Here is a 60,808-nt window from a genome sequence, read left to right as displayed (position 1 = left end):
AAAACCTAACAACTACAAAAGTGAGATACTGGGAATTATGAAGCAGCATGCACTATCTTTTTCGTCTGTCTTGGTGTTTTTATTTTTAGTCTTGGGATTTAACATTACAGCTTTGATCATCTTATGCACGAGGATGAAGAAGTGGGTCTAGTCCATATCATTATTTATATAAAGCGTAAACGTAAATTTTATACGCTTATATATTAACTTATTCATGTTTATAATTTAACTGTTCAAAAATTTGGATTTTTTGTTTGTTTGTTTGTTTATAAGAACAGACTTAGAATAGATTTTATTAGTGATTATCTCTTACAGTAATTTACCAAATAAAAAAAGAAATCTGATTGGGTGGTTATAATAGGGAAAATAACGTTATTTTTAAAAATAAAATATATGGGCCTTTAAGGTCCTAAATAAGATTCCAAACTAATAGATCCTATTTGTTACATTGAATCAGATTTCATATATATATATATATATATATATGTGTGGTACAGATAAGAATTTCATGAACTTAGCCATTATGGTTCTTTTTTTTTTTTTAATAATTTAAAATAAAAGCTGAATAAATGTGTCATGGATATCACACACTGTCTTAAGTCTCGTGCTTTTGGCATGCTAATTACATAATTGAATGGACCTATCATGTGTTTGTCATTATTGTTGGCTGTCACAGGGTGTGTTTTATTTCTAATTAATTTCTCAGTACCTTTTCCAAAGAAAACGAAAAGAAAAATAAATAAATAAAAATAAGGTGATAAGAACTCTTACGAGCCAGGAATCCCATTTCCACTGGGCCAAAAGCTGCCTTATGAACTGGACCATGTTTGCACTGCCACAGACCCTTGCCTACGTAAATCTCCAAAAAGGGCTTTTATGCTTAGCCCAAAGCTTGATTTTTTCATTTTTTTTTTTAATAATTTCACTCACCGAACAATTATGTATAAAAAAATAAAGAATAAAAAAACAAAAGTTGTGAGATTCAATAGTTTTAGGAAATCCAAGAATAAATTTCATTGATGAATATATGTACAACATATGCTAGGTACAGTATATCAATGAGATTTAGATAACTAAACTAAACCTAGTTACAAAGGAAAATGTTACACAGAATCAATTTAGAGATGCAACATATATTCCTAAGACCCTTTTAAATTAAAAACCAATCACGCTATTAAAAGATATCTATCATATATATATATATATATATATAATTTTTTTTTTTTTACTAGGATTGACATTATTTTTAAATGATAATTAGTAATGAAGCATTCTCATGTAGTTACAAGCTTACCAAGAAAAAAAAAATTAAAAAGTACAAGATCCAAAAACCAATTTTAATATGTTTTCAGTGTACAACGAGAGTACAAGCCTTGAAAGAAAAAAGAAAAAGAAAATTTAAAAAAAAAAAAAAAGTTACTAAATCAGTATCAAAAACAATCTAGCCAAAAGACAAAAAATAGGTAACTAGTTTATACAAGAATAAGATGCAGTTCCTAGTTTATAATAGATCCAAAATGATACTGGACTAAATCCTATCCCTATCACAAGCCAAGTTATTGGTAGCCATCATTTACCTAATTGATAAATGTATGCTGCGAGCTTTTTCAGGAAAATTTATCAACAAAGTCAGTATTTCTTTATACAATAATTTTGAATTTCAATATCCATATTTACAGTGATAAAATATAACCCATTTTATGAAATGCTTCAACTAGTGCAATTATATACTAAACAGACAAAGATGACAATTATTTATAAATTTGTAGAAGTTCACTAATTGAGTATCACATTCACATCTATATGACAAAGATTGTTTAAGCCGCCACAACTCAAACGACAGTTGCCAAACATTCATAGTCCTCAAATGGAGAACAAATACGTTTTGACAAGTATGGACATATAAACCTCACACCCTAAAACAGACCCATCCCACTAATATAAAATGTCAAAAAGTTCTTTAGACAAAATGTTACTATCTCAATTATTTTTATAGATATTTATTATCTAATTATATATTATTTTTTTGACTTATTTAGAGCATCTTCAAAAAACTTTTTAAAATAAAAAAGTATATTCTTTATACAAATAGTATTTTTTGAGATAACTAGTAAAATTTAAAAATACTTTCCAACAAAATTTTCTATTTATAGTTTTTATTTTTATTTTTTCTATAAACATTTATTGTTTTACTTGTAACCTCTCGTTTTTTATATAACTTACCCATATCTTAAATATTATAATAGTGGTATAGGAACATACGCTACATTTAATTAAATTTATATAATATTGAAATAAATAGTATTTTTGACTCTCTCATATGGAGAGCCAAACTAACTTTTTATATCAAAAAGTCAAAATAAAAAATCCACTAAAACTTTTTTTTAAATGTTATTTCTTTAAAATAAAGAGTATGATATATTTAAAGAATCTCCTAGAGATATTTTTAGTAGAAGTTAGTTTTAATTTTTCTAGTTATTAGCCATTATGTAGTTTTGGACGTGTTTGAACATGCTTTTAAAGCTTCAATAAATGCTTTTAAAAGTACTAAAAAAAAAAAAGACTTATGAAATGTTTATCAAAAAACTAAAGAGTGTTTTTTGGACAAAAAATAAGTATTAAAGGTGTTTCTTACTGGTGCTTTTCTATCTAAATACTTCGTAATTTATAAAAATAGGTATTAAATGCAATAGTTAAAATATAAAATAACAACTATAAATTCAAAATTGTTTTGCATTTTGTATAGTCAAACACTTTATCACTTATTATATAAAATACTTACTAATAAAAGTGCTACGAAAAATAAATACTTTTAAAAATAAGTATTTATTAAAAACAATTTCTAAACCTGTCCAGACACTATTTTATTAATTTGTAGGAATAATTTGTAATTAGTACTTAAATAGACTGTTTTCCATTTAAGGGAGAATCATTATTTTGATCTTGGGATTCCTTGGAAAAACCTATTTCAAGATTGGATTCCTTCAAAGAATCTATGCTATCTTCTATCTTCTTTTTGTTTCTATGTTTTTTTTAAAAAAAGTTAAAATTTATAAGTATATGAGTTTGTAACACATAAGGCATAGAATTGAAATTAATTTTATTTTTATTTTTCATTTTTATTTCATTTTACTATGCACCAATTCTATCATGGAGCCTTTATACATTCATAATCATTCTAAAATGCGCTTTAACAACAATTTAAAAAAAAAATGTTTCATTTATACTATATAAGTGATCTAAAAGTGATATAAAAAGATAAATAAAATTATTAGAATTAACACAAATACATAACATCAAATTCGAACAACATAAAATAGAGAAGACTATTGAAGAAGAAAAAGACTAACTACAATAAATAATGTTGTTGTAACTTGAAAGTTGAATAATACTATTTTTCAATAGGACAAACATTCCTCCAATATCAAAAAACTGAGATTTGAGAATCAAACTTCAAAATTCAAGTAAACATTGATTGCCCAAATTAAAGAGTGCATGTGGGATGTGACCATGGATGGATGCCCTCTTTCTTTTTCACAACAATATAGGCAAAAGGTCTTGTTTGTGGCACCCCAAATTTAACTGCCCTTACTTTTTGTTCCCTTCTTTCTGTTGCTTCCTCTTGTCTATGTTATCAATAAAAATAAAAATAAAAATAAATATAAATAATATTGATTTCCAACTCATCTATTGGTACTTTCCTCACCAAAACAAGAATGTTACAAACACCAAGTTGTTTAACACTAGTACTTACCAACTAATATAATAAATAATATGTCATTGTTTCATTACCTTGAATTGAACTTCATTTATTTATTTATTTATTTTAACACTACTCTTACTAATTAACGTGACCAATTTCAGTGGTTGGAAAATAAATAACACATGTTTTAGGAAATTGACATCTAATATGATATTTAAACTTTTATAAATTAAACCATAAAATAATTTTTATTTCTACTTCTTGAAGTTTTAATTTTTCTAAAAAAGTTTAATAACAACTTATTCTTTACTATTTTTTATTATAAAGCTTTTATAAAAGCCAAAAACTTTTCTATAGAACTGTACAAATATTTTTAAATTTTAAAAATAAAAAACAACCATTTTAGAAATCATATTAAATAAAGTTTAAAAATTTAAAATTTAAAATTTAAATTGAAACATTTAATTTTATTATTTTTATTTTAAAAATAACTATTTAATATTAGCCAGATGTATGAATTTTATTAATATCATTTACAATAATATTTTTGTTAACCTCGTATTAGCAAATTTCGCCAACTTGAACTTCCCAATCTATATTATTAATCATCCATGGCGTTGAATAAGAGAACCCAATTTTTTTTATCAAAAAATAATAATGATAAAAAATCCAGATCTGAGGAGGAGGATCATACCTCTCATATATTCTTCCCAACCTGTCAAACAATCCATGATTGATGATTGATCCCACTGGACCCAACTTAACACGGATGACCGCATCCCAGCACGTGGTCGGTGACTTGCTCGCCACATTGGCAGATATTTATTGGATGAAACGTACGGCACAGAATGTGTTCAAGGGATCTACTGTGGGATCCACTAAGGGGGATGGTGGGGTCCGTATCACCGCCCCAACTGAAAGTCTCTGAAGGCTTTTTGAAGAACTTTTTGGGTTTTGTTTGGCAGTTAGCCCCAATGAATGAGTTGGAGGGTTTGAATGAAACGGCACGTAGGGGGAGGTATGACTACAATCATGCTCCTTCACTCTCGCATCTCGAGGTTCCATCACCTGCCTGCTAGCGTACGGAGTTTTTCAGTTCAATGTATATATATATATATATATATATAAGTATTTGTTGGGATCTACAATATTAATCTTTACTGCTTTGTTGGGGTAAATTTTTTTTTTTTCTTATTTTTAGCATTTTGGATTTGGAATCAAAATACCAACAATCATCATCTTGTTTTTGCCCCTTTTTTTTAAATGAAATTATTTTTTGGATAATTATGATATTATATTATATACATTATCGAATTTATCAATTTATATAGTACATGTATTATTTAGTTTATCATTTTATATATAAAAAATATATTTATTATTATTTAATTAATTAACCTATTAATATAATTTAAAAATAAATAAATAAAATTTTTAAAATATAAATATTATTAATTATAATCCAATCAAATATATATACATAGGCATTTCTAATATTACTGGACTATATAATACCTATATTATTATTCAATTGAAAATAATTTATGCATAAAACAATTAACTCTTTTTAGTCATGATAAAAATAGCTAATGCATAAAACAATTAACTCTATTTAGTCATCTTTGTTTTGCTGGGTTCCTAGATTTGAAAATCAGGTGGCTTATTTTTTGGCTTCGTGGGCAAGAAAATCTTGTTATTTTGGGGAGATTTCAAATGTCTTGTTTCCTCGTCTCTTTTGGAATATTATGAGGGAGGATGAAGCTAAACGTTGATTTTCTTGTTGTATTTTTTAGTGTGCATGGTTACGTATGAATATTTTAGCAAAAGAAAAAAAAAACAATTAACAATTATTTTCTTATTTACCAATCTTTTAAAAAAAGTGCATGAAATTTTTCATATTCATATTAAATTTATCATTTTTATTCTCAAAAAAATGTCTTTAATTACCATATACTATATTGATAAAATTATCATTCGTTAGATCATTAACAATTAATCAAGGACTTGAATGAATTATTATTTTTTATATCCTGGAGATTTAAAATACGAACTGAGTTTTTCTACCTGAACACAATGGGCAGGATGAGGATGAGAAGTGACCAAATTTGTCTTTCTTGCACTATTTGTACCTTAGACTCGAATTTCACTTATTCTTTGAGGTGAGATAAGATGAGAAATCATAATAATGGAATGGCTTGTCCTCATCCGGCTACTCCTATCAATTAAACTTTGAATTTTTTTTTATAGAATAGCCCATTTACAAACTGCCAATATTTTTTGCTTTAAATTTTTTTACCTTTTATGAGTTTCATTTTTTTATTACACCAACCCTCATTATAGGTATATATGATATTGTGGAATATTGCATGTGAGTAAACGACCTCATTGTAGGTATATATGACATTGTGAAATACTGCATGTGAGTAAACGAAAAAAAAAAAAAAAAAAAAAATTAGTGGTGTCGTTTGGTAGTATGCTTAACTTTTAATTTTCATTGTAGTTTTTTTCTATTTAATTGTCTATAATTTACTTATATTAAGTATTAGTTAATGATAATTATAGTTTATTTTAAATATCTTAAACAATTATAAACTTGAATAAAAGGGAAAAAAATAAAAATTTAAAATCAAAACAATTTGAGGTTGTGTTTAATTTGGTATTTGTGTTTTTCTTTTTCTTTCTTAAGTTTATAGTTAATTTGGATGTCTCTAACTAACAGAACATAAAAAAATTATACACAATTAAATAGAAAAAAAGTAAAAAACAAAAAAAAATAAAAATCACATTATCAATTGGTATTTAATTTTTGTTTAATAAAAATAGAAAATAAAATTTTTTTTTTAATTAATTAACTAGGGAGGGAGGATTTGATTACCAGGTTTTGAATAAAGGTTCTGAATATTATCACCAGTGGTCAATTGATAACTAAGTTGTTTCAAAGAGATAACATGAAAAATAAGTGATATGACACTAGGCTTGTGAATTGTCCTCCTCCTCTAAGAGGTTGAGTTGAAGATCGACGGCCATAATATGTTCTAGTGATGGATACGGTTTGGTTGGTTCGGTTTCTGGTAACAAAATCAAACCGAACTAAAATTCTAACGTCAACCCAATCCAAAACATTCGATGAGAAAAAAAGCAAGCTACATAGGTTAGATGTTGGCATATTATTGTATTTTATAAAAATAAAAAATTGAGTTTAAATGTTAAATTATAATTAGCATGGGCTTTTAAAATAATTTTAGGCTTAAATATTTAAAACATTTTTAAACTTAAGCTTTCTATTGATTTTTAAACTTTTATACTACATCTCAAAATTGAATAATTAAACATGAAGCATAAATTGTAACTATATATATATATATTAATATTTAAGCCATTATAAATATATATAATAACAAGAAGATGTAATAAATAAACATCATAGATAAATGTTCTATTATTAAAAATAAAATATAAATATTATAAAATGTCAATATAAAAAATAAACAAATAATATATAATTCATTGTTTGAAAATATTAATTAGTAGTTGGGCTTGGTTTAGTTGAACTGGATGAAAAACTCTTGAATCCAAGCCGAACTATTTGGCTTTTTAAAATTTTAAACCAAACCAAATTGATTAATGCCAAACAACAACCTAAATTAAACTAATTGGTTCAATTCCGATGATTTAAACAGTCTGATTAAAAAGCTGGAAGTGAATTGTTGAGCTCGTGTAATTGAAAACCAACCAAACTAAAGAGAGGCCGGACTTAAGGGATATTTGTAATTTTCAAAAGGGTAATACTATTACTACAAAAAATTTTTTACCAAAAAATTAGTAATTAATTATATAATAGGTTTTTAATAATGGTTAAATTGATACTGTTTTATATTTATGAATAATAAAACTATTAAAAATATATCAATTCAACGTACATTAAAATTTTAAAAATTTTTTTGATCATTTTAAATTAAAACTCTCTAGTTCAAAAATAAAATTAAAAAAAAAAAGAAAAAAGAAAAAGAAAGAAGAAAATATTTAGATGCTGGCGATAGTTAGATGCACGATGATTGCATACCCGAGAGTGGATGGAAAGCAGCCATATGAGTTAAAACAAAAGTGGGTCCGGGAGTCATGAGGGGTCAAACTCCGTCGTCTAACTGGATATTGGGACCCACTAATTTTGGATTGGATCTGGAAAGAAAGATGGTTTTCCTAGAGTGGGCACAAGGTCATAGGCGATAGGATGTGCCACGTCAGTATTTTAATCGTTTCTCATAAGTAAATTATACTTATTGGTAGCCTGGGAGCCACCCTAAACACCGCCCTTTCCTTTTTGCCTATCTCTTGATGACTTAGCTGATGTTGAAGTCCTAATTTTTTTTTTTCTAATTTCTTCAATTATCTTGATTTTTTAACCTCCATTTTTTCAAGCACACCTTTGTTATTTTCATTACCAAAAACCAAATTAAAAATTTTAAAATATAAACACTATTATTTTTTCTTCTTATATATATATATATATGTATACACACATTTGAAGAATGCAAGGGGAAGGAAACGTGTTTAAGAAGAAGAAGAAGAAGAAAATTGAATAAATGGCTAAAAAACACAACTATATATATGTATATATTTGGCATAAAAGTGTGTAAACATATATAGCTTACAAATGGGTCTATATGCTTATAAAAAATAGGACCTACAACTAATTATTCCATTTATTACAAAGGAGAAAGAAGAAACTCAAATCCAAATGAAATTTTGTTTACATTTTACAAAGTAATTATTAATTATTACATACAACTTGGGTTAGAAAGTGAAAGAAAAAAGTTGTAAGAGGAGGTAATCCCACAAGGTCGACTGCACAAAGCACAAAACCACAAGAAGAAGTGGATGATCATGATGGGTTATAAGGAAAAGAAAACAATTGAGTTCCATTATTTTGACAATTTATTCTTTTATTTATTTATTTTTTTTAAAACTTTTTTTTCTACACCCAATATTCCAAACATTAGAAACAAAAATCCTTACAAATAAAGTTAAAACTATAGAGTAAAATCTATCACATTTGTTTAACATTATTACCAAACATGCTCTCGACTAGTGATTCAGTGAATATCAAGGTGTCAAATCCCAAGATTCCTCTTTCTCATATCCGTTCCCACCCACCACCTCTAGCACCCTATTTATTTATTTTATTTTTTCCTCTTATTAAAATAAATGCTAATACCTTAGTTTAACCTCTCTTTCTATATAAACCATTCTCATTCACTCACTCTTCCATCCCCACCACTACTCTCTCCGCTTTCAAGACTCCCTTCATTTGCTTAGTCTCTCTCTCACCCTCAATACTTTTACGTCTCTCTAGCTACTTCATTTCCATGGCCACTGCAGAGGTATATATATTTTACATATAGTTTCATATGTACATATAATAATATTTATACCAAAGTATTGATAATTTTTTTTTTTTTTTGAATCAAGCTGATCATGCAGCAAAAAGTATTCACTTGAATAAGTATGTACACGCATAACGATACTAATCTTTGTGAAACTCAATTTGATCAATATGGTTGAATTGATTTGTATTCTTTCTTTTATTTTTATTATTTTATTATTTTTTGTGTTTTTCATTTGGTGATTTTGTTTTATTTTGATTTTGAATCATATATATATATATATGGTTGGAAATTAATTAAGATGTTAATGGTTACTTATTAATGAATGATGCACAGGTTGTAACAGCAACAACAGCCCTCCAAGAGGAGAAAGTTGAGGAGGTTAAGACTGAAGAGACTACTAAAACTGCTCCTCCTCCTCCTCCAGCTACTGCTGCTGTAGAAGAAGAGGTTGTCTCTACTCCAGCAGAGCCTGCAGCTGTTGCACAGGAACCAAAAGACACAGAAACTACAACTGTAAGCGAGGAGGAGAAGCCAAAGGATACCGAAAGCGTCGAACAGACACCACCACCACCACCACCACCAGCTACAGAGGAAAAGAAGGAAGAGACTACTAAGGAAGAACCAGCTGAAACTGATCAACCTGCAGTTGAAGCAGTTGAGAAGGAAGAGGTCAAGGCTGTGACTGAGCCAGCAGAGCCTACAGTTGTGAAGGAGGAGACCAAAGAGAAGGAGGAAGAGTCTCCGGCACCGGAAACCGAAGCGGAAGCTCCGAAAGAAGAGGAGAAGGAGGAGGTTAAGGAAGAAGAGAAAGCAGTTGTGGAGTCTGCTACTGCAGAGGAGAAAGTTAGCACTGAAGCTCCAGCAGTTGAGAAAGCCGAGTAAAAAACCAAGCTTTTTGTTATGAGAGAGAGTGTGGTTTTTTCTAAGTTGGGATCCTTTGTTTGTATTAAGTGAGTCGGGGTGGGGGTATTTTCGGGTTTGCATTAATTTAGTGGGGGTCTAATTCTAATAATGAGGGATATCTAGGTATAAAAATCGGGTTTGTGGTTATGGAATCAAAAAGGGTAGGAAATTTACCTCACTTGGGGTTTCTCTCACTCAGTACCAGCTTCCCACATGGCAAAATACATTGGTTCTTTGGAGGATATATATATATATATATATATGTTCATATAACATATATATCATATATGTGTTGCTGTTGTGCCATTTGGGAGTTGGTCCAATTTGGTTCCTAAGTAGGGTTTAATGAATTCTATCAGGGTTAATACATATATATGTATGTGTTTGATAGAAAATGGGTCGGTTTGATGTTATTTGTTGAATAATAAAAAGTACAGTACTACTTTTTGTTTGTTTTATAATTGTCTCAAATGCATTTTGTTTTCAACTTAATTTCTTGTATATAATATATAAGGGCAGAATACGTTACCAAATAAAATATATTGACAACAGTATATATGTCTTTCAATTGGATTATGCAGAGTAAATAAAGATTAAAATTTTAGATAGTGTGTTTGCGCTGTCAAATTCTGAACAAAAATCTTGAATTAAGTATGGGTTTCACATGGAATATATCCAAGTGAACCATGTGGTAGCACATGATGTTATTAGACATACAGCTTTTTGTGGTTATACAAGCTAACTAATAAGTATGGGAAACATTTAGACATGCACGGTTCATCATCCTTTGACAACTAATTTCAATGATAGAAGTCACTTTTAATGCCACAAAATTTTCAACCTTTACAAAATAACTAATTATTATTTTCATATTAGATAATGGTTGTGTGCATAAACATACAACACATATGATATATTTTCTTTTCTTTTGGTTAATTAGTGAGCTTGTTTTTGCGCCAGAGCTGCCTTGAATCATCACTAGCTTTTCATACATTTATTAATTTATAAATTACTTTTCTCATATATATATATATATATATGTATATATATATATATATATTTTTAACATACCATTATACTTTCAATAAAAGAAATCAATGTATTGTAAAACCAAAATATATAACACAGCAAAACTTAAACCATGTATCCTTTTGATCATTTTCCCCTCTTCAAATCTAAGCCTTTTTTTATTATTATCAAAAAAGCCTTTCTTTTTATTTTATTTTATTTTTATATAATCAATATATAATTGATATGGTATCACAAACCATTTATAATCCAACATTTAAAGCATTTTTTGAGATTTACATACTTTTTTTTTTTTTTTTTGTTTAATTGTATAAGTTGCTCGGTTTACTTACATATATGATAATTGGAAATAAATGTGGAGGGCATGACCAATCAGCTATTACGTGTAATCCCTTATCCTCCCATAGCACACAAAATACCAAGCGTTTAGGCCTTTTATGAAGTCTTTTGAAGTGCCACATTCTACGTTGATATATTGCTTTTGACCACGTCGTCAATGGCAACGTTAGCAGCCTTGTATGCCAATGGACCCCACTTTGGTTTACCCTTTACGTTTTCAAAAAGTAAACATGGATTAATTATTACAGGAAAGTGCCTTAAAGTTAAGTTTTCCATATCTTGTATAATATTAAGCTATAATAAATATTAAGGATATTAACACAAATATATCCTAAATTATATATATATTTTGGTATTTTATATTTTAATTTTTTTTTAACATTTTGCATTTTAAACTTCATTTTTTTATTCTTCTTTTTTTTTTTCCTGTTAATTTTTTTTTTTTTTTTACAGATTTGTTTCATGGTTGATATATGGGACAAATATATCCTAAATTATATATATATTTTGGTATTTTATATTTTATTTTTTTTAACATTTTGCATTTTAAATTTCATTTTTTTTATCTTTCATTTTTTTTTCTGTTAATTTTTTTACAAATTTGTTTCATGGTTGATATATGGGACAAAAAATAAAAATGCAAAGTGTGATTTTATATAATTTAGAATGCAACATACAAATTATTTAAATAAAAAAATTAATTAAAATACAAAAAAAAACTATCAAATAATACTATTGTATTTATAAGAAGCTTGTAAAAAAATTAAAAAAATAAAAATGTAATTTTTCAAAAATAAAAATAAAAATCTTAACATAAGTATATATCCTAAAAAGATAAATAAATAAAGACCAATAAAAAAAATTGAACATGCATTAAAATAATAAAGTAATTTGGTGAAAGAATACACATTAGAAAATTTTATAATTATCTTTTTTTTTCTAAATAATAAATATAAATATAAAAAATACATTTAATAAATAAAAATAATATATTTTATAATAAATAATTTTCCAATTGTTTAAGATTTTATAAATGGCTTATACTTTGGTTATGGGTCATTAATTTTTATTTATTTATTTAGAATCTTTATAATATGTACAAATTATTTTTTGAATTTTATAAAAATAAAATAGATATTATTTAAAATTTTTGCTCCATATGCATTTTGTACCCTAAATTATATAAAATTGTATTTTACATTTTCATTATTTATCTCATTTATTAGCCATATAACATTTGTTAAAAAGTTAATAGAAAAAGAGAAGAAGATGCAACAGTGCAAACAAAAATAAAATTTAAAATATTAAAAAAAAATTAAAACGTAAAATATTGAAATTTATATAGTTTAATGTATATTGATGCTAATATGAAATATCGTTATATACTAATTAGCTAAGGATTATTGAATTTGTGGCGAGCTTTGCCTTTTCCTCCATAAAAATTCAAAAGCAAACATAGGGCTAATAACATTGGATGGCCATTGGTTTCCTACCATCGACGTAGACACTTAATTTATTTTTATTTTTTTATTATTTATTTTTCTGACTCATATTTAATTCTTTCTAACTGGAACTTAAAAAACTTGCTCCAATGGCTCCAATTTTTTTCCACCGTTGAAAATGGCCAAACCACTCACAACCCCAACAGCACCAACAATAGTAGGTGGAAGAGGCAGAGATGAAGTGTACGTAGCAGCGGTGCCTCTGAGGGCCACCAAAGGCCCTGCTCAGCTGCTTAGGTCTGCTGCTTACTCTCTCAATCTCTGGGATTTCCAGCATTTCATGGTCATCATTAAACCCCAAATACCACCATCTCCGTCTCAGGTTCCCTCTTCTTCAACCTCCCATTCCCCACATGGGAATTTTTTTTTTTTTTTTTTTTGGGTTGTTTTCTAGTATTTCTTCATAATTTTTTTTTCCCGGTTCTCTTGGGATAATCCTTAACATGGGTCTTTGAATTATGAATATTTATCCTATAGTAATATATTGAAATGGGTATGCCTTTGGATTTCCACCTATTTCTTTTAGATGTTCGTCTCAGTACATGTCTTTCAGCTGTCACTGTGTGCTATCTAAAAAATTACCGACTTTCTAGCTCACAGAATTGCTTGAATCTTTGTGTTTGTGATGTAAATTAGAAGCAGACCCAGAAACTGTATGGAAAATATGTGTACCTGGGCTTTGTTTATTGCAAAAGTTGAAGCTCCACTTCCACTTATAATCTCTTATATGCAGGCTCTGGTTTATGATTTTCAACCTAAAGATCCTGAAAACTTATATGCAGCACTTGCAGTAATATCTAATAAAGCAATACCAGGTGATCTTACTCCGTTCTGTCTTTCTCTTTTTAAAGTTTGCTCAATCTCCAAATAAAGAAATAGAATGGTTTATATGTGAGTTCTATGTTGTTTTAAAGTTCATAGTACCAAATGGTGGAAAATTTAGAATTTATCAGATTTAAATATTTTGCACAATGTGTTCTGCAAACATCAATAACCAAAGTCAAAAAAGTATAGAAATTGGTGTAGCTGGAACCATGGTTTAGTTCCGGACATGTCCTATTTTCTGCAGTAGTTGGTTATTCAAACTCCTTTTAGATAAAACTGTATTAAAAGTTGTTTAGTTTCTTTTTCTTAAATACCGTATGGAATTCTTTATTAAAAGGTTGTTTAGTTTCTTTTTCTTAATATACCGTATAGAATTCTATGTGTCAGCTTGAGAACATTCTAGGCTTATCTAAATTAACAAATGCCTACAAGAACATGAATACCAATTTGACTGTTTGAACTTGATTCCTTGCTGAGAGATTGATTATCAGTGCGATCTTTTGCGATGTTTGGTTTATAAGTGTACCTTTGTAATGTCTAAGCATGGAATTTAGCATATAGCCCCTTGATGGTAGAGAATTAATCACAGCTTCACTAAGAATTATCTGTGGTAAAACTATAACTGAAGATCTGGAGGAGAGAATATTTAGATTGTGCTTGTTGTAATTATTTTTACAAATTTTGCAAAGAATGTTTGCTTAGATCCAAATGTTGAAGAATTACTTTTTGTTAATTGGTACTTTAATGGTGTCTTTTCTCTCTGTTAGGAGCTGTTCTGAGTAGGAAGTTATCTAAATTGCCAAGATCCAAATGCTGGTTTGTTGGGTCTTCCAAAGGGAATGCTGTAGATATGGCATGTGAATTCAACAAAAATTGGGAAAGTAATTTGTGGGTTGGCCATCATGACTGTCGGGACTATACAAATGGTAATAACTATCTCTGTTTCTCTGCCTCTCTGCCTCTCTGCCTCTCTGTGTATAGCTTTCAGTACGTATATTATGCATAAAGATTAATAGCAAATGCAGTAAATGTTTGGGGAACACCAAGTATCTGCCATTCATATTTACCAAAAAAGAATTAAAAAAAAAAAGTATCTGCCATTCATTTTCATGTAACAGAATGTGATTCAACCTAGTAGCCTGAGCCTTAATCGTTTTCTGTAATTTTGAAGGTTTGGTTGAGTCGTTAACTGGAGAAAAATATGTGTTGGAGCGCTTGAGGACAAGCATGGGTAGTCTGAGGTAACGCATCAGCTTAGTCTTCTAGCTAGCTGACAGCTAAATGCTATCGGGTCTCTTGTTTCCTCAATCGTTTAGGCATTTGCATATAATTTTGTTTTAAATTAGTCCTTGGATTTATGAACTTTTAGCAGAAAAGTTAATTGTTTCACATGGTGATGCAAATGTTTGTTACACTATTATCCACTTAAACTGTAGATATATCATGTCTTTTTCCTCATTCTGTTCCTAAATCTTGGATTAAATGAGAAGAGAGAACAAAATTATACAATAATTATGTTGCTAGTGATCAATTTAAGGCCCTTTGATAGTAAATATTTATCACCATGTGTTTTCAAACTTTTATATAGAAGAAGCTAAAACATGGTGTATAGCAATTTCTGTAAATAGATGGAGTAATTAGTTGTACACATTGGCTCTAGACAATACAGAAAAATAGAATTTAGAAGAAGTTTGATCCACAAATATCCCAATTTCTTCACCGACCTTGAGCCTCCTCCTAACAACAAAATGAGTTACCCAACCACGTTTAAACCCAAAGACTTGGCCATTCCTGACCTTCCTGAATGATAGCTCAAACTCAGTCAACTCTGTGTCTAAATCCACCATCTTTACCCTCACATCTTCTCCTTGCTTTGCTTTTTCAACTTTATCACTGGTCATGTTGCCAAATATATGTTCCGTTTCTGTTTTTGTGAACTTGAACATTCGGTCTAGTGCGATGTCTGGTTCAATGAGGATCTTCTTGATCTTCCATGGGTTCTGATACATTTGATGTACAACCATTGCCTCACTTTCTTTCCCAATTTCTGAAGCCATTTCTCAAACTTTTTTTCTCTTGCTAGTCTGCAATTTTGCATATTAGGAAACGACTATTTATTGCTGTTGCATTTGAAATGGTAGGCACAGGAGTGGATTTTGCTTTAAATCCTTCAAAGAAACCGCATGCGCAATGACTTTTTTTTTTTTTTTTTGGTTTCCCCTCCTATTTAGAAAACTCCATTTTTCTTTTTTTCTTTGTTTTTTAGTGTCTTTTCATGGTCTCTTTCTTCCATTAACTTAATTGTTTGTTCCTCTAATCTTTTTTTTTTTTTTTTTTTTTTTTTAAAAGAAGAAGATATTATAGCTATTTTTCAAAATTTTATAACAAACATGCTTTCAAATTTTTAAAGTCAGTATTTTAATAAAATCTAGTGAGAGATTTATTGGTTTCAATACTATAAGCTTAAATCGTCTATCGTGATCTTCTAAGAAATTTTAGATATTTTTATAGACATCATGTTATTTATTAATTTGTCAATAAGAAAGCATGCTGGAAAACAATTATTCGTCAATATGATCTGCAAAGAAAATCATCAAGCCTTTTTGTATTTATTGCAAAATCATAACAGAGAGATTGCAAGATTGCCTACTAAAATCTGTTAAAGAAAATGATGTGGTAATCGAATCTACAGGGCATTTAATGGAAGATTATTTAATTATATTCTGCAAATGCACCTTCTGCATTAGATTATCCTCAAATTTATAAGCAAATTTCTATCCCACCAAGCACCCAAAAACCTACTGCCATTCTTCAAGAAGATCAGTACTACTACTAGGCTGTTTAGGTTATAAATGAAGGGTTATAAATGAAGGATAATGATAACTTTTCTTGCCTACTTATGAGTAGAATTGGGCAATATTTTGTTTTAAGCTATGTTTGGAACTAGGGAAACTTGAGGGGGAAAAAATATTGGAACGAAAATATAAGGGAGAAAAAGTAACCCTTTGTTAGGCTATGGATTTGCTTTTTCTTTTTTACTTCCTTTTATATTTATGGGAAAAGGAAAATCTTCACTGAGATAAGCAAATGTAGCATATATGATTTCCAAAGCATAAGTAAAGTAACCACTTTAATAGATCTGGGGTAATTTAACCAAAATTATAATTATTCAGCTTTGAAATGATAAAACTCCATATAAAAATGGATGAATCAGTAATCAAAATGGATAAGAGCAACAAAAAATTAGACTGTAAATGTAATCTATGAAACCACTTTGGAAATGTTTTAAATTCCCATTTCTACTTTTAATTCATTGATTATACAAGTTCATAGTTACACAACCCAAGACAGAAAGCAGTGATGCATAACCAATGGAAAAGACAATGCAAGAATTACAAGGAAAAAAAAAAAAAAAAAAAAAACTTACCGTGAAAGAAGCAAAATACAGATAGAGTTGACAAAGTTTTTACAGTTTACAAACCAATGATGCTGTCGATCCGATTAAGGTTGCCTACATGAACATTACTCTGAAACCATTTAGGCAAACCCTGAAACATAAGCTCCTTAAACTTTCCGCTCTCTGGATCATAAACAACAAGAATTCTGCTTTTGTACTCCAACAAAATCTCATCATTTCTCAAGAGGCATAAAACACGAAATTTTCCATTTCCTGCAAGGTTAGAAATCCTGAATGATTGGTTCACTTCTAGTTTTGGTGGTTTAGGAATTTGGCTTGGCATGCTGAATTCCTTAACCCATGATTCTTTCACACCATATTCCTTCATGATCCATATCTCCAATTTCCCATGACTGCAAAAGAAAACAGCAGCCAAACAACCTCTCAGAACAACCAGATGATAATAAGACCTCTTCAAACCATCATCACCCGGTTTTTGGACCTCCCTGAATTGCTCATCGGCAAGGTCGAAGGAGACAAGACCACGGCCTCGGCGGTACCTTCGAGGCAAAGTAAGCCAATGAAGTCTTCCATTAACTAACACCTGCTCAGGACACTGAGCAAGGTAGTGATAAACTTTTCCCAAACTTCTCCATTTTGGGCTTCCCAAAGTGAATGTCTGAACATCTGATGGTGGAACTGTGTATCTATGGCGAATGGGTTGGCTCCTGTTTCCTTTCCTGTAGTAGATGATCTTCACAACCTTGTATTCCTTGGTTTCTGGGTGGAAACCAAATCCATATACCACCTCTTGATTTGGGTACTGAATAGATTTAGGCAGTTCTATGTAATCCCTTAGGAAGGGATTGTATACATAGAGAGAATTGTTGAACAAGAAATCAGATAAGCATAGCATACCATTGCATGAGCCTACCATGACAAAATCAGGCATTGAAGAACAGAATGGTATGTGGATCCTTTTCACTACTGTGACTTTATCGTTGCTGCTGTGATATTCAGAAGGGAAATCCACGAAGTAGAGATAGTTTTTGATTGGATAGTCACAGTGAAAGATGAGGCATAGATTGTTGTTGTTGTTGTCTGCTGCTTTGTGTGAGTTTTGCAGGTCAAGAAGGTTAGGATGTCGTGCCAACTTGCGCCAAGCTTTGCATACATAATTGAATTGCACCTGAGATGAAAAGGGAAGCCTTGAAAGTATGTCCAGGATAATTTCATGAGGTAGGCTTTCCATTAATCCATGATCATCTTCTTCTTCTTGCTTGTTCCTCCTTTTGCGCTGTGTTTCACAGTCTGACTTCATGGCTAAGAAGGGAGGAGGTTTAGATGTGTGAAGAAGGTAAAGTTAAAAAAAAAGGATTTGATAAGAATATGGAGGCTAACATCTTAAAGGCGACGGAAACTGCAAGGAAATAGTGTTGGATGGGGTCCATTAATGACTTAAATACATAATACTGCCAATAAAAAAAAAAAGTTTGTTCCTTTCGGTTAGTGTTACCTCGAAAACGACACCGTTGAGATGAGCATTAACATTTAATAGCCACATGATTGTGTTTATATTTGTCAATGGTTTGAAGGCCCACAACAAGAAAAGTCTCTGTTCAGTTTTTTTTTTTTTTTTTTTTTTTTTGGGGGTTAAATATTGAAAAATCAGTATTTTATTTACGTCTTATGTATTTGTAAAGACCTATGCAGTTTCTATATCCATGTTGGCTTTTAAAATCACAAACCAATAGTGTTTTATCTTCTTCACAAAATATATATATATATATATATATATTTATTTGTTTTACTTGCTTTTGTATTTACGGTGTGGCTTGGTGGGGTCAGGGAATATGCTCTGAGGTAAGCAACGTGCATCATTACTTCCAAAATATGTAACCCCTGATCAGATTTGTGGATGCATACCAAAAGTATGTGATGCAGCTTCAACTGATAAACACTTAGAAAGATGAAATATTTCACAAAGTATTAGTAAGAACCAACGCGATCTTAGAAAATTGGAAAACAGGGAAACATTCTGATAAGAATTTAACAATTCTCGTTTGTAGTTTGAAGCTGACCAGTAGTGATAATGGGGAGTTCACTATTACATGTACCTTAAAATTAAGAGAGACCAATACATAAACCAGTGAAAAATACATAGTTTATTCCAGTGAGAAAACTTAAAACAGTTACACTACCAACAAGGGTATTGATTTGACTGTGGGAAGTTACACTACCAACAAGGGTACTGATTTGACTGAGGCTTCCCACATGAACAGGGTATAGATTTGACTGAGGCTTCCACATGAACAGTAGTCCTAAACCATTTAGGCAAGCCCTGAAACACAAGTTCCTTAAAAGTTTCCAGGCTTTGGATCATAAACAACAAGCAAACTACATCTCTACTCCAACAAAACCTCACTGTTCTTCAGGAGGCATAAAACACGAAATCCGTCACCATCAATGTTCGACATCTTCAAGAATATTTTACTTTTAGCTTTGGTTCCTTAGGCATTTGGTTTGGTATGCCGAATTCCTTTACCCATGACTCCTCCACATCATATTCCTACATTACCCATATCTCCAATTTCCCATTTCTACAATGGAAAACTGTAGCCAGACAACCTCTCAGCACTACCAGATGATAATAGGTCTTCCTCAAGCCCTCATCATCTGTTTTTTGGACCAACCCTCTGAATTTCTCATCTGATCAAAAGAGATAATAACCGGAGTATAACTTGGACACCAAGTAAGCCAATGGAATCTTCCATTAACCGAGACCTGTTCCGGCCATTGGCAAAAGAAGTCATATGGGTCCTTCACACTCGTCCTTGGTGAGCTTCCCAGAGTGAATATCTGAAAATCTGTTCGCCGAACAGATGCTATATAATCATTGGGGGGAACACCACCATGGTAGTCTTTCCAATAGTAGTTGATCTTCACAACCTTGTATTCCTTGGTTTCTAAGCGAAAACGGACTCCAACTATCGCCTTTTCTTGCTTCTTGTGCTGGATAAACTTAGGAAGTTCCCTTTAATCGTTTGTCAAAGGATTGTATATGCAGAGGGAATCATTTTGCAATGAATCAGATAAGCATGGCAAACTATTGCTTGAGCCTACCACTTCAAATTCAGGCATTGAAGCACAGAATGGTGTTTGGATTTTCTTCACTGTCTCTTTTTCTGCTGCTGTTATTATAATGAGATTGGAAATCTAAAAAGTAGAGCTGGTTTCTGATGGGATAATTAGAGTGAAAGATGAGGCATGAATCGATAATGTTGTTGCGTGCTGTATGGTAGTTTCGTAAATCAACGAGGTTAGGATCTTGTGCTAGCATGCTCCAAGCACTGCATACATGCTTGGATTGCAGTAGAGATGAAATAATTATGTCAAGTTTGATTCTCAAGGCAGAATTTCCATTAATCCATTTGCTCTTCCTGCTTCATCTTCATCATCTTCTTCTTCTTGCTTATTGTTCTTGCTTCTTCTTCTTTTACCCTGTGTTTCACGTCTGAGTAGTTCATGGTTTTCTAATAAGGAAGACGGGCAGGTTGTTGTAATATAGACTCTGATGTTTGGTAACCATATAGCTATAGTTAAACTAAATAATTTTTAGTTTCTGTAGCTACAAGCTGCCTCATTTATCTTTCCCCAAAATATATATATATATATATATATATATAGAAAATATTAAATCGCACATCTGATAAAAACAAATACTTTTATTTCATTTTCTATCTTTCTTTTCAAATATATAATACATTCTAGTTGTTTATTTAAAGAAAATAAAATTAAAATCTAAATTCAAATTCCATATCAAACAAATTTTCAAATTTAAAAGGTCATTATGTTAAAATCTTTTTTTTTTAAACTTAATTGCATTTTCATCATGACCCCAAAGACCAGCCTTATTAGAAACCAGCATGAAGTTAGCTTACTGGAAAACAGGGTAAATTTATTTATTTATTTTTCACATTTCTGGTTTGAACTTGGTGAGAATCCTTGAAGATGAGCAATTCAAGTGATCTAGAGCAATACAAAACCCATGGATGCAATTCTTACAAGTTTGTTTCAATGTGAAAACTTAGTTGGGAAAGAAAGTTCATAATTTTTTGAAGTCACATGCTCTAATAAAAAGTACCAAATGTAATTGAAGTTTCCCATATGAACAGCAGTCTGAAGCCCCTTAGGCATCCCCTCAAACACAACAACATTCTTAAACTTCCCACCCTTTAGATCATAAACAATAATACATAAGTAGCCTACTTCTATGCTCACACAAAAGATCTCACTGGCCTGAAACAACAAAAATATATTTCTTTAATTACCGGCAAGATTTGAAATCTTGAAGGGAAGGGTTTGCTTCTAGTTCTGGTGCTCTTAGGCATTTGGACTAGTATGTTGAATTCCATAATATCATATTCATTCATGATCTATATCTCCAATGTCCCACTACTGCGTTAAAAAAAACTGTAGTGAATAGATTTAGGCAATTCTATTGTAATTCCTTGTGAAGGGATTTGTATATTCAATAAACAGAATGTTATACGAGGAATCAGATAAGCATAGAAAAACCATTTCATGTGCCTAACAGGTCATTTTCAGGCATTGAAGCACACTCAATGGTGTTTGGATTCTTTTCGCTGTCAATATTATTGACTTTGTTGACGTTAAATTAATTAGGCAAGAGATGGGAGCTTCAAGGAAATTTATTGCTTTGGATAATCCATCAACTATTGCATGCTTTAGGCACTCAATTTTTACAGTGGTAAAAACTTTTTGCAACAATCCCCACCGTTTAATTTAGGATCAATTGTTGTTGTTGTTGTTGTTGTTGTTATTGTTGTTGTCTTTTCTCTTTTTTTTTTTTTTTTGTCTTTCTCTTGTTTGTTTAAAAAAACAAAGAAAAAAAAATTAAAGTCAATTTTCAAATTCTTCACCAAAACCAAAATTCTCAAAGTTTAAAATTCATAATATTATCTTGTTTTTGTGCATCTCATTTTAATGGTATTTATTTGCTCAGAGATTTATTAGTTCATTAGTACTTATCTTTCTTCAGCATTTTGACATTTCAAAGAAGGCTAGAACATAGAATGGAGCAATAATAGAGCTCCCAAAATAATAATAATAATAATAATAGTTAAAACTTTTGTAAATGGAATAGAGCTCTGATGCATCTAAAATGTATTTGGTGCATATCAATATCAATATGATCAATATCAACTACAAGAACAGGACATAGAATTTGACAAGTTTTTTTGTTTTCTTTTTCTAGTTGACCAGCTGTTGTATTTATGGTGCCGTTAGTTGGAACAGGGAATATACATTGAGATAAGTGAAGTACAAATGATTTTCAAAAAAATGCACAAAAAATTTATGATGGAACATAATTCTTATTACATGATCTGCAAGATTGAAAAAATCATTGGGCTTTTAGATTTTTGTTTTTATTTCTTCAATCAAACAAAACCATGAATTTAATTAATAATTTAAACTACAAATGATATAATTTTAATCCGTCCATAATGCAAAAACATTGCAAGATTGCCTCCTAAAATGAAAATTCTCAGATAAGCAGAGAAAAACCAGCATGAAGTTCAGCTTACTCCAAAATTTTATAACACACACAGCAACTACATAAAACATTAGAAAGAGAAATGCAAATTCCTACTAATTTCAATAGGAAAAGTTACATGGGAAAGAAGTTGCATATTATTTATTTATTTATTTTTTTTGAAGTTACATACTAATAAAAAGTACCAATGGCATTGAAATTGCCAACATGAACAGCAATCTGAAACCACTTAGGCATACCTTCAAACACAACATTCCTGAACTTCTCACTATCTGGATTATAAGCAATAAGGACCCTGCTCTTGTACTCCAACAAGATCTCACTCTTATTCAACATGCACAAAACTCGAAAACAACTTTTTTTACCGGCAAGTTTCGAAATCTTGAAGCAAGGATTCACTTCCAATTCTGGTTCCTGAAGCATTTGGATTGGTATGTTGAATTCCATGACCCATGATTCTTTCACATCATATTCCTTCATGACCCATATCTCCAATGTTCGATTGCTGCATTGAAAAACTGCAGCTAGACAACCTCTAAGCACCATTAGATGAGAACAAGACCTCTTCAACACATCATCCTCTTCATCATCCTCATCATCATCATGATCAGGTTTTGGTACCACTCTGAATTGCTCATCTGCAAGGTCCAAGGAGATAATAGCACAATCTAACAAGTTCCTTTGAACCTTAGTCAACCAATGAAGTCTTCCATTAACTAAGACCGGCTCTGGCCACTGAACAAGGTGGTGGTGTACTTTTCCCAAACTTCTCCAATTTGAGTCTCCCAATGTGAAAATCTGAACATCTGATGGTGGAACGGTATATCTATGGTGATCATGTTGGCCTCTATTTACTTTCCTGCAGTAGATGATTTTCACAACCTTGTATTCCCTGATTTCTGAATGACAACCAAATCCATATACCACGTCTTGATTTGGGTAATGAACAGTTTTAGGCAATTCTATGCAATCCCTCTTGAAAGGGTTGTATATATAAACAGAATTGCTATATAAAGAATCAGATAAGCACAGAAAACCATTGCAAGAACCTACCAAGTCGTATTCAGGCATTGAATCAGAGAATGGTGTTCTGATTCTTTTCACTGTCTGTTTGTAGTCGCTGCTGCTGTTGTGTTCAGATGGGAAATCCAAGAAATAGAGATGGTTTCTGATTGGAAAGTCACAGTGAAAGATGAGGCACATATTATTGTTGCTTTGTGATGCTATGTGTGAGTTCCACAAATCATGAAGAAGGTTTGGATCTTGTGCTAACATACTCCAAGCTCTGCAAGTGTACTTGAACTGCACCAGAGATGAGATCGGAAGCCTTGAAAGTACATTGACAATGATTTCTGGAGGAAGAGTTTGAAATGTTTTAGTTGATTCTATTTCATCATCTTGTTCTTCTTTGTTGTTTTTTTTGTTTCTTTTTGCTTCACAATGAGGGTTCATGATTTTCCAAGAAAGAAAAAGATAAAAAAAGTTTAGAAGAAAGAGAAGGAATAAAGGGAGAGAGACCAATATAAGGAAGAACAGAAAAAGTTACACGAAAGATAAGGAATAAAGGGAGAGAGATCAATATTTACAACTGTAGGCTTTAGGTGTAGACACCCGGTTTTACATTAAATAGGCAAGAGATGGAACCTTCAAGGAAATAGCATAGCTAGTAAAAAAAAAAAAAAAAAAAAAAAAATGATTAACAGCTATGATGTGTTAAAGAGTGTTAGGATAGGAAACAGAATAAACCCTTCATATATTTTTGTGTGAACTACTAAGTAATTTCCTTTCAAATATGAAGAATTTTTGTGAACCATCAAGTACATGAACAGTAAACATTGACCTGTTTTTTTTTTATTTATCGCTCTGAGATAAGCCAGAAGTGCAAAATGATTGCCAAAATGCAACTAAAATATGTAAGCGCCAACAAAGTTCGTTGCAAGCAAATCGCGAGGCAAATTCATAAGTGAGTTCGAGTCTTTTTCATAACATCAAATTTCAACATAATTTCTCTTAGTTTTTATGATTGAGCTTTCTTCTTCTCCATCATAAAAAAAAAAGGAGAAACTTATGGGATATTCATGCCCCTTATTCTCATATGGAGTTTGAACTCATCAGCGACAATTGGGGAGAGACAGATTAATATAAATAAACCTTGGAAATGCATGCAAATTAAGAATTACTAGGCTTATTTCCATGAGAAAATTAGTGCCTAACTTGGTAAATGGTAAAGCTATTTAGTATCTAATTTCTTTGGGAATGTGCTGATTTTTTTATGTTTGCATAAGGTGTAAAAATGTGAATCCAAAAAAAATTGTTTTCATATTAAAAGTGTGGTTTTAAAAAACATTAAGACTGTAATTTTAAACTCTTTTTAAAAATGAAAATCTACACTTATTTTAATTTAATTACTTATAAATTTTAAAATTTCCTATCATTTATTAAACATACTAAAAAAAAAAAAAACTCAAAAAACTAATTTCTAGAATTTAATCTTTCTGAAAATCAGTTTCTTCCAAATTTTAACGCTGTCCAAACAAGGCTTCAAGGAATACTCTTGACTGTTTTTGTGAAGTATTGTATAAGCCCAATTCAGGGAATAGTCATGAGACAGAGTCCAGAGTTTCGTAAGGAAACCCCGCACCTCCAAAACAAAAAAGAAGAAGGAGGCATAGAAGCAGGCTGGTCCACAGTCAAGCCCAACTATATTGGGCCCTATACAAGTTATAAATTACATCAAATTCTTAGACTCTATATTCTCAGATAAATATATTTAATTTTTTTTTTTTTTGGAATAATTCAGCTAATTTACAAATAAGAGCACAAATAAATACAATCCGGTTCCTTTTGTTTGTTTGTTTTTTTTTTTTTTTTCTTAAGTACTGCATTTCACACTATCCAAATTGCAACTTATAAAGCATTGTTATATAAGATTACTAAAATAATCTTACTCTTTAAATTATTTATTATATTTTTCCACAAGAATTTCATATTTTCCCAAATAAGTAGGCAGTAGCCAAACTTCCACCATGCAGCATCCTGTTGCGGCCAGAAGATGTCCGGCTTATTTTGCAGGGTTAATGGCAAACAACAATGTTTTCTGAAATATCTCTTCGCATATATAAACCAAAAAAAACCAACCAAAATAGGCCAAGAGGAAGATCCAAAAATCTCAATACATCAAAAACTCAAATCCTCTAATTTCCTCTACATATTTGCAGTAAACAATTGTTATAGCTTCTTTCATTTTCATTAAAAAAAAAAAAAAAACGAATAATAATAATAAAAAAACTATGGCCTGATGATAAGAACCAAGTGATTATTGGGAAGAAGCAAAGCAATTTTCCCACTTTTTTCAACCAACCCTTGCAGCAAGCCACCGGAGCTCGTAAAGAAATGGTGCTGCAATTCCTTTCTGTCAATGTTCCTCTACCACAAGTGGTGGCTGATGAGTGAGTGATGAAGGGTGGGAACTACCAAGATAACAAGCCTTGGGAAAAAGAATTATAAAACGAAATAGATGAGAAAAATAATAATAATAATAACAGTTAAAGGGGCTTTTAGTAATTTTATATAAAAAATGAACTGTGTTAGGGTGGGTCGAGGTCGGATTGCCATTCCGCGCACTTACTCTCATATGCTTCATAAATTTATTATTATTATTATTTTTTTCAATAAGCAACGGAGAAGCGGGCGGCGTGAGAATTTTCCATTATCCCATTATACAAAAAAGAAAAATAAAAGATAAAAATAAAAACTAATAAAGATAATTTATAAAAAAATAAATAACATATAAATATAAAATTCATTTTATTAATAATATATATATATATATATAGAAAGCCTTATAAAAATATATATATATATATATTGAGAGAGAATTTTTACTATATAAATCGTTCGCATGCGGATCATATTCAAAACGGATATTTTTTTTAAAAAATATCAATTTTGTGTGCATTCATAAGATTAATATTTTTTTTTAAAAAATATTAATTTTAAATGTGATCCACATACAGATAGTTTTTACCATAGAATTAATCTATATGTATATATACAACAAACATAATCTTTGTTTGTCTCTGTTTTAGCCCCATCCGTATATGAAATTATGCTTCATTTTCATTCCGATTCTATGTTAAATTGAGGATTTTTCATTCTCTTAGGGATGAATCCTGTAGAGATGAGGGACAAATTCCGTTTGGTTGGATCAGGGCTTCTTATTGCTATTAACTCCCAACCATTTTTTTAAAATTTTTTGCCAAAAAAAAAAGTTATTACTTTTTTATTCAATGAATCTGACATGGTATCTTCCCCGAAATACATGCTAAATTCCAAAAAAGAAAAAAAAATACACCCACATATTAATTCCAACCAAAAATTTTCCATTTAAAACTATGCGCTTTGATTGAGACCTGTTTGGCGCGTCTCACCCAACAATACTCAAAAACTTTTTTCCTGAAAAAAAAAAAAAAAAACTTGAAAAGACAGAACTATCCATTTCCATCAAAGTCAGAAAGTTGTGTGGGTCCACCCAATAATCTTACCCGTATATCTAAAATCTGATTGATGCCTAATTTGTAATCAGATGTAATGCCTATAAAAATTGTACACGTATTTGACTTGAAATTAGGACCAACGTTTGACTTTGACCTAAGACCAAATTCCAATAACCCACCAAAACAAATTTTTTCAATTCCAAATGCGTTTTCTTTCTTTATTGATTTATTAAATTAGAGATGGACATAATAATCATGTGGTTTGGTGGTGCACTTATGATTTCTAGTGTCTTCCCACAACATAAACACCATATAAATATATGTATGTATATATATATATATATATATAAATGTATACGTGCATGATCCAAGATAATATAGACAAATGAGAATATATATTACTTTTTTCAAAATATATGGGGACCCAAAAGTCATTTCCCTTTGTGTTATTTCTCGATTTATGTATTCTTTTTGTAGGTAAATTAAATAGATTCTTCAATGAAAACATTCATGGTTTGCAAGCTAGATTCATGAACTTTCCCAGTTGGTCATCATGATCATCACTATGTGTTTTTTCTTTTTCTTTTTTTTGTTTGTCAACCCGAATTAATAATATGGTATTAATGACGATAATACGGATGACGATACCTAACCTCATCATGATATATGACAGTGTTTTTTTTATTACTGTTGTAATAAACCAAAAAATAATATTAAGCAAGCATTAGGTAAACATATCTATCTCTCTAGGAACATTTTAGTGACAAAATTATTTTATTTTTTCAAACAATGATCATAGAGGTTTGTATCAAAATTGGTATGACCAATCATCATTGGCTATTCATCTTTGTGGATAAATAACCCCATTGTGTATCTTGAAAGAAAAGAAGATTAAGATGTGAAACGGTTTTTTGTTGGACTCTCTATAATAAGTCTTATTAATTAATTTAATTTAATTAACTTAGGCTTGTAATTACCTGGCCAAGGGCTTTAATTTTATGGGTGTAATTGTGGATTTCAATCTCCATGCCCCAATATGTATATATTAATAACAATAAATGCATATTTTCTAGGTATATATCCCCACTTAAGTTGACATATAATTACATCCAAAGTTGAAAACACCCTTAAAAGAGAGTTAAGTGGAGTGATGGTCATTGTGCCAAGGGTCTCTATCAAACCAAATTACAATAAAAGATTTTGATGCTTCCACACAGTCCGAAAAGCAATGACACAAAAATAGTAGACACATTGAACCAAACCCATGCATATATTTAATGTTATTTGATCAAAAAAATATAATTATATATGTGGTATCATATATATAGTTATGTTTTTGAATTTTTTCAGTTATCAAACGGTTGGAATTCTCTGATCATAAACAATGATTGGTTAATCTGATTTGATACAATCTGAGACTGTCCTTTTTGTCTCAAGCTTCATACATACATATGAATATATATGGGTCCCTATAACCTTTGTAATAAAATTGAACTGTAAAGGTATCTTAAAAATTCTCCTCTGTATATGCTAAATGTAGTGATTCTGATATAAACCCAAAAACCATAATATATATATATATATATATATTTATATATAAAGGGGCTCTAAGTTGTATAATTAGATAGCTTTAATTTGTCGGCATGTTGGCCTTTTGTATACCCCACACAAATAAAAAAATAAATTATATATATACATATATATATTTAAAAAAAAGGTTATAATAACTTATGTGAAGGTCCATAAAAGGCGGCCCATAAAACCTTGGTGATAAACACAAGCACTATCAACTCCACCACTACCAAAATACCATTATATCGATCAGGTTCACAAAACCCAAATAGAAAAAAAAACCAAAAAAAAAAAAATTGGTTTCTTATATTTTTGATACCCTTTTCCTGATCTTAACCCAAAATCCAATTTCGCTTGCGGGATTTCAAAGGCAAGGAAGGAAAGATGATGGGTCGGGTTCTGGGAAGTCTTAGACAAAACTTTCAGAACATAGGGAAGAGTCCAAGAGTTGCAGATGAGAGCATGTATGGTGGTGTTGGTGGTGGTGGTGGGGGCAATATTGAAATAATGGAAAGAAGAAGAAGTGGGTGGAAAGGGTTTTTGATTGTATACAGTGTTGTTAGAGCTCCATTTTCTCTCTTCTCTTGCTTTTCTCATCCACATGTTAATGGTGCTGACGGGGTTTGGGCCTCCGGCGAGTTTGCGCAGATATCGGAGATGAATCATCTCATGGTCAGCGATAGTATGCGCTATGCTATCTTAATGTAAAGTAAAAATTAATGTAAGTATAAAAATTTTCTCTTCTTTTTTTTTTTTTTTTTTTAGGTGAAAGATATGAAGGAAAAAAAAAAAAAAAAAAAAAAGAAGAAAAAAGAAGAAAGAAAGAGGGATTTTGATCATGTTTTGAAAGCTTGCATGGATATGTTTTAAGATGGTGTTCTACATATATATCCACCATCGTATATGTGGAAGTGCTCTTTTTTTTTTCCAGTATTAATTTTGTCCCAGACGTATATATATGTATGATGCCAATGGACTTGAATATCCATATATATATGAATGGAGCTTTTTGTTTTGAGTATTGCTTTAAGTTCTTCTCTCTCTCTCTCTCTCTCTCTTTATATATATATATATATATAGAATATATATATTGCTTTAAGTTCTTCTCTCTGTCTCTCTGTCTCTCTCTATATGTGTGTATATATATATATATATATATAATATGGGTGTATGTGTGTGTAATTGTTTTTGTTCCAATATTTCAAAGACATAGAGTTGAGAAAAATGTTAATGTTCAGGGCAAATTGTTTAATTTGTGAGGGTATATATACATATGTAGGCATAGTGGTGCTAATAAAAGTAATTGGAATAAGACATAATGATAGTGAGTTTGTACTTCCTGTGTTTCTTCGAATATCAAGTTTGCTAGCTTATGAGTAAGGGGAAGAATATGGTAGAGATTATTATTATTTGAGTTAACAAATAATAATTTCAAATTAATAGGGAATAAGGTTAGGATTAGGATCAAATTATCCATGCTCTATAACCAAATAAAAAATAAAGAGCTTAATATGGTGAATTTTAGAGTCAAAAACTTAAATTGCAACATTCTCACATTAAAAAGTACTTAAATGCACTTAACCCATTTTTTTTATATATTATATATATAGATATGTAATTATTTATTTTATGTCATATATATATATATACGTAATTTGTTCTTTATGTTTATCTTAAGAATCATGTGAAAAAGTATTCTTTACCTATCTGCCTTAATTAAACATATCTTCAAAAAATACCCTTAAAATACTAAAGAGAAAATCCCATCCAATTAATTTAATCATACAATAGCAATAAATGACCTTTTTTTTCCCCCCTGAATATTTGTGTTGACCACTTTCAGAGTATTCAGCATATTTATTTGAACTGAACAATTGTTTGCGGACAAACTATAAAGGAAATTTTGGTTATATTAATTAATATATACATTTGGCATATTTTATAAGCAGTACTGGGTATTCCGTTTAGTGATTTAGACATTCAGATGCAGTACTACCAGTAGTATATATTATATAGTATACAAATTATAAAAATTGACATATTAATGAGGCATTCAATTAATCGTACCTAGTCCTCTTTCTCTCCTAAATAAATATTGTAGGCCACTAAATCAACCATACCTTTTAAACAGTAATCCTATATATACAACTGGCACTGCAAAAGTAATGATGCTTATAGCCTAGCTTACATTGCTATACTCCAAGATATGGGAATATATTCCACAGTTTTTTTTTTTTATTTTTTTTATTTTTTATTTTTATTATATCTACAATACCCTACTTACCCATCATTCATAACCCACCACATCATCAATTTTCTTGATGATTCTGCCATACATATCCATGAATCACCCATAAATATATATAAATACGCATCCCATTAAAATATCCAAATTAAAATCTTCAGACTTTAATGAACTTTTTTGTACCATGACCATATTGTATAATACATATAGGGGAAGGTACCATGTACTTTTGGATGTAGCTATTCAAAGTTTAAAATGATATTGTGAAGACCTTCCTCAAATGTTTATTTTGTTTTGAGCCTAAAAAGAATGTTTTATTTTTTTTATTTTTTTATTTTATTTTAAATATGGAACCAATCCTATATGTATAAATGTCCAACAAAATTTTTATCCGCTCGATCTGATATAATATTATACTAAAATTTATAGTCATAACCATTGAATTTAGGACTTGATATATTTTCTCAAGAAATTATTATCAAGATGACACAATAAAAGACTAATTATATATATCCAATTTTTGACTAATTATATATATATATAGTATATACATACTTGAATTGGTTATGTTCATTTATTTAAAAAAAACGAATAATTGATGTTCATCATGGAAACTTCATTTTGGTTTGAGGATTCATGAAGAATTTGTTTTAAATATTATATATATGTATATATAAATATTTAAATTGTTGGAAACATAATTTCTACTTTATATGGACAAATACTTAAAAGTTATCATTTACATAATTAAAACTTTAGCATTAAAATATTAATTAAAACAACACTTTTAATATTTAACATATAATTAATACGTTCATATTTTATATTGGAAGTATCAATCTTACATGAAAATCATGAGTAAAATACTTTAATTATTAAAAAGTAACAGCAATCCAATATTTTATTTTTTGGTAAAAACAGCAATCCAATATTGAAAATTAGATGTGGATGAGGTTTCATTTAAATAATGTGGATGAAGTTTTTCTTTTTCTTTTCATTTTGTTTTTTGGTAAATAAATTAATGTGGAAGAAGTTTGTGAAATGTGAAAAGAGAAGTAATCATGTGGGTTTGGTTATTGTCCATGATAAGTGGGAAACAAAGGGATAGAGTCAACTGCTTCAACCTTACAATTTGATGGGAGTCTGTCTTAATGGGAACTAATGTGCACTAATGCTGGTGACTGCCACCCGTACAATTTAGTAGGCAACTTTGATCGCGTATGATTCATAATTTTCTTTCTTTCTTTCTTTTTTTTAATTATTGTTATTATTATTTTTTTTTTTGCAATTATTTTGGAAAAACCCTATAGTCTTTTGAATATTTGAGTGAAGAAGACCCAGTACTTTTTTTTGAAATTACAAGAAGACCCAGTACTTAGCATGTTACAAAGTGCGTAATGTACAAAAATGTATATGCAACAACTTTTTTATGAGGTAAATACGACAATATGGTAGTAAGGCTTTCATTTATTAATATTGGATTTGCTTAGGCATGTTTAAGATGTGCTGTACCTATTTTTAAAACTAAAGTTAAAGAATTGATTTCATAAGTTTCTGGTATGGATTATTAGCACAATGAATTTCTGAGCTATATTCACATTTGCATTTTGATTTTTGAACATCTTTTTTTTCTTTGGTCGTAAATTTTAATATTTATTACACTTTGATCCTTAAAACTATTTTATAATCTATTATTTAGTAATGTTGAGGTATACAATGCACATGATACAACAAATAGGGGTTATTTTGTAATTTTTTAATTTTATTATGTTCATGTTACAAGAGTGGTACAAAATGACTCATAACTTTTAAAAATTAGACAAAAAATAATTTCAAGGATTAAATGCACAAAAACTAAAAGTTTAGATACCAAATGTCAAAAACAAAAAAAAAAAAAAAACGTTTAAAGAATGAAGTGTAAATATAAGCATAGTTGAAGAATTTACAGTGCCAATAATTCTTTTAATATGAAGCTATCAAATTAACCTAATAAAATACTTATATCATATATTTTAGATAGATAATTTTGCTATAATGGTTGGCGTGTATGATGGAGATGCACATCCTATTATTAGCAATAAAGATACAATTATATATAAGTTATCAATAATGGATGTTCATTCTAACATTATAGTGGGCGTCGGTTCCCTGCTTCTACCCAGTAACAGGTCATAACAGACCTTCATACTATATCTTTTTTCCGATTTGTGTGTGTATTTCTGTTCATATAAAGTGAAAGGAAAAAGAGTGAGAGGAAGATCTAGAGTGCATCGTACAGTTTGTAGTACTTTGGAATTTTATTAGAAAGAAAATTTGCATTATCATAATCCAAATCTCTTATGCTTAATAATTATCTCTTATGCTTAATAATTACCTGTGGCCTTTTCACTATGTTTAATCATATGATTAGTCCTCCTTCACCCTTTTTCACATATTGTTTCGGCATTATTTCCATATTCTAATTGGAGTGACTCGTCTTTCAAAACTCCATTAGGATTATAATTATTATACATATCGCATCAAATTAATTAGCATTAAGTTAAAGATTCCATAGAAACATTCATGTATTTATATGTAGATATGTATGAATTAGCACAAAACAAATTTATGTATATACATTTGTGATAACCTTTAGGAGGCATACTCTCGTGAAAAAAATTATTATGTTTTATTTTTGGACATATATTAGTTAGCAAAAGAGATTTTTTAGTCATAAATTTGATGAATTTAAACTTAATAATATGATCATTGTTATCTAAGTTGTTTCAATTAAATCATTTTAAATTTTGAGTTCTAATAAATGAAAGGGTCCAAGAGAAGTTTTTTAACAAAATCAAATACTCAATATTGGAGAACCATATTATAAAATTGATAAAGTACAATTAAATCTTTCACTGCTATTGGTTGAGTTTTCTTACATGTTAGTACGTTTTAACATATACTCATGGAAATTTATTATAATTTGATTATTAACGAAGTGATTTAGCTAGCTAATGGAGTAGTAGGAGAAAAGTGTAGGTGGATAAGGTGTAAGATTTAACCTTTGTCTTATATATATATATATATATATAGAATCTTTTCGGTCTTGTTGCTAGCTAGCTAGCAATCGATTAGTTGAAAGAAACACAAACCAATGGGTAAAAATTGCTTAGACCAAAGTAACTCATGAAAGCAAAGATACCATATATCAATAATAATCACCAAAAAGAAGAAAACAACAAAAATATGCAACTAATAAATTAAAGTAAGTACCTTTCTGCCTCCTCTAATCTTATCTTTTGCTTATTGAATACGGTTTCTCTGAGTGCTTGAGGCTCTAAATTTCCTCTCCACATTTTCCTTTTTTGCACGGTTTTATTTTGAAAATGACACAAAGGGATAAAATATATTATCAAGGAATGATGGAAATGATTAATCTTGAAAACGACTAACCTACACTTGATCAAAACTATGATTAAAAATTAAAATTGTTCAATAATTTGTACTAATGCGTTCTGATTTTTTTTTATCTCTCTTGTTTTTTCTTCCATTTAAACAGTTTGTCCATTTGAAAACAGCTTAATAACAAATCCTATTGTTTTTTCAAAATTTTTTTTTTTAATTTGAATACCTTCTTTCTCAATAAAAAAAAAAAAAAAGAAAAAAAAAAAGAAGAAGAATAAGGAAACCTCTTTTATTATGATATATAATTAGTGAAATTAATTTCTTAGATGGATTGCTATTGACAAATTGAATTAGAGGTTCTAATTAATTTAGGCATACCCACTTCAAATTTATTTTATTTTGTGACTTCCCTCTAAATGGTTGTCATATATATATATATATATATATATCCAAAAAAATTAAAAGAATAAGGAACCACTAATTAAAGACTTTTGGTTAATAAATAATAAAAAATGATGCCACAGTACATATGACTTTTCTATGCGCTTTGTTCTTTTTATTTGGTTGCATACATGGACCACCCCATTATTTTTAACTTTGTTATTTGTTTTTACTTAAATATATTAAATTTCCAACCTCTTTTCCCCACTCACAACAGTGATAATTGACTTTTAATTATAATTTTTGTATTAAATAGGATTAATCACTATCATTTTTTATTCTGCCAAAATTTCCACGCGGAGAAAATAGGTGAAATTTATTATTATTATTATTATTATTATTATTATTAGTTTTTGATCATAATGAAATTTATTTAGTTTATGCGTTTTATATATAATTCCATAAGAAGCCAAAATTGCCAAAACGGCAAAACGCCCAACCGAGCAGACGAATAAAAACCCCAAACGGGATGTCGTACCGTGAAGGCAAAATGCTTCGTCGTCGTCGTTGTTGTGCACCGAAGACGGATTTGATCGCATACAGTATGTCGTATATGTGCAGTTTCTTCTTCGTCTTCAAGAGACGGTTTCGACCGCATTCGAATGTATTACGTGAGCCATGTTAAAATGCTTTAGTTGTTTATTTGCTGAAAATGACTGACAATATCAATTTGCCTTTTTTTTTTTTTTTTTTGGTTTTTTAAGAAGAAACCCGTTTCGGTTTATGTTTATGCTATATGATGTGGTAATTATTACTCTAATTAATATCATTTGTCACAGTCCAATGGTGAGCTTTCATTCCACAGAGCTTTAAAAAGATTGATTGCAACATGGTAAATAAAAATTATGCTCCCTTTTTCCCTTTATTAACATTGACATAAAGGAAAATTATGCTCCTTTCCTTGAAATTGATTGTTCCCTTCAAAGGGGGAAAAAAAAAAAAAAGGAAAAAAAAACAGAAAATTGACATAAAGGGTCATTGATGGTGGGATTTTGTTTGGATTTTTCTTACTAGTGAATATTTTTGTACTATCGGCTAAATGGGTATTTTATTACTTTTGTAAACTACCATAATTGTAATATCGGTCTTAACGTACTTCCCATTTCCCAATATGATGCCATATGGACGAAAAAAGGAATAAGTATAATAATAACAACATGCTTGTTTCTTGTAGAAAAACAGATTATTTGGTTGGCATGTGGGATACATAATTCACATTTAATCGTCCATGAAAAAGACCCAAAATTTGGGTTGAAAGTCTGAACTTTGACCAAAAAATATGTAGCATAAATGTAAATTTCTTGGACTTGGTTTTTGATTTGTTGCATTAGCTGCAAGAGCTGCATTGGACTTCATGATTCCTTTTCTTTTTTTTCGTTGCTGATAGGCATTGGACTTCATGATTCAGTGATATGTCTGTAGAGTTTTCTCTAATTTGTGATATTATCAAGATTTCATCTTCAGGGTTGCCTGCACTATGTAATGTCTAGGAAGTTCCATAAATGCCTAGAAGCGAACCTGCATAGCTTTCCTTTATGTTCATTAAGAGAATGTCATAATTTGTTTCTTATGTTTTTACCATATAGAAATTTGATCAGTCTGAAAGCTAAAGATTCTTGAGGTAAAAGGCAATGGCATTTTGAGTTTCCCTTAGGTCTTGCCCCTGAATGATGCTATGCTGAGTTTGAGAGCTATACATTCACTTTACACTATAAATATTGTGTAAAATTTCCAATTTAATGTAGGAGAAAAATAAAAAGGGAAAGGTGCCAAGCTCTTGTACATGATAAGACTCTAGTCCTCATATGAAGGTGATCTTTTGATGAAATATTTGGAAGGGAAAATTATTTCAGATCTTTTCCCATGATGATGAATTGGCTGAGTAATCCTAATCGAGTCATGGATGTTTCGGGATGCTGTTGTAAGTTCCAAAATTTGGCTTGATGTGGTGCATGGCCGTTATGTGGTGGCTAAGCGCCTGCAGTATCAGAGATGTGGCTAGAACTTTGAAAACAAGCAATCCTCCTCTCATAAACAATGTTCTCAAAACCAGGTGGCTGTCACTTTTTACAACTCTTTAAATGGACAGACTTCAACATCTTCAATTTATATGTTTCTTTCTAGGATGTTTGAGATATGCCATTGATATATGGATATTAATATGCTAATCTTTGTACCTAGAAGGATTCAGTGTTCTCACTAAGAAATGAGTGCTACATTTGATAGTTTGAAGATGTGGTAATCTTCTTCGCAACAACAGTTGCTTTATTTATTGAAATTTCGAGTCCTATCTGTCATGAGATGCATATGGTATATTAAGCACAATCAACAGGTACTGTTTGTATGATCTTTTACTCTGTCTGCTGCTTGCTTCCACTTTTGCTCAATCTACTACAAGTTGTTTACCATTATCCTTCATCACAATTTTCTTTGTCTTTCTTCTATTTGGTTTTGTTTATGACCACCCCTTACTTAAGCATTCTTTATCCTCTTGTCTTATAATTCCTGGAAATAGTTCTTGTTAAAGTTGGTAACCAGAATTATATTTGACTCAACTCGAAAAGTTCATGGTATGACCCGTTTGATGAAATTTATTTTGTAGAATTTTTTGCAGCTCTGTGGTGGTAGCAGAGGTCGAGATTTGATACCATACAATATGTTTATGCTTTTGAGATTTTTTTTGGTTGTATTGAGTTTTGTAGCAGCTCTATTTGCTCTCATCTCTTGTACCAATTTTTCAATAAAAGATTTGTTGTTCTGTACCAATAGTTTTTTTCCGTCAAAGATTTTCCACATAAATCTGTGTGTTTTTTATTTTTGTTCTCGTTCTTCTATTACTATTGTTCTTGTTATATTTTCATAACAAGTGGTATCAGAGCTCCGGATTTGATTTCGACAATGGCAACTGTGAAGTATGATATTTTGCTATCGAATCACGACACCAGATTTGCGCTATGGCTAGCCAAGATGCGGGCTGTTTTTACACAAATAGATTTGGAAGATGCGCTATTAGGGTTTGATGAGATGCCCTCGTCTTGGACTATGGAGGAGAAATAATATAAGGATCGTAAAGCCCTAACTCAAATTCAACTTCATCTCTCTAATTAGATTCTGCAGAATGTCTTGAAGGAGAAAACTTCCATTGCATTATGACTGAAATTGGAGCAATTGTGCATGATAAAAAGTTTAACTAGCAAATTGCATCTAAAGAAGTGGTTGTATTCTCATCATATGTCTGAAGGTACATCTTTGGCTGACCACTTAACTGTTTTTAAGGAAATTGTTGCTGATTAAGAGGCTATAAAGGTTAAGTATGACAAAGAGGATTTAAGGTTGATTTTGCTATGTTCGCTGCCTTCTTTATATTCGAATTTTAGAGATACTATTTTGTATAGTCGTGATACTCTTACTTTGGAAGAGGTTTATGATGCTTTGTTCTCTAAGTAAAAGATGAAGCAGCTTGTAATGAGATCTGAGACTCAGGCAGAAGGTCTTGTTGTTCGAGGCAGAACGCAAAAGAGGAATTCTGGTGGTGATTGGAGAGGCATATCAAGAATCTAGCAATAAGGAAAAGATATGTAGGTACTGCAAGAAGAAGGGGCACATTAAATCAAAGTGTTATAAATTACAGAATAAGAATAAGAGGACTGCTGCTAATCAAAAGGGAAAACAACTGGACAATTCTGATCAGGTCAGTTTTGTAGAAGATCATTACAGTGATTGAGAGCTCCTTATTGTTTGATAATAACTCGAAACCTTGTGATGAGTGGATTCTAAATTCTTGCTGTATGTTTCATATGTGTCCTAATCGGGATTGGTTTTCAACATATGAAACTGTATCTAAGGGTGCTGTGTTGATGGAAAATAATGCATTTTGTAATATTGCAGGTGTTGGAACAGTCAAGATTAAGATGTTTGATGGAGTTGTCAGGACACTAGGGGACGTGAAACACATCCCAGTCTGAAAAGGAATCTCATCTCATTGAGTACTCTTGACTCAAAAGGGTACAAGTACACTGATGAAGGTGGAGTTTTGAACGTTAGCAAAGGTGTTCTTGGTGTGATGAAAGAGCAGAAAAAATCTACCAAGTTATATTTCTTATAGGGCTCTATTGTTACCATAAAATTCATCATTTTTTTTAGACTTCATAGCCTTCAGCTTCTTACTCTTCTAAAGCTCAATATTTACTTTGAACTCCTAAAGACAACAAAAGAGTCCAACTTCTCATAGATAAGCTCAACATATCGATAATAAGAGAAGTCATCAATGAAGGAAACAAAATACCCATAATCTCATAAAGCAATTGGAGTGAAAAGTCCACATATATCAATATGAATTAACTCCAAAAAATATCCACAACTAGCAATCTTATCCTTCCTAACTTTGAAAGTCAATTTATTCTTAGTACATTCAACATAAGTTGACAAGTCAGAGAAATCAAAATTAGAAAATATTTCGTCCTTATTAGCCTTTCCATTCTGTGCGTAGAAATATGCCCTAAATTCATATGCTGTAGCTTAGAAGAATTATCATTCATTCTTGGGTATTTGGAAATAAGAACAGGAGCAACAACAGAATTAACAGAAGAATTGATATCATTACCAAATAAATTAAGTTTGATATAAATTGCCACATAAAGTTTCAAGATTAACAAGTTTACCATTTTTATAAAGTTCAACTTTATTATTAGCAAATAAAAGAATTGTAACTCTGACTATTCAAAAGATAAATAGATAACAAGTTCTTTCTTATTAAGGGTACATAAAAATTTTTTTACAACTTTAAAACATATCTTGTGGTAAGTTTCTGCTTGATTGTTTACAAGATATCCAACTTCACTCTTGAACTATTTTCCATGTCAACATATTACTTAAGATTGGTTAGCAACCTTTGACTTATCATCTCTTGCAATGAATTAGTAACAAATATTGTTGCTCCATGAATTGCTGCTCTATTATCCAACCACCTATTATTCATAGGCACATCAATAATATGGTTTCAATCATCAAAAGATTACTTTTTTTCTCTTGCTTTCTTTTCAACCTTTAACAATTAACCGGCTTATGTCTAATCTTGTTGCAGTTGTTAAACTTCCTACTGAAGTATTCTTTCTTCTCGCCCGAAAAAGAAGAACCATCTTTGTGTCCTTTGAATTTCACATTAGAAAACTTTTCTTCTTGTTGAGCTTGAATCTTTATCCCTTCTTTAAAGAAACTTTTTGAATTTGTCATCTTAATGCGATTCCATAGTGATGGAGCTCAACCTGTTTAACTTGATATCATCCTCTTTCTTTACAAGAATGACAGTCAACTCCTCCAATTTATATCCACCCTTTTTGGTATTTAGGTTTGACCTGATATTATCAAATTGAAATAGATGGCTTCTCATTATAGAGTAAGTCAAGAACTCCTTACCAATATCCATCTTAAGATCTTTAAGCTTGCTGTTATAGAAGGAAAGTAACATAATATGCTCCCTCATTTCTGTAAACCCATCATACTTGATATTACTCAAAAAATCCAAATAATGATACTTCTTATTTTTGTCAAACTTAATCAACTTCTTTCTAATTTCCTCAAGAAGCTTCTTGGCAATGTCAATTTTTAGAATACTAGCATATATAAATTCATCCATATAACTCTTCATCATCATCATGCAGCATTTGTTAGAGTACTTCAATCCTTATCAAGTTTCTTGATCACAACATTACTCTCACTAGTTGTCACCTCTAGTGGATTCATCTCTAAAACCATATCCAACTTCATAAATGTTATATTTATTACCAAAATTTGGTAATTGGTCCCATCCAATTTTATCTTAGCAGTGATTGACAAAATATTAGGTGTGCTACTAGCTATGAAAAATAGCAAACACAACAAAGCATATACAACATAAAATAATGCAATTAATATTTTCGCAGCCCCCTTATATACAAATATATAGATATCACTGTGGTCTTTGTAGCACAAAAAGTGCCCATACACAGGCTAGCGATAGTCAACCAAATCACTACAATCAAATACATTTAACTAAGTTACGGACAAAATGACTCAAAACCTATAATTCATGGTATTCAATTAAGCCACTCTAAATATCTAATAAACTAATTAAACCACCAATAAGGTAGTTTAATCACTCATGTAAATCCTGGTTTATAAGCGGAAAAGAATAAATATATTGATAATTTTATGAAATAGACAAATAGCAAAACATCCTACCTACTATACTGATATTATATTGACACTCATAAACCGGATAAAATTAGATTTTATGAAAGATAAAAACTTAAAATTTCATTTATTATGTTAACATTTATTCCACTGGCATCCATAATATAGATAAAGTAAATCATAACAAATGAGTACTTAAAATTCTATATTATTATACATACTAAGCACAAAGCTTCTGTAAGGAAAACTAAACATATGCAATTTTAACCATGGGTATTTAAGACAAAATAAATTTGGGAATATAATGTTTTTAAAAAAATAAATAAAGAAGTAAAAAATGAATAAATAAAAAAATAAGAATAAATAAATGATCCTTTTTTTTTTTTTTTTCCGAAATGTGTTGTAGATGTCATTATGATGGCATCATCATATTCAGTGAAGAAAATATCGATGTCGATGGAAATGTCGAGGGTATGATTTTACGGAAATATCCATAGAAATGTCGATATCGATGGAAATATCTGTAAAGTTACGGAAACTATAAATTTTTAATTTAGAATATAATTTTTTTATATATGAGATAATTAATATAATAAAATTATATAAAAATACAATAATTAGAATACAATAATCATAACATATTCTATAAATATAACAAATTATTTATAAATGAATAAAATATAAAGTTAATTCACACCAAAATATAGAAAATTTAACAGATAATAGTAAGATACAAGAAATTCTCAAATATAATCCCTAATACATTATTAATACCAAAAAGAATTCCTTATTCTTCAAATTGATGATCATATTTTGATGTTTCACGTGTATAACAATAGGCATTCCAACTCATCATGTTAGCGAAATTTTCCATGTAATTGTAGATGTGCCAAGTATATCTTTCTCTATCAATCCCAACCAATTGTCCAAGTGGAGGATAGTGTAGATTTATCCAATGAGGAGTATAACATTCATTTTGAGACATGGGATGATTGAAGATATCAACATCGTAATCTCTGTGAGGATTATGTGAGCTCATTTGACCAATTGGATACACAATTGGAATCTCAGAATTTCCAAATTAAGAATTAACTTGTGTATTTAAACTCATTGCATCCAAAGAGTTAGAAAGATAATCTTCATCATGTTGATTCATCATTGAAGTGCCATAATGCCTTCTTGAATCAGTGCCTGCTGTTCGAGCTCCATGATCAAAATCCTGTGTTGCATGTGTATATTGATCTTCACCAGTAAATGGGCTTAATGGTTGTTGGCTTGGTTCTCGATAGTATGTTCCACTCCCACCTCCACCTATATTATATCCTCCTCCTTTATTGCCACCACCACCACCACCACCACCACCACCACCATCATCATCATCATCATCATCATCAAGATCAACAACATCATCATCATCTTCATCCTCATATTCATTTGGTTGAGAATAACCACCACCAAATGTTTCTACACTAGGACTAAATCGTCTAGTTGAAGGCCTTGTCACTACTTCAAACGAATAATTTCCTCCACTATCACTGCTCATAACTTCTTCAGCAATAACATTCTCAACATTTATCCCTAATTGTGAAGCATGCATTGCGACTCGAGGATCTGGATTGCCTTGATCATCATCTAAGTGTGAATTCTTAACCTATTGGATAATAGGATTATCTTCATCTTCACCAGGGTTAGCTCCAATTTCAAGAAGATCCAAATAATCAGAATCTAATTGTGGTTGATTTGTTAATTCCATATCACGTATCCTCAATTTCATATTATATTAGCGAAAAACCAATTTTTGAAGTTTTTCATATGCGAGCCTATTTCGTTGTTTTGTGTGTATTAAAGCGAAGGTGCTCCAATTATGCTCGCATGCGGATGATGATACAGTTTGTGACAAAATATGCATTGCCAATTTTCTGAGCGTTGGAGTGCTATTACCATACATTGTCCACCATTCAGCTGTATATTTCAACATTATAAATCAAAATATATTAAATTTTAAAATTTTTTTAAATATTAATAAATTTTTTTATATTAATCACATTTTTTTATAACAAGTAATTGAAATGCACATACTGTAACACCCCGTCCCGAATCGCACCGGAATCCGTGCACGTTTACCGAGGTTGACCGTTGACCGTTGACCGAAGGGATCAAAAGTTGACTTTTGACTTGGTGGGAATTTCGAGTTGACCAGGGTACCGTGGTGAAGTGCATGACGCCATGAGTTCGTAGACTAGTAGCACGTCAAAAACGGAGCTACGGTTTAAAAGTTATGGGCGAAACAAGTTGCAGTCCAAACTGTCCAAGGGGTATCGGAGTTGACTTTTTGTTTATGGGGAATTGAGCTTTGACTCATGCATGATTGTGAAGTGCTCGTCGATACGAGTTCACAGACTAGCGGCACGCTCAAAACGGACATCCGGTTAAAAAGTTATGGACGTTTGAAGTTTACCGGATACCGTATTATTTTAATATTTTTTGGGTCGGTGAACAGTGAAACGCCACGTGTCAGTTTCTGATTGGTCCATGTGGCATGAATAGTGTCACACAGGGGTTTTATTTGTTAAAACACTCGGGGAAGAGAGAGAAAGAGAGAGAGGAGAGAGAAAAAGAGAGAGAGTCACCGGCCGCCGGTCATTTTCATGTTTTCCGGCCTAGTTACTGTACACGCGCCGGCCAGCCAGATTGCCCACCTCATTTCCGGCAAAACCTCCAAATTTCACGGCGAACGGCCGCCGGACGCGCCCGGATCGGACGTCCGAAGTTTGGCGGCGATTTTTCCCCCTCCACCGCCGGCCACCGCGAATCGGAACTGTTCCGGCCATTTTCCGGCCACACACGCTTGACAGCCTTGATCCTCTCCTCAAGTCCGGCCTACCCACCAAAAATCACGGCCATCGGACCACCGACGCGCTGGGATCAGAGCGTTTTCCGGCGAGGGGTCGGAAATCTTCAAACGGTGATTTCTCCGCCGTCCGACCTCCGTTTTGCTCACCGCCGGTCCCGTTGGACTGCTCTCCTCACGATCTACAAGTCTGCAAAATTTCACAGCCAACGGCCACCGCACGCACGCGCCGCCGGCAACGGTTGCCGGTGACCGTGGCGGCCCGCCGGAAATTACTGTTCCGGTGAGTACCCGAAATTCCGGCCAGCTCCAGTCCGCTGTGTTCGACCTCCTGAATCTGAATCCGACTTCCATTTCCGCCAATTCGCGACGGTTTGGGAGAATTGCGGAGCCGAAACTCGAAAAGCTTTCCGGCGAGATTCCGACCCCGTCGGGTCCGATCACCGGGAAGTAAGACCGAATCTGTGATCAGCATCACTCGAGCTTCGATTCGGTATATAACTCGTAAATTCTAGATATCGTTTGTGTTTTGACCCCCCGGGTACCGGGTATTATTTACCCGAATAAAATATTAATTTATTTGACTGTCTGTGAATTTTGTTCTAGGAGCACCGGTGAGTCGTAGAATTGATCCCGTAGTGGATCATGGGTTAATTGCGTGCTCCAGGTGAGTGACCCACCTTCAAATTAATTTTGGGAATTTAATTGGTGAATATATAATGTGTGATTTAAATATTTGGAATTTAATTTCTATGTGCCAAATATTTATTTGAATTATTGTGGAATTATTTGTGAATTTATCGGATTTAAGAAAATGTGTATTTCACCAATTTATGCCATGTGAAATTATTTTATGGTTTTGAGGATTTTGAAATTGGTGTGGTTTTAATGGTAAATTGGGCATGATTTGATTTTCAAATATTTCGAAGAAAATATTTGGTTATGTTGGTGATTTCAATTTTTATAAAATATACCCATGGAATATTATGAGATTTGATTATGATATTTCGAGAAATTATTTATGCTTGGAAAAATGTGGATATTTGAATTGATGGATTTGGGAGTTGGTGGATTTGAAAATCATGGAATTTATGGCATTGATTATAAGGAAATTGTGGAGAATTTCCCGGTTCAAGCGGATGGATTATGCCCGCTATGCTTATGAAAAATGTGAAATTTGTTTTATAATTTAAATTTGCGGATTTTATAATTTTTAGATGCACCGTGCACGTACTGGTATTCTGATTATGTGATATGGTATATGTGATATGGTTAGTGTGCACACGGTTGTGATTAGCGCGCAGGTGGGTGTGATTAGCGCGCAGGTGATGTGATTAGCGCGCAGGTGGGTGTGAGTAGCGCGCGGTTGATATTATGAGGGTGTCCTGTGGATGCCATCGGAGAGGGCGGCCACCCCCCTTTGGCCGGGACACCAGGTTAGCAGCGGCGCAGTGGGACGCCACGCGACCGTATGCCGGTTTCTTTCTATAACCTCCTGTCTGGCGGTACCTTGGGACGCTGGGTACTGTTGGCGCCACTGGTATATAGTGGGTGCATCAACTGATTTTTGGAACTGTGTTTTAAAAAAAATAAAATGTTTTAAAGCTGTATTGGAATTAAAATTTATTTATTACTGTTCGGATACTCATTTGATGTCTTGGTTTTTGGGGAATATGAATAAGGGTTTTGTGAAAATGTTTTAAAAAGGGGAACCTTTCCAACTGAGAGAATTGTAAGGGTTTTGAGAGAAAATATTATTTCCAAATAATTATTATTTATATACCTATTACCGTGGTATTATAGTGTAGAGTAGTAGGGTCGCTCACTGAGATGATTAGCATCTCACACTCTTAAATTCCGTTCCTCTAGGTTCCAGGTTGTCGGTGTTCATTCGGAGCGGACTTGATCTTCCTCGCTGTTTTACTTCGTGAAGTACCCTGATCTTCTTTATTGCAGTTGTACTATTTCTTTCATTCTTGTTGTATTTATTATGCACTGGATTACTGTATTTATTTTGAAGTGCTGAAATTTGTGGAACCAACTTGTAGTACTGTGGGAGGAATAAGGGGACAATTTTAGAAGTGTGTTTTCAGTGCAGGTAAATTTGTGGTAAGTAAATCCCTTAGGGGAGGCTCTGCCGGATTTTCCGTTGGAGAGTTCGGTAGGGTTTCCCTGGGATCAGGGCTGTCTAGGGTTCCGGGGAAGGAATTCTAGACGGGTCCTGACACATACCAAGTATCATTTCCGCTCAGGCGGCAATTGCTGCACGATCACCAAACCCTTTTCGTGCATCTCTAAAGCATATTATCTATATGTAAAAATGAAGAAAATTATAAAAAACGTTATTCCTATGTTAGTTAAAAAAAAATAATAAACAAAATCTTACTTCATTTCCAAATTGAGATATACGATCCGAATTTGGATATAATGCTGCAAAGACATGATGAACAGCTTGTACAAGATCTGAATCAGTGCCAATACCTTCTTTATACGGAAACCGTGGATTCAGAAAGTATGCTACAAAATAATAATAAAAATTAAATCTAATATATAATTATAAGACAAAATATTAATTAATAATAAGTAATTGACATAAAATTACCAGCCATATGGAGAGAATGAGAAAGTGTATTGTCCCATCGAGCATTTATGATGCCCATAACCCGCTGAATTCCTCTTTGGTTATTGATTGCATATTTCATTTTTTGAAAACAATCATATAATATTGGCATCGTAGGTATGAACTCAGCATCAACAATTCGCAAAATATTATATAATGGCCCATATAAATTAACAAGGTGAGTAACAGAATCCCAAAAATGATTATCAAGGATAAGTTTCTCCACTTCTTTACCTGGTTTTGTTCGACTCAATTGATGCTCAGCCTATGCATCGCTTGTAAAGACTTGTTTTAGAGAAGTTTTCTTTTTAAGGAGACTATTTAAAGCAATATAGTTTGTTGCAAACCTTGTTGCTCCTGGTCAAACGATGTCTCCTTTACATATATCTCGCATTAAAGAAAGTAACCAATTATGATTATAAATATAATTGGTTATCATTCTTGCACGCTGAATGATCCTTGCAATACTTTCATGCTTTCCAATATCCTCAAATATAAGATCAATACAATGCGCAGCACATGGTGTCTAATACAAGTTGTACTGTGTCATCAATTTCTTACCAGCCTTTACGAATGCAGAATCGTTATCCATAACTATTTGCACAACATTGTTCTTGTCCACTTCATTGATAACATTCTCCAAAAGTTTGTATATATACTTATAGTTTTTTATTTTATCTGAGGCATCAACTGACTTAAGAAACACTGATGACCCTTTGCAATAGATCATAAAATTCAATATGGATAGCTTAGTTGGTCCTGTCCATCCATCGCACATAATTGTACAACCATATGTCTTCCAGCTTTTTTTAAACATTTTTTTAAACTTTTCAATATGTTGTTGCACCTTTTTATATTCCATGTCTAGATATTTTTCCTTAATTTCATATGGAGATGGAATTTGAACTTCCATACTTGATTGTTGAGCACCAACGATCATGTTTTTGAAATGGTGCGATTTTGCCTTTGCAGGTGGGACATTATCATAAATAAAGAACTTTACTACTAGTCTTCCCAATGTGTTTTTCATACCACCTTTTGTCAACACATCTTTTATATTTTTTTGTTTTGCACCGGATGACTTATACAACGAAGGTGCAAGTGCAACTGGAGAAAATTATTGAGATTGTTGTCTACGAATGGGCTCCCTTATACTTGTTGCACGACGAAATTGAGCACATGATTGACTACCACCCTCTCGAGAAGATCCTGATCTTTGACCTCTAGGGTTAACAAAGTTCCTTCCTTGTTCTTCTTCCCATCTGTCTTGTTTAGATGCACGGACTGCAGCTTTATATGAGTTTATTTCATCGGGATGCATATCTGCTGGATATATACATATATCATCATTATCATCATCATCATCATCACCATCATCATAATTACTCCGAAATGGAGCTAAATTACCCCGTAATTCATTACGAATATCTTCCTCCATTGTTTTTTTTTTTTCAATTTTGCATGTTCTTTCTTCTTCAAATAATGGTAAATCTCTTTCTTCACTTCTGGAGGTACATTAGGGTACTTTTTAACATTACTTTTTGGATCAGAATGTGCTAAATGATACTTTAATTTTATTATTCAACCACTTTGCATTTTATGGTTACAATATTTGCAAATTGTACCATACTTGTTACCTTCAATTGGAATATAATGTGACCAATCTGGATCTGCGTTTCCGCTACTACTTTCCATTTTTCCTTTTAATAATCATACATAATTATTAAGTTAATAATAATATTAAGAACAACAATAAGAATAAGAAAAATAATAATAATAATAATAACAAGTAAAAAAATAATAAAAATAATAATAATTTCAATAATAATAAGAATAACAATAATAACAATATTAATAAACAACAATAATAACAATATTAATAATAATAATAATAGGTAAAAAAATAATAAAAGTAATAATAATTTCAATAATAATAAGAATAACAATAATAACAATATTAATAAACAACAATAATAACAATATTAATAATAATAATAACAACATAATACTAATAACGATAATAAATATAATAACAATAATAATTAGAAGAAAAATAACAATAACAATAATATTAATAATAATAATAAACAACAATAATAACAATATTAATAATAATATTAATAATAAAAATAATACTGACTACATTAATAATAATAGTAACATCAACAATAATAACAATATTAATAACAATAATGATAATAATAACAATATTATTAATAATATAAATAATAACAACTTGATAATAATAATAATAACAATAATAAAAAGAAGAATAATAATCATAATAACAATATTAATAACAATAATAACAACATTAATACTAATAACGATAATAAATATAATAACAATAATAATTAGAAGAAAAATAACAATAAAATTAATATTAATAATAATAATAAACAACAACAATAATAATATTAATAATAGAAATAATAATGACTACATTAACAAAAATAATAACATCAACAATAATAACAACATTAATAACAATCATGATAATAATAACAATATTAATAATAATATAAATAATGACAACATGATAATAATAATAATAACAATAGTAAGAAGAAGAATAATAACCATAATAACAATATTAATAATAATTATAACAACATTTATAGTAATAACGATAAGAAGTATAATAACAATAATAATTAGAAGAAGAATAACAATAATAATAATATTAATAATAATAATAAACAACAATAATAACAATATTAATAATAATATTAATAATAGAAATAATAATGACTACATTAATAAAAATAATAACATCAACAATAATAACAATATTAATAACAATAATAATAATAATAACAATATTATTAATAATATAAATAATAACAACTTGATAATAATAATAATAACAATAATAAAAAGAAGAATAATAACCATAATAACAATATTAATAACAGTAATAACAACATTAGTACTAATAAGGATAATAAATATAATAACAATAATAATTAGAAGAAAAATAACAATAATAATAATAAACAACAATAATAACAACATTAATAATAATATTAATAATAGAAATAATAATGACTACATTAATAAAAATAATAACATCAACAATAATAACAACATTAATAACAATCATGATAATAATAACAATATTAATAATAATATAAATAATGACAACATGATAATAATAATAATAACAATAGTAAAAAGAAGAATAATAACCGTAATAACAATATTCATAATAATAATAACAACATTTATAGTAATAACGATAATAAGTATAACAACAATAATAATTAGAAGAAGAATAACAATAATAATAGTATTAATAATAATAATAAACAACAATAATAACAACATTAATAATAATATTAATAACAGAAATAATAATGACTACATTAATAAAAATAATAACATCAACAATAATAACAACATTAATAACAATCATGATAATAATAACAATATTAATAATAATATAAATAATGACAACATGATAATAATAATAATAACAATAGTAAGAAGAAGAATAATAACCATAATAACAATATTAATAATAATTATAACAACATTTATAGTAATAACGATAAGAAGTATAATAACAATAATAATTAGAAGAAGAATAACAATAATAACAATATTAATAATAATAATAAATAACAATAATAACAATATTAATAATAATATAAATAATAACAATATTAATAACAATAATGATAATAATAATAATAATAACAATATTAATAATAATATAAATAATAACAATATTAATAACAATAATAACAATAATAATTAGAAATTGTTAAATAATAGACATAATTTTAACAATATTTATTATTGAAATGCTTACTTTTGAGGATCTAGAAATTGTGAATTAAGACTTTTTTTCTAACGTGGATCTTCCAAAAGTTCTTCCTTTTATGAATATAAATGTTAAATAAAGAAATAAAAGAATATTAAAAACTAATTACTTCAGTGACAACTTCGCGTGCACTCAATTTCATTTTTCTGAAACTTTATATTTACTCTCTCTATGATTTATGCTGAAACAGAAGAATTCAAAACATCAAAATATGGTTGAGATACTATACACGCATTTTTATACTACACTCATTTCCTTATTTCTTCAAAATTATAGTTGTCTCGTGAATGTTTGTACTTTTAAAGTTAAAAAGAAAACAAATACGACAGCACCAACTTGTCTATAATAATTTTATTTTATTATTTCTCCCCGCAATTCTCTCATTGTATTATTTGTTTCTGCAATTTCTTGGTGATTTTTTCTTTCCATCACTTTACTTTTTCAGTCGAACATGTGAATTCATAGCTGTAAACTTATTATTTTTTTCATTTCAAATTTTTTTCCTATACTTTCGGTATCCTACTTGATTAATATTTTGAAAAAAAAAAATCAAACAATCAATCATTTCGGCACATTCATTCATGCATTCTCATTCACATTTTATTTCCTCAATTTCGGCTCTCACCCTCTCATTCAATTTTTTTTTTTAAGCTAATAACAACCAACAAAAAAAAAAACAAAAAAAAAACAAAATTCCCAATTTCGGCCCTCTCCCTTCTCTTCTCTTCTCTTTTTTTCTCTCTGTGTATCCCCCCATCTCTTCCCCCTTCCGGCTGGCCCTTTCTTTCCCCTCTTCTCTCTTCTCGGCCGGCCATCTCTTCAAACTTTTTCATTCTCGGCCGATCTCTTCTCTCCTCTTTCTCTTCTCTTCTCTTCTCTTCTCTTTTCTTCTCTCTGTGTATCCCCATCTCTTTCCCCTTTAGTTCTTCTCCTGGCTGATTACCACAAACCAAACACACATCAAACACACACACAAATCAACACAAACACACCCAACCAGTCTGGCCGATATATCCCAGAAATTTCCACATTCTCCCGTCGACAACCGACCGATCTTTCCACCTTATCCACCCAAAATCCGAGATCTTCACCGACAATGGACGATTCCGGCAACAAATCGATGACACGCATGCAAGAAACTTCTTCCCCCCCCCCCCTCCCCTGTCGGTGTCGGACAGGGTCGACAACCAAAACTGTCGCCGACATTTCCACCATCTCGACGATTTTTGCTTCCCTGATCATACTGATATCACATCAAAATATATTATTATTTTTTAAGCTTTTTTAAAAAAGCTTGCTGACAGTCAATGTGTTGATGCCAGCTCTTCTAAACAACATTTCTTTTGGCCTAATGAAGAGGCCAAATGACATGCATTTCAAACCATTTTCAACCTGTGGATGCAGCCGGGACCTCTTACTATCTAACCGGGTCGTGCGACTTGGTTTCATCTTGAAACCAACCATTCCAGCCACCATTTCAGACCATTACGATGGCAAATTGATCATTTGGTGATGAGAAATGGGAATCTATGTCCAATTTAGACCAATTTCAACCTAAAACCAATGCCCAATCACCTTAGATATAGCCATGGGTTTCACGGTGTTTCAGACCAAATTAAAGACTCAAATACATTCTAGTCCATACATAAAAGTGTTTTAAAATCATCCCAGTTCACAGTTTCATGCAAAACAATTTTGTTAGATAAGCTTAAATCAAGTTTAATAAAAAATTAGTTTCATATATGATGGTCTACAAACAATTCCCAACCACATGAAAATTAATTTCCTAATATTTATCAAAATAAATGACACGAAAAAATTGTAAATAATCAATTCATGCAATCGAGGAGAGCTCATATCACCAATCAAAAAACATATATCAATATGTATATATACATATATATATATTTATAAAACATAGCTCGACAGACAGATTAGCATATCAAAGTATACAGTAAATTAAAAAGGTGTGACTCTGATGCTAGATGTTAGTGTTATTGTAAATAATCTGACATGTTCAGCATTATTCCCTCTATATCATACACACAATATTTTACTGTCTTAAAAATATTAAATAAATTAGAATCACTAACTTGCAAAATCAGTCACTGAAATTTGATATAATTTGTGATCCTGCAAAATATAACATAACATAACAGCAGTGGTTAAATAGACATCCTGATCTTTAACCCTCTTTCTCCGAGATCAGTTGTGATCTCACGAACCTTAAGAAAAATATGTCATATGTAATCTCATCGATTTACCTTATCAATAAAACCTAGTCTTTTAAAGCATGAAATCATGTATATGTCATATGACTTATCTATTAATTTTAACATATATCGAAATAATAATTTAATAATATATATATATAATAATAATAAAATATAAATAAACCAAATAAATTTCTAAATAAAACTTATCCTTTAGTCTAACAGACTAACTAAATATTATAAATAATATATGTCCCAAAGCTATGTTGAAATAAATTTAACTTATAAATGACTTACTGATTATAGCCAGTGCACTTAAAATAAAAAATATATATATATGTCAGTTACGCACTCTGTTTTATAGCTTGTCCTGAAATTCTAATCCAACCGTCGGAAGAGATGATGTATCATTCATGGTCAAACAGGTACAGGGTGTCAGGGATGACAAAAAAGATTCAAAATTTATCATTTTCATCAAAATATTTATAGAAATAAAATATCACAATCAATTCAACATAAATTTCATTAATATATGAAGTAAACTGGCATGGTTTAATGCAAGAAATAACAATTCAATTACTCCACTAAAAAATTTACTATTTTCCAAATCTAAGGAAAATGAGCAATCGGGAAAAAAAAATATATATCTCTTTTTAAATCCATAATAATGTCAATGATCAAAACCTATAAAACCTAATATGAAATGAAATAAGTTGGAAAGAGGTTAAAACCATCAAAAAGTGCCACGTATATCACTTCGAAAATGCATCCCATAAAGCAGTTGTTTCACCCGAATCCTGTACTATAATAAACAAAAGAGCAAAAACAACAAGAACAGAAGGACCGTAGACAGACCACAAATCAACTAAATATAAATTTCATAAAGTACATGTTTAACTTAACAAACATTAAGAAAACAAATCGTTCTCAACAACAAATAAACTATTATGAAAAACATTCTTAGTTACAGGTATTAGGGAGTTTAAATGGTTGTTGTATTCTTATAAGAAAAATAAAAGTAGAAAATCTAATAGAATTATTATCATAAATCTGAGATGAATAATCAAATACCTTTTACACTCAGGTAACTACAAAATAACTAATGCTATGTTCTGCATCTCGCCAATGTTCTTGTACTTTTTGATACATTATGTCAAAGGAGCAAAATTTCCAGTCTAAAGCCTAAACGACCTCGAGGCTTTTGAACAAAAGTACATAATAATGTAAGGAATTTAAAATGTTTATCGTACTAAAATGTTTGGTGCTTACCTGAAAGGAATTTTCAATGGAGTGCAGAAGAGAATAATGGTATGGAGTTAAAAGGTGATAAATAGTTTTCCATCTCTACATGAAGTTTACCATATCTATGGTGAGAATGATTGTGAGATGGTGATCGCTTTGTTCATTATATGCTGACAGCAGAGTAAACTTTATAGTATAATCTTTTATTTTCACCAGAATAGTTATGTTAGAATCTTGAATTGTTAATTCAAATTTAGTGAATGGAAAATATCCTATCCTACCTAGATTCAATATATCCTGATTAAACAATTAACAGAAGAGATTACTTTAGGTTCTTGTTGGAAGTAATTTATAATTACATTAACTAGCTTGACTACGAAGATTATATCTATGAATTAAAGAAGCTGGATTGAAATTCTCTCCAACTTCTTCTTCTCCTCCTAAATTACCATGATCAGAGTCCTTTAGATTGTCAATGCCATCTGATACATCACAGTCAATCCATGTAGACCAGTCCTCTTCACTGTCTGTTTCCCAAGATAACAATGCAATTTTGTGTATGTTGGCGACTTCCTCTGTCAGTTTTTTCAGCATAATGTAGTTCAGCATCTCATAATCTCTGTAAATAGTCACAGAAAATCCAATTATATGCTTATCAGGATATTTAAAAGATTTAAAAAAATAATAATAATAATCCTTGCATCTGCTGATATGATATTTATGACTTACTTGTATGTTAAAATAGCATGTAATAACTTAATGGCAGCAATAAGCGCGGAAAGAGACCTCACTATGTTGATTAACCAAGATTGCAGCTCGATATTATTATTTGTAAATCGAAGTACTGCAAATTCAACCAAGAATGTGGCACATAAACCTGAAAATCAAATCATTCCTACACCAATTTCTTAGCCCAAAAAATTAAATTAACAACTTCTAATTTCAAAAGTTTTAAATTACTTTGTCACAGCATGCATACCCATATAAAGTTTGTGTCTCACTGTGTAAGTTTGCTTTGTACTGGTAAATATATAAAGAATGAATGTAGCTATGGAGTGGATGAAGATAGCTTTCATTACTCTTGATTCAAGCAACAAGGCATTATGCAAAGCAAAGAGCTTTTCTAGAGCAACAAACATGGATGCTTGCTTTTGTTCAAATCCTTCCTGTGTTAGGAACATTTTCGATGTTAAAAAACATTTAAGAAGAAAAGTTAACATTATTCAATATGAAATTTAAATAAAAACAAGTAACCTGAGCAGCCAATAATAACTTTGAATTCTGAACCAAATGGTCATTGGCTCGCCGAAGCAGTTCCTGTCGCCGAAGAAGCTCTTCCTGTTGCTCATGACCAAATTGAGTTAGCCGCTGCAACACACCCCTGCAATTTCCAACATCTTTGGGTACTAAAACTAAATAGATCGTTTGAATTTGTCCTTGCTGGACAAGGCAGAGAATTGTTGTTTTTCACCTGCTTTCTTCTAGAGCTTGAGATTGAAATTCATTAAGCGACTGAAGCCCTTCAAGAGCTGCAGATTGGCCTTGTAGAAGTTGTTTTTCCCTTTCCAACAAAATCTCCGAAACATTTCCAATATCATCAGCTTTGTCTTGAGTCTTGCTCATCTTTGCACACAAGGTATCTCCTACTATAGTTATCTTCTTTTCTATCCGAGTAGTCTCATCCTGTAAATTTCCTATTTCGTTACTCATATTGTGGTAAGACTCATGAAGCATCACCATCCCTTTTTCTATCTTTTCCTTCATTTTCTCTTGACCCTTTTGCAATTCAGTTTGAGAAGCTGAAATTTTCTCAGATTTCTCAAATACTGCTTCGGACTGTTTCAATATATCACAAATGTAATCGCTAACATTCTTCGAAGTCTCAGACAGTTGATGGGTTTGTTGGTCTATTGAGGCCAAAGACTCATGTATATCTTTTGTGCCCTGCAACAAATGCCCTGACTTCTCTTCAATGCTTTCTAATTTTTCCTCTGCATAATCAGCTGATTTTGTTAGATCATCCACCAATCTTTCTGTTTGACGCTTGAATATATCAGACCTGGAATTAAAAAAAGAACATCAGAAAACATGTCAGACTTCAAATTGTGTTATCCGTACAAAGCAAGAATGTTAACAAAGCCAAAAGATATATATAGCACCAAAACTTACTGTAATTGATGGCAAATAGAGTTGGTTTCTAGGAAGAATTGGCGATAAGTATGAAGAGCATCGTTGTCAAGTTTTTTGAGGCATTCTTTCATAGGAGAACTGGCATAACAAGAAGGAAATAAAGGTCTTCCAGTATCCTTTTGAAAGCAATTACTTAGATCCCAAGCAAATCTCTTCCTCTTCTCATTGTCATCATTAACAATTTCGGAGCATGCTGCAAATATTAGTTGATAAGCATCATGCCAACAGGATTTAGATCCAATTAGTTTTCTTTTAGCATTGTTGATCCTTTCGATTCCCTTTTCGTCGTTGAGAGAATTAATGGAGAATTCAGCAGCAGAACCGCAGGTAATTTCCAGAGTCTCATAAGGGTGGTGCTGACTATATTGTGTCTTGCCAAAAGAAAACGGAAACCATGATGACAAGCAAGACTTTGACAAGAAAAGTGAGATCAGCACCAAAATAAGATATCTCTGATGGCCCATTTGGTACTAGTTTGTTGATTCTATTCTTTTTGGATTTGCCAATGTCTTCCTAACCTGCATGTTACAAATTCCGTATAATGTATACTTGTGCTTTCAATGCATAAGTCTGTATTAGTCAAGAGACAGATAATATAACTTAAATACAGTGTTAAAATCAGAAAGTTTGAGGGATATTGTTGAGGAAATTTTGTGAAAGAGAATAAACAGACAACAAAAGGAAAACCATAATTCAAAGAAAGAAAAGTGATTTATGATAAAATTTATTCAAATTGCTGCAATATTGGATAGTATACCTGTTCAACAATTAGTAAACCAGTAAATACCATTGACAGAGAAAATATAGTTTGCAAATGAATTAATCAAAAACACCAGAATTTTGATATCTTTTATGCTTGAAATTACCTACTGAAGAAAAGTATTCCAGTCATTACATAAGGAAAAGCAAAGATGCCCCTTTTTTCTTTTTTTCTTTTTCTCTCTCTCTCTCTCTCTCTCTCTCTCTCTCTGAAGTCTTCAATATTGATCTTGAAAAGCAAGCTTATCCCGAAACGAAAATTAATTTCCTGTACTAAACTTTCATTGGGTTCATTTAGTTTCCTCAAAATCAAAGTAATATATAAACCCCATCAAATAAAATATAATATATGAAAATTTATATATGAAAACAAAATTAATACAGAGAGAGAGATAGAGATCACCTTGGAAAATTCAGATTTCAGGAAGTGATGGAGTGGTTGAACTTGAACAGAGGCCGTAACAAATATATATATATATATATATATATGTGGGTGTGTGTGGGGGGGGGGGGGGGGGGGATAGATATCGCTTCGTTTTGTAATAAGGAACTTTTGGGTTCGTGCAAAAAGTGGCAAACTTTGACACCAAGAAAAAGAGTTGCATGGTTTTACAAAAAAGGAAAAAAAAAAAAGAAAAGAAGAAGAAGAAGAAGAAGAGGTAAGACTCAAAACGGTGCGTGTTGTTTCGAAAAGATATTTCTTCCTTGCGACTTGCGAGTACATATCGTTGCGGATTAAGGTAAAATTAAATTAAATATTTTTTTAAATAAAGTTTTTTTGAAACCTAAATTAAATGTATTTAGTATGACCATTATTTATGTACGATATTAAGTGGTAGAGCAATATTTATTTTTATTAAATTTTAGGCAGAAAATTAATTACCATCTATACATATGACTAAGATATAATTATTTAGGGGAACCACGACAGATGGAATATAAAAAATTTCTGTATAGCAAATTATTCCAACTTTTAATTGGATTTCATCCCAATGATATGCATATATAAAAGTAACTTTTGAATGAATTTCAATTAGTTTTGACTATTGAACAAGATTATCATTGTTATTATTATTATTCTTTTTTTTAAAGACTACAGAACAATATTATTTATCAAATTTTTTGCGAAAGTGTTTTTGTCCATAAAACACTACTTTAAAAAAAAAAAAAATGAAAGCTCAACCCACATAATATATGCATTAAACAAGATGAAAAAATAGAAAAAAGTTAAAAAAGAGAAATATAAGAGAAAATGAGCCCCCAGTGTAACACAGGAATAAAAGGCTCTCTCATGTAAATTTTTATTCATGTATGTATATTATAAATTTAACCTATAAATTCCTACAATTACATAAACGCTCTCAATCACCTTGTACAAGCATGCATTTATTTTCATATGAAGATCTTCTATTTTTGTTTTTCCATCTCCATTCCTATTTCACCAGCTTAGAAATGATGTAACATCATTATCAATATCAATGGTGAACAGAAATTGAGATGACAAAAAATAAAAAAATAAAAAAAATGAAAAAATAAAACAAAAACAAGAGCATAATACTCCATTTTCCTAATGAAACAATGCATGATGACTAAGGGATGCAATCAGCTAGCTTCTTTTCTTTTCTACCATAATCAATCAATTAATCATCATCTTCACACCATCTCCAATTAAGCAGCAGCGGTAGCACAAGTAGATGGGGTCTGTGTACCAGACAAGATGGGCTTAACATTCTTGCACACAGATGTAACAGGTCCTAAAGGTCCAGAATAAGCCAGGTTAACATCAGCAACTTCAACATTCTCACATGGCACTCCACCACTACAGACAAGTTTCACAGCCACGGGAGTAGAAGAAGTCCCTGTTATTTTCTTAAAGCTCACTTTGCTCAGCTTCACTTTCGATGGAACCGATAGCTTGCATTGATTCCATGGACAATATTCTTGATCTATAAGGATTGGGTTTCCAACATTGTTCATGATTATGTCCTCGAAATGCATATCGGAGGCAGTTCCTTCATGGGAATCCGGCCAAGTTTTGATCCTGACTCCATTTTGGGTGTTGGTAAGTGTACAATTCCTAATGAACACACCCTCTACGGGCTCTTCGTTGGGATACTTTCCAAGACTTCCAACACTAATTCCGTGGCCGGGTCCGCATGTTGTTTTGACGACGGTGATCTGTTTGGCACCGTCGCCGAGAGAGATGCAGTCATCTCCTGTTTTGATGTTTGAATCGGTGATGTTGATTCCCGTCGAACGACCGATGTGGATTCCGTCGGTGTTGGGACTATCTTCCGGAGCTGTAACTGTGACATGGTCAAATGTGACATTGTTGCAGCCTAAAACGTTCATGTGGAACTGTTTGCTGTCTAGAGAGGTTATCCCCCGGATGATCGAGTTGGTGATGAAGTTGTATCTGATATTCTGTTAAAAACAGTAAAAAAAATTTTTTTTTTTAAAATAATGGTAGAATTCAGTATCACATGTAGATTCAACCTCTTTTAAGCTCATTCTAAGAACATGGTGGAAACTTAATTCGAATGTTAGATTGAAATTAAAAGAAAAAGACTTACGATTGGGAGTTTCCCGCAGTAGTCTGTTTTGGCACAATGTTTTCCATAAGAGGATTTGCCTTGGCCATCAAAAATTCCACCGTTTAAGGTAAAACCATCAAGACGTTCAATGACAACCCAATTATCGGAAGCCTTGGTCATGACCGCTGGTGCCTGCAATGTGCCTTGAATTTGAACCTCAATGGGTGCCTTGCATGGACCTAGTAGTTTCGCTTCAGTTAATGTGTATGTCCCACTCGGAATTACCAGTTTGCTTGGAGATGTTGCTGCACATACATCTTTCCAAGCATTCGCCAAAGCCTAAAAAATCATTCACTCATAATCATCATCTTGATTTTGATAAATTTTTATGTATATGTACAACATTGCTGTGATAGACCTGAACGCTCACATTATGCATGGTATATATGCATTGAAAACTTTTATATGAATAGTGTATGTATATATATATATATATGTAAATTGTAATGTACCTGAGTGATATCAGCATTGGGCTTTGCACCATAGGTGTTGAGATCAAAGACAGTGGCTTGGGATACTGTAGATGCTAACAATAACAAGAATGATAATGCAAATATGTCGATGGATTTGAATGCCATTGTGGTGTACAGATTTTTTTTGGTTTCTGTGTTTTGGATTCAGTTTGGTAAATTTAAACTTTTTTGAGCTTGGAAGAATGGTGATGTTCTATGCCCTTATATAGTTCAATGGTGGAAGCTCAACACCATTGAATTTTTTAACCAAGTGTTTTTTTTTTTTTTTTTTTTTAAATAACTAATTAATATGTGGTGTCCCTGGTGTTGCGATTTCTTTTGGGTTTGAATTCTTTTGGGTTTGAATTGATAATTCTATAATTAGCTTTTAATTCTCATTCTTATTTTAGAAATTGTTTAAGCGGCTAGTTAATGTGTGCCATTAATGGTAACCTTATAAATTTTATTAATTTCCACGCATGTAAATTATCCAAATTTTTTTCATTTGGATATTAAGAATCCATGACATTTCAGATATAACTTGGTTTCTGATGATATTGTTTTGATATATTATGTAATATTATAAGATGGAAAAAGGATTTGATAGGTTTAATTTCCAAACATATGATACAGTATATTGTACAATTTATTTTATTTCATTATTATTATTTTTTTTTTTTGGTAAATAAGCAGCACATTATACAAGCATATCAGTATGCGTGTTTTCTATATGTTGCAATTTCAATGTTGTTTACGTAATGTTCCATTTCCATTTTTTTTTTTTTTCATTAACGTATCTCATTCCTCAAAGTAACAAGCCTAATCATAAGCATAAATAAGAGGGTTAATAACATTCAATCATCACACTATGATCTTGAGTTAGAATCTTTGTATCCTTAAAATATTGTAATCAGTTTATCTAGCATATGTACACTATAATTTAAATATATATATATATATATATATATCCTTAAAACATGCATATACAAATTATTAATTTACTGATGTCTAGACTATAAAAATATTGATAGTCCAACAACACATTATTACATGTAATCGCTGTGATTACATGTAGCCGCTTACATCAGA

The 60,808-nt window shown here is 30.9% G+C and overlaps 8 protein-coding genes and 1 pseudogene across 9 annotated transcripts; 3 read left to right on the top strand and 6 right to left on the bottom strand.

Annotated features, from left to right (window-relative positions):
* Window positions 1–8,926: 8,926 nt before the first annotated feature.
* Window positions 8,927–10,454, top strand: LOC125421901 (major latex allergen Hev b 5-like). The gene is made up of 2 exons (XM_048471953.2): window positions 8,927–9,084; window positions 9,424–10,454. Exons 1-2 carry the CDS (start codon window positions 9,070–9,072, stop codon window positions 9,970–9,972), a joined length of 564 nt encoding a protein of 187 aa, XP_048327910.2. The 5' UTR covers window positions 8,927–9,069; the 3' UTR covers window positions 9,973–10,454.
* Window positions 10,455–12,857: 2,403 nt separating this feature from the next.
* On the top strand, window positions 12,858–15,146 carry LOC107416990 (uncharacterized). The gene is made up of 4 exons (XM_016025545.4): window positions 12,858–13,185; window positions 13,597–13,678; window positions 14,456–14,614; window positions 14,860–15,146. Exons 1-4 carry the CDS (start codon window positions 12,982–12,984, stop codon window positions 14,931–14,933), a joined length of 519 nt encoding a protein of 172 aa, XP_015881031.3. The 5' UTR covers window positions 12,858–12,981; the 3' UTR covers window positions 14,934–15,146.
* Window positions 15,147–15,325: 179 nt separating this feature from the next.
* LOC107416984 (B3 domain-containing protein At5g26805) lies at window positions 15,326–15,745 on the bottom strand. The gene has a single exon (XM_016025536.1). It carries the CDS (start codon window positions 15,743–15,745, stop codon window positions 15,326–15,328), a length of 420 nt encoding a protein of 139 aa, XP_015881022.1.
* A 1,224-nt stretch (window positions 15,746–16,969) lies between these two features.
* On the bottom strand, window positions 16,970–18,655 carry LOC107416983 (F-box protein At3g07870). The gene has a single exon (XM_016025534.4). The coding sequence runs from the start codon at window positions 18,404–18,406 to the stop codon at window positions 17,162–17,164; it is 1,245 nt and encodes a 414-aa protein (XP_015881020.3). The 5' UTR covers window positions 18,407–18,655; the 3' UTR covers window positions 16,970–17,161.
* A 654-nt stretch (window positions 18,656–19,309) lies between these two features.
* On the bottom strand, window positions 19,310–21,518 carry LOC125422043 (F-box protein At3g07870-like; annotated as a pseudogene).
* Window positions 21,519–22,784: 1,266 nt separating this feature from the next.
* LOC107416991 (F-box protein At3g07870) lies at window positions 22,785–24,319 on the bottom strand. Its single transcript, XM_016025546.4, has one exon. The coding sequence runs from the start codon at window positions 24,113–24,115 to the stop codon at window positions 22,835–22,837; it is 1,281 nt and encodes a 426-aa protein (XP_015881032.3). The 5' UTR covers window positions 24,116–24,319; the 3' UTR covers window positions 22,785–22,834.
* Window positions 24,320–28,912: 4,593 nt separating this feature from the next.
* LOC107416995 (uncharacterized) lies at window positions 28,913–29,754 on the top strand. Its single transcript, XM_016025551.4, has one exon. It carries the CDS (start codon window positions 29,116–29,118, stop codon window positions 29,437–29,439), a length of 324 nt encoding a protein of 107 aa, XP_015881037.1. The 5' UTR covers window positions 28,913–29,115; the 3' UTR covers window positions 29,440–29,754.
* Window positions 29,755–53,882: 24,128 nt separating this feature from the next.
* On the bottom strand, window positions 53,883–57,150 carry LOC107416982 (protein GAMETE EXPRESSED 1). Of its 2 annotated transcripts, none has more exons than XM_048471951.2 (7): window positions 57,077–57,150; window positions 55,894–56,432; window positions 55,196–55,783; window positions 54,979–55,105; window positions 54,704–54,890; window positions 54,454–54,601; window positions 53,883–54,343 (listed from the first exon to the last, which is right to left on the bottom strand). In XM_048471951.2, the coding sequence occupies exons 2-7, from the start codon at window positions 56,376–56,378 to the stop codon at window positions 54,085–54,087; spliced, it is 1,794 nt and encodes a 597-aa protein (XP_048327908.2). In that variant the 5' UTR covers window positions 56,379–56,432; window positions 57,077–57,150; the 3' UTR covers window positions 53,883–54,084. The 2 variants fall into 2 exon arrangements, with proteins under 2 accessions (XP_048327908.2, XP_048327909.2); XM_048471952.2 differs by having other exon boundaries at window positions 54,454–54,568.
* A 766-nt stretch (window positions 57,151–57,916) lies between these two features.
* On the bottom strand, window positions 57,917–59,926 carry LOC107416994 (exopolygalacturonase). Its single transcript, XM_016025550.4, has 3 exons — window positions 59,720–59,926; window positions 59,247–59,546; window positions 57,917–59,097 (listed from the first exon to the last, which is right to left on the bottom strand). The coding sequence occupies exons 1-3, from the start codon at window positions 59,843–59,845 to the stop codon at window positions 58,342–58,344; spliced, it is 1,182 nt and encodes a 393-aa protein (XP_015881036.3). The 5' UTR covers window positions 59,846–59,926; the 3' UTR covers window positions 57,917–58,341.
* Window positions 59,927–60,808: the final 882 nt, after the last annotated feature.

This window comes from Ziziphus jujuba, chromosome 4 (assembly GCF_031755915.1).
Source record: "Ziziphus jujuba cultivar Dongzao chromosome 4, ASM3175591v1".
NCBI classification, from domain to species: domain Eukaryota; kingdom Viridiplantae; phylum Streptophyta; class Magnoliopsida; order Rosales; family Rhamnaceae; genus Ziziphus; species Ziziphus jujuba.
Note: the sequence above shows the minus strand (reverse complement) of the source record. Positions and strands in the feature narration are given on the sequence as shown.

Coding starts and splice junctions, on each gene's coding strand:
- LOC107416991 (XM_016025546.4), bottom strand. CDS start 24,115: ATGAACCCTCATTGTGAAGCAAAAAGAAACAAAAAAAACAACAAAGAA.
- LOC107416984 (XM_016025536.1), bottom strand. CDS start 15,745: ATGGCTTCAGAAATTGGGAAAGAAAGTGAGGCAATGGTTGTACATCAA.
- LOC107416995 (XM_016025551.4), top strand. CDS start 29,116: ATGATGGGTCGGGTTCTGGGAAGTCTTAGACAAAACTTTCAGAACATA.
- LOC107416994 (XM_016025550.4), bottom strand. CDS start 59,845: ATGGCATTCAAATCCATCGACATATTTGCATTATCATTCTTGTTATTG. Junction 59,547..59,719: donor CCAATGCTGATATCACTCAG/GTACATTACAAT, acceptor ATGATTTTTTAG/GCTTTGGCGAATGCTTGGAA. Junction 59,098..59,246: donor ACTGCGGGAAACTCCCAATC/GTAAGTCTTTTT, acceptor TGTTTTTAACAG/AATATCAGATACAACTTCAT.
- LOC107416983 (XM_016025534.4), bottom strand. CDS start 18,406: ATGAAGTCAGACTGTGAAACACAGCGCAAAAGGAGGAACAAGCAAGAA.
- LOC107416982 (XM_048471951.2), bottom strand. CDS start 56,378: ATGGGCCATCAGAGATATCTTATTTTGGTGCTGATCTCACTTTTCTTG. Junction 55,106..55,195: donor CAAGCTCTAGAAGAAAGCAG/GTGAAAAACAAC, acceptor TGGAAATTGCAG/GGGTGTGTTGCAGCGGCTAA. Junction 54,344..54,453: donor CATGCTATTTTAACATACAA/GTAAGTCATAAA, acceptor GACTATTTACAG/AGATTATGAGATGCTGAACT.
- LOC107416990 (XM_016025545.4), top strand. CDS start 12,982: ATGGCCAAACCACTCACAACCCCAACAGCACCAACAATAGTAGGTGGA. Junction 13,186..13,596: donor TACCACCATCTCCGTCTCAG/GTTCCCTCTTCT, acceptor TCTTATATGCAG/GCTCTGGTTTATGATTTTCA. Junction 14,615..14,859: donor CTGTCGGGACTATACAAATG/GTAATAACTATC, acceptor GTAATTTTGAAG/GTTTGGTTGAGTCGTTAACT.